This window comes from Delphinus delphis, chromosome 11, assembly GCF_949987515.2.
Source record: "Delphinus delphis chromosome 11, mDelDel1.2, whole genome shotgun sequence".
NCBI lineage: Eukaryota > Metazoa > Chordata > Mammalia > Artiodactyla > Delphinidae > Delphinus > Delphinus delphis.
In genome coordinates this window covers 38,897,120-38,952,944 of record NC_082693.1, presented here as the reverse complement: position 1 = coordinate 38,952,944, position 55,825 = coordinate 38,897,120, and the positions used below count along the sequence as shown (strand labels likewise).

At 47.6% G+C, this 55,825-nt stretch overlaps 3 protein-coding genes and 1 non-coding gene across 4 annotated transcripts; 2 read left to right on the top strand and 2 right to left on the bottom strand.

Moving 5' to 3' along the window:
• The first annotated feature begins 3,880 nt into the window (after positions 1-3,880).
• Positions 3,881-23,311, top strand: ARF3 (ARF GTPase 3). The gene is made up of 5 exons (XM_060024700.1): positions 3,881-4,096; positions 18,275-18,514; positions 19,331-19,441; positions 19,678-19,802; positions 20,374-23,311. Exons 2-5 carry the CDS (start codon positions 18,367-18,369, stop codon positions 20,533-20,535), a joined length of 546 nt encoding a protein of 181 aa, XP_059880683.1. The 5' UTR covers positions 3,881-4,096; positions 18,275-18,366; the 3' UTR covers positions 20,536-23,311.
• A 7,469-nt stretch (positions 23,312-30,780) lies between these two features.
• Positions 30,781-34,528, top strand: FKBP11 (FKBP prolyl isomerase 11). Its single transcript, XM_060024699.1, has 6 exons — positions 30,781-31,019; positions 31,205-31,270; positions 31,650-31,737; positions 32,034-32,067; positions 32,419-32,489; positions 34,294-34,528. Exons 1-6 carry the CDS (start codon positions 30,885-30,887, stop codon positions 34,509-34,511), a joined length of 612 nt encoding a protein of 203 aa, XP_059880682.1. The 5' UTR covers positions 30,781-30,884; the 3' UTR covers positions 34,512-34,528.
• A 90-nt stretch (positions 34,529-34,618) lies between these two features.
• CCDC65 (coiled-coil domain containing 65) lies at positions 34,619-42,634 on the bottom strand. The gene is made up of 8 exons (XM_060024698.1): positions 42,351-42,634; positions 41,625-41,792; positions 38,227-38,396; positions 37,704-37,842; positions 36,328-36,525; positions 35,907-36,125; positions 35,390-35,536; positions 34,619-35,292 (listed from the first exon to the last, which is right to left on the bottom strand). The coding sequence occupies exons 1-8, from the start codon at positions 42,480-42,482 to the stop codon at positions 34,975-34,977; spliced, it is 1,491 nt and encodes a 496-aa protein (XP_059880681.1). The 5' UTR covers positions 42,483-42,634; the 3' UTR covers positions 34,619-34,974.
• A 3,939-nt stretch (positions 42,635-46,573) lies between these two features.
• On the bottom strand, positions 46,574-46,646 carry TRNAK-UUU (transfer RNA lysine (anticodon UUU)). The gene has a single exon. It is a non-coding gene; the product is annotated as a tRNA-Lys (tRNA).
• Between the last annotated feature and the right edge of the window lie 9,179 nt (positions 46,647-55,825).

The window sequence follows — 55,825 nt, the reverse complement described above, 5'->3', positions numbered from 1 at the left end:
ACACCCCCCTCCCCACCCCTGCTCCCGGCACACGCTCTGGGCTCAGGCCCAGGCCTGGGGTCAGTGACGGGAGGGGGAGTGTGCAACCCACAGAGCGGGTGGCTGAAATTTCAGCTTTAGTTAGCGCCAATGGCAGCCAGAGGGAGGGAGAAAGACTGACGAACTGTAAGTCAGGCCTCTTGGCCTCCTTCAGCTCTGGACAGAGCTCTTCTTCCCTTAGCTTTTCAAGTGGCTGGGGAGCTGGGGAGTGGCACTGGCTGGCTTATTGCCAGCTGAGCAGCACCCCTCCTGTCTGTGCTCCTCTTTGCTCCATGGGAAGTGCCCAGTAATGCTGCAACAGACACTTTCCTCTCCAGACTCCAGACGGTGAAGGATAGAAGGGCTGGGAGATTCTCCAGTTCCATTCAACAGTTCTGACTCAAATATCATGGTACTTGCTGCTAACCATACTAGACTGTCACCATTTCCATCCTTCTGTCACACCTGGGCCCAACCTTGAGAGGATCTGAAGACTTCGGCAGGAACACTGACAGGTGTCACCTCCTGTCAGAGTCCCACAAGGCATGTTGGTATGGTTGAGGCACCAGCAAGGGCAGTTGCAAAGCATAATTTTGGTGATCAGTGTGTGGGCATAACCTGGTGGGGTGTGCCTAGAAAATTCTAGGGAAAGAGAAGAGTAATCATGTGGAGGTATCACAGGGCCCACTCTAGGAGTCTGTAATAACACTAGAGGAGTCTTCTGCCATTTAAAACAGAGAGCTTAGGAGGGCAAAGGCCCTTAATGGCAATAGCCCAGGATGGATACAACTCTCTTTGTTATAAACATGATCCTTGTTATCCATCTCACCCTTCACCACCTTTTCTTTTCTTTTATTGGAGTACAGTTGATTTACACTGTTGTGTTAGTTTCAAGTGTACAGCAAAGTGATTCAGTTATATGTATACATATATTCATTCTTTTTCAGATTCTTTTCTCATATAGGTTATCACAGAATATTGAGTAGAGTTCCCTGTGCTGTACATTAAGTCCTTATTGGTTACCTATCTTACATATAGTAGTGTGGGGACTTCCCTGGTGGTGCAGTTGTTAAGAATCCGCCTGCCAAGGCGGGGGACACAGGTTCAATCCCTGGTCCAGAAAGATCCCACGTGCCGCGGAGCAGCTAAGCCCATGCGCCACAACTACTGAGCCTGCGCTCTAGAGCCTGCGAGCCACAACTACCGAGCCCGTGTGCCACAACTACTGAAGCCCGCGCGCCTAGAGCTTGTGCTCTGCAACAAAAGAAGCCACCACAATGAGAAGCACGTGCACCGCAATGAAGAGTAGCCCCCACTCGCCACAACTAGAGACAGCCCGCTTGCAGCAACGAAGACCCAACACAGCCAAAAATAAATAAATTTATTAAAAAAAAATATAGTATTGTCTGTATGTTAATCCCAAGCTCCTCATTTAACCCTCCTTCCCCTCTCCCCTGCCCCAGACATTTCCCCTTTGGTAACCATAAGTTTGTTTGCAATCATCCTTCACCATCCTTTTTCTGTTTTTAAACAATATCTTAATTTTATTGGAGTATAGTTGATTTACAATGTTGTATTAGTTTCAGGTGTACAGCAAGGTGATTCAGTTATACATATACATATATGCATTCTTTTTTGGATTCTTTTCTCATGTAGGTTATCACTCATCCTTCACCATCTTAAATTAAGGGCCTCTTGACTTCACATTCCAGAGTTGTGTTATTCTTCAGGTTAAAATAAGAGAGAAAACAAACTGGGGGTACTTCCCTGGCGGTCCAGTGGTTAAGACTTTGTCTTCCAATGCAGGGGGTGTGGGTTCCATCCCTGGTTGGGGAGCTAGGATCCCACATGCCTCCAGCCAAAAAACCAAAACAAAAAACAATGTTGTAACAAAGCAATATTGTAACAGAGTCAATACAAGACAATATTGTAACAAAGTCAATAAAGCAATATTGTAACAAAGTCAATAAAGACTTTAAAACAAAAAAACCCCAAACTGAAATAAGAGGAAGGGACTGGTGAATTCATACACCAAGGACTGATAGGATACAGGGTAGACAGAATGTAGCTATCTACCAGTCTAGTTCTTCTTGGAAGGAGACAAGAAACAAGGTAAAAACAAAAACAAAAACAAATTTAAAAAGCAACAATTTTGGCTCAAGCTTTAGGGAAGAGCCATGTGTTCCCTTGTACAGATGGTCCCAACTTACAATGGTTTGACTTACGATTTTTTTACTTTATGATGGTGCAAAAGTGATCTGCCTCGAGTAGAAACTATAAATTAATTTTGAACTTTGATCTTTTCCCAGGCTATTTGGTATGATGTCCTGTTGTGATGCTAGGCAGTGGCAGCTAGTTGCAGCTCCCAGTCAGCCACGCCATCACAAGGGTAAACAACTGATACACTTACAACCATTCTGTGCCCATACAAGCATTCTGTTTTCCACTTTAAGTACAGTATAGTATTCAATAGATTACATAAGATATTCAACACTTTATTATAAAATAGGCTTTGTGTTAGATTATTTTGCCCAACTGTAGGCTAATGTAAGTGTTCTGAACATGTTTAAGGCAGGCTAGGCTAAGCTATTATGTTCGGTAGGTTAGGTGCAAACGCATTTTTGACTTAAGATGTTTTAACTTACGATGGGTTTATTGGGATGTAACCCATTGTAAGCTGAGGAGGATCTGTACTGCTGTAAATGAGGAGAAAGGGCACTTCAAGAACCTTTTTCCATTCTTAGCATTACTAGCGCCCTTCTTGTATCACAGCTGTGACTGTTCCAAGGCAGATTTGCATGTCTAGACCAGCTGCAGAAATGAGTGTGAGGAAAGTGGGGGTTGGCAGGAATAGAGAAACACGGGTGCAAAATCCCTCACTTTCCTTGTAATCCTAAAATTCATACTCATCTAGGTATACATCCTCAAACCATACCTCTGAATACTGGCCTTCAACCGTTTGTCTTTCAAGTTCCAACTTCCTAACTGACCCAGTGTCCAGCTGTTTCCTTCAGTCTCTTAAATTCATCACTCTCCCTCTTCCCTATGGAAAGGATCTCTTGATTCTCACCCCCAAGCAACCTAGTCTTAGTAGTGAGTAGAAACGCTGGTGCAGTGAGGGCTCTCAGGGGGGTGCACGTAGCCCTGATTAAGAAATGAAGCTGAGGACTTCCCTGGTGGTGCAATGGTTAAGAATCCGCCTGCCAATGCAGGGGACACGGGTTCAAGCCCTGGCGCGGGAAGATCCCACATGCTGCGGAACAACTAAGCCCGTGCGCCACAACTACTGAGCCTGCGCTCTAGAGCCCGCGAGCCACAGCTACTGAAGCCCGCGCGCCTAGAGCCCGTGCTCCGCAACAAGAGAAGCCACCGCAATGAGAAGACTGTGCACCGCAACGACTAACAGTAGCTCCCGTTTGCCGCAACTAGAGAAAGCCCGCGCACAGCAACGAAGACCCAACGCAGCCAAAAATAAATAAATAAATGTATATATAAAAAAAGTTTAAAAAAAAATGAAGATGAGAGCTAAGGTCCAAAGCAAGGGCTGTTCACTCATTTTCTGCTCCTTCCTGACTTTGCCCAAGGAGTCCCAGTCTCCAGTGTGCCCATTATGCGGCCCAGTCCTTAAATAACAGACATGGCTCTGAGGCTTGCGATTCTCACCTCTGTCCCCACTGTCTCACCCCCATTTCCTAGCTCCCGCCTCCGCCGCCCGCAGTTTCCAGCCCCCACATCGGCCTCCGCCAGCTCTTCCACTCAGACGCCCGCTGCCTCTGCTGCAGCAGCTGCCATGGTGATGGATCTCGCGAGAACTGCCGCTCGCCGCCGCGCAGTTCTCGCGCGATCGGGGAGGTGGGAAGTATCCTGGTCTGGGGGTGAGGGTGCGCTGTACAGCTCCTGTAGCCTTCGCGGTTTCCGGTGCTAGGTGGAGGGAAGGAAGGAGGGAGCTGGGAGCGGGGCCAGGGGAGCAGCCGCGCTGAAATCGGCGGAGGGAGCCGGAGAGAGTGGAGCGAGAGCCGAGCGGAACCTGCGGGGGCGGAGGCGGCGGCCGCAGCGGCGGAGCTGGGAGCAGGAACAGGTGAGGGGCTGGGGAGGAGGGAAGGCGGGTCCCGGTAGAGGAGAGACTCGGGGTGGGAGCTGAGAAGGTAGACCCCCACCCCCACCCCCGCTTGCTCGCTCGCCCGCCCGGCACTGCTTGGCATGGGCCGGTGTGGTCCTTCCCACCAGAGAGCTTGGAGAGGGGGCGCCGGGCCAGCCACACGCCTGCCCCCGCATTTGAAGGACACGGAGCTGGGGTGGGGGTGGAGGGCGCACATGAATTTGTCCTCCGCCTCGCACAAGGGGGCGACCTGGGCTGCAGTTAGGTTCCCCTCGCCTGCAGGAGGTGGGCTTTTGAAGGGTTGGGGTTGAGGGGGAGGAAAGCAGTCTAAGGTGAGGTGACGCGGGGGCGGTGATGGCTGTTTTGTATCTTTTTCCTATTAAAGGGCTAGGGAATGTCGCTTTTTCCTACCCCTTCTCCCTCTCCACCCTAGTAATAGACCAGAGAGAAGCCTTGCTATGGTGACACCCCCTCCCCGCATCGTGGCGCAGGGGTGTTTAGGGGGTTTAGGGATTAACCGGGAACACAGGCTAGTGGGGCACTCCAGGGGCACTATTTGGTGGAGGCTGAGCTTTCGGGTCTTGGGGACCGCAAGTCGGGAAGAGGGCAGCAGGTGGGGAGCAAGAGGAGAGGAGGCAGGAGGAGGGGGAGGGGGATCTGATCTTGCTTGGAGAAGAGAGGTGGTGCCTTCCTCCCCCAGGCGAAGCGGGGGCGGTCTCACAGGAGGAGGGAGCATCTTGTCACTGGCTCAGAGTTTCTGTCTTCCAATCCGCTTTCTTTCTTTAGGAAGTACCAGGATTCCCGGAACAGAAAATGGAGCCATTGCTTATACCAATGTCTGCGGGAAGGGGGCGGGGGTGTGTGGAATTCCCTGTTGAAAACGGGCCACTTGATTAGCAAAGTGGTAGCTCCTCTTTTGGGGGAGTTGCCTTCTTTCTGGGTTGTATTACTGCTGGTCTCTCTCTGGCCAGGCCAGGAGGAGTGTGGTATGTGGTCAGGAGTGAGAAGAAATAGTGAGGTCATCGGGTGAGGGAGAAATGTAACTTAAAACCTGTCTCTGCCGCGGTTGGATTGGGTCACCCCTGGTCTATGGCATGAAAGTTTTATTTGGTAGGAGATCTGCCGCAAGGAGTCTGATTGCTTGGGTCAGTGCAACAGGGCAGAATCTAGTCTCTGCATACTTCCTTCCGTGTCCCTAATCAGGTGTTGACAGTCTTTGCTGCCATTTTGTCTTGAGCTTGTTGTTGGGGGGTCTCCACTTGCTATGACTGGAATGGGTCAGTGAATTGGTCATTGTACCTTAGACCCGAGTTTGAATAACACGTCTAGAAAAGCTTATTCTAAGAAAGAAGCTGACTCACTTTTTCACAGAATGGATCATTGACCGTGGAATTCAGCTGGGAAGGGTCCTCCTGTATCCCATATACACATGCCTCCTGCCTCCCAGCATAGTTATTACCTTGCGTGGTCAAAATTTTTATGTGTATGTCTTGCTTTTCCAAAGAAAAGAAGCTTTTTGAGGTCAGGAATTGGATCCCATCTTGTATCTCCCACACTATTTGGGCACACAGTAGGCACTCATGATGAATACAGGATGTGAATGAACAGAACTCAGGTTTTCTGACCACAGTTTAAGGAAAGAGGAGGAGAGGGCTTGGCTGTCAAGGAGAGTGCCTGAAGATAGCTGAGTGAGAGTGTAAAGGTCCTTAGCCTTTGTAATTAAGAAGTCTTGGTCTCTCCACCTTCCTAAGAGGCAAAAAACAATCATGGATAATGAAAGTAAGACCCCAAAAGAAAAATATTAGAACACAGAGTCATTATTTATCAGAAATCCCAGATCTCCTGCTTCCCCATTGTGGGCAAAGGGGTCTCTCCATTAGACCTAAGTCCTTCAGAGTGTTGTCTGCAGATTGGGATCCTGGTAATTACGGAGAAGGGAGCCAGTGTATGTATGTGGTGCCTGGCATAGAATTGGTGCCCGTGAATGGTAGCTGCTATGATTAAACTGAATGCAAGTGTAAAGGAGAGCAGACAGCAGGCTAAAAGAGTGGAAGTGAAGTCTTAAGTGCACAAAGGGTCATAAAGTGTGTTTACCTCTGCTAGTCTCTTCCACTGGAGTCATAATAGAGAAAATGGACTCAGAGGACAGTGGGTGGGATTTGTTGGTCAGAAGGAGGAAGTTCTTTAAAACCAGGTTTGTTAAAGTTGAATCAATAACTGAGGGAAATTGTGGAATCTGCTTACAGATGGAATCTGCTTTCTGCGGAATACCTTTAGAAGTGGATGTCAAGAGGCTTGAGACTCAAAACATGTCACTGTATTTGGCTCTCCTCACCATTTTTTTTTTTAAGTTGAGGTATGGTTGATTTACAGTATTGTTTTAGTTTCAGGTGTACGCATAGTTCCCTTTACCTTTTTTTTTTTTTTTTTTTTTTTGTGGTACGCGGGCCTCTCACTGTTATGGCCTCTCCCATTGCGGAGGACAGGCTCCAGATGCTCAGGCTCAGTGGCCATGGCTCACGGGCCCAGCCGCTCCGCGGCATGTGGGATCTTCCCGGACCGGGGCACGAACCTGTGTCCCCTGCATCGGCAGCCGGACTCTCAACCACTGCACCACCAGGGAAGCCCCCCTTCACCATTTTTGTTGCAGGTGAATTTGGAGGCAAAATGGTATGGTAATTAAGAGTGTGGACCTTGGAATCAGACAAAATTGAGTTCAAATCCTGCCTCTGCTAATTACTAGTTGTGTGATTTTGGTGAAATTATTTGTCCTCTTTTAGCTTCATTTTCCTCATCTGTAAAGAGTATGATAATGATAATACCTATGCATACTGTTGGCATGAGAATTAAATGAGATAATACATGTAAAGCACTTAGTATTAAACAAAGTACACATAGTAAGCCTCAAGTAAATGTTAGCTGCTATTAATAATCACCATCATCATAGAAATAATAACATGAGCACTCAGGGCTGCCTTAAAGAGGAGGTTTACAAAAGAACAACTTGCCGCCTGAAGCGCCTGTGTAGAGGGATGATTGTTACCATGACTTCTTGTGCTGGTCGTAGGCTTACGAGCAATGAAACCTTTTTTTCAGCATCAGCCTCACAGAGGCAGCTCCTGTTGCCTGAGTGGGAGGTGAAGCTGGAGCAAGGCAGGGGCCCTGAACTATCAACTTGGATGTAGGGTGAGGATATGGGGGCTCAAAAGTAGTGTTCAGTGTGACTCTGAGGTAATGGTTGACTCTTCCATAAAAGAGCACCCTGATTGTCCTAGGTTGGGCATTTAGTTTCCTGGCTCCCATCATTTTAGATTTCAGATAGTATTTTAGCATCCTCCATTTCCTGGGCCACTCTTTTCACTTAGTCATATCTCCTTTAAATGTCTGCCTTTGTTTCAGAATGTACTGTATTAGGATCCAGAGTTGTGATATCTGTAATTCTGTGTACTGTACCTTTTCCAAAATCTATTGCAAATATAGGTAGAATGCGAATAAAGCTTTTTGATAATGAAAGGACATGGGGAGCCTTTGGAGAAAGTTCTGCAAATGTTTGAAGGCTTTGTATTGTAGTCTAGGAAAGAACTGACTGAGGTAGGGAGTCTATGAAGGTGTTAGAGATTTGTCATGGACTTCTGCAAAGGATCTGCTGCACCATATGGACCAGAAGGGAAATGGCTCAAGATTTCAGGGATCCACCATTAGCACCATATTCCTGAAGAAAGGTGAAATGCCTGGGTGTAGCAGATCTTAGTTCCCTGACAACCAGGGATTGAACCCAGGCCCTCGGCAGTGAAAGCGCAGAGTCCAAACCACTGGACCTCCAGGGAATTCCCGTAACCTGTCCTTTATGAGCTTAAACACAAGAGTGTCAAGCATAAATGTTTAAATTTCAACATGATTTAGGATGCAGAATAACATTTGCTCTCTATTGGAGTGGTTTTGTCCCCTATCCTCCACTTTTTTTTAAAAAAGCAATTGAACTTTACCTTATATAAAATCTTATTTGAAGTCTGATACGTAAAATGCATAACAGTGCTGCTGCTGTGGTAGTGGTGGAGAGTGGCGAACATAATTAGAGCCTCTCATATAGTTCTCCCTTTTCCCCAGGCAGGCTCTGAATCCCATCCCGGGAACCCTAGGGCTCTGAGAACGTGGAAGCCACTTCTCCAGTTTGTCAGATACAGGAAAAGGATTGGAGATCACCTAAAGAGTACTGTCTTCCTCAACCTCGCAGACGTTTGCCATCATCAGTAGAACCGTGTTCAGCAACAAGCATATCAGTCACTAGCTACAGATCAGTCATGGAGCTGGGTGCTGGGAACATGAGTAAGGCATGGTCCCTGCTGGCAAGGGACTGAGAGTCTAGTGAAATACTTCCCAAACTTTTTCCCACCATGGCATACAGAGAAAATGGTAATAGTGAAATAGGCATCGCTGCTTGCAACCTGAGATGACTGGCCCATGGGCTCTAGCCACCCTAAGCCCTGCCTAGCTGTCCAGTATTGACAGGACCAGTATCTCCAGCTGACCTGTATTGCATTAAAGGCACATTATTTGGGAAGTTCCAGCTCTGGGAAGCAAAACCCACAAAGGTGAATAAGAGTAGAAGTGTGTTTGAGGTGCTAGGGGATCACAGGTGGCTCTTATCGCTCAAGGCAGGTGATTCCCTGTCTTCTGTATCCTTAGGCTGCTCTATGATGGGTGGCTTTGTCCAAATCATTGCCTCCTGTTTTCATCTGTGCACTGGCAATTCCATCTTTTTTTAAAAAATGTTTTAATTTAATTTAATTTATTTTTTTATACAGCAGGTTCTTATTAGTCATCCATTTTATACCCATCAGTGTATACATGTCAATCCCAATCTCCCAATTCATCACACCACCACCACCCCTGCCCCCGCTGCCGCTTTCCCCCCTTGGTGTCCATACATTTGTTCTCTACATCTGTGTCTCAGTTTCTGCCCTGCACACCGATTCATCTGTACCATTTTTCTAGGTTCCACATATATGCGTTAATATACGATATTTGTTTTTCTCTTTCTGACTTACTTCACTCTGTATGACAGTCTCTAGATCCATCCATGTCTCAACAAATGACCCTATTTCAGTCCTTTTTATGGCTGAGTAATATTCCATTGTATATATGTACCACATCTTCTTTATCCATTCGTCTGTCGATGGGCATCTGGGTTGCTTCCATGACCTGGCTATTGTAAATAGTGCTGCAGTGAACATTGGGGTGCATGTGTCTTTTTGAATTATGGTTTTCTCTGGGTATATGCCCAGTAGTGGGATTGCTGGATTATATGGTAATTCCAGTTTTAGTTTTTTAAGGAACCTCCATACTGTTCTCCATAGTGGCTGTATCAATTTACATTCCCACCAACAGTGCAAGAGGGTTCCTTTTTCTCCACACTCTCTCCAGCATTTGTTGTTTGTAGATTTTCTGATGATGCCCATTCTAACTGGTGTGAGGTGATACCTCATTGTAGTTTTGATTTGCATTTGTCTAATAATTAGTGATGTTGAGCAGCGTTTCACGTGCTTCTTGGCCATCTGTATGTCTTCTTTGGAGAAATGTCTATTTAGGTCTTCTGCCCATTTTTGGATTGGGTTATTTGTTGTTTTAATATTGAGCTGCATGAGCTCTTTATATATTTGGGAGATTAATCCTTTGTCCGTTGATTCATTTGCAAATATTTTCTCCCATTCTGAGGGTTGTCTTTTCATCTTGTTTATGGTTTCCTTTGCTGTGCAGAAGCTTTGAAGTTTCATTAGGTCCCACTTGTTTATTTTTGTTTTTATTTCCATTACTCTAGGAGGTGGATCAAAAAAGATCTTGCTGTGGTTTATGTCAAAGAATGTTCTTCCTATGTTTTTCTCTAAGAGTTTTATAGTGTCTGGTCTTACATTTAGGTCTCTAATCCATTTTGAGTTTATTTTTGTGTATGGTGTTAGGGAGTGTTCTAATTTCATTCTTTTACATGTAGCTGTCCAGTTTTCCCAGCACCACTTATTGAAGAGACTGTGTTTTCTCCATTGTATATCCTTGCCTCCTTTGTCATAGATTAGCTGACCATAGGTGCGTGGGTTTATCTCTGGGCTTTCTATCTTGTTCTATTGATCTATATTTCTGTTTTTGTGCCAGTACCATATTGTCTTGATTACTATAGCTTTGTAGCATAGTCTGAAGTCAGGGAGTCTGATTCCTCCAGCTCCGTTTTTTTCCCTCAAGACTGCTTTGGCTATTCGGGGTCTTTTGTGTCTCCATACACATTTTAAGATTGGCAGTTCCATCTTGACCTGCATAGTGGGACCAGATTGGGGCAAAGATTTACTAGGGCTTTAGGCTGATTACTCATGGAATTTAAGTGATTTTATAATTAGGAAAGTACAGTGTTCTGGATATCCAAGGCTATCAATGTGGGCATTGGAGCAGCCATCAAATATCAGGAGATGGTGCAGTTGTAAACTGGTCAGGTTCTAAGAATAGGGCAAGCTGAAAGCTTTGGTGAGAGGGTAGTGCCACAGAATGTTCCAAGGAAACAAATGAGTCTAGTTTTTATCCGGCCACTGTTTTATCTAGCGAAGTCATGTATTCTGAAACAGACTTAATGCTCTGCTCTGACTCATTTGCTGAGGGTTGTCCGTAGGAAAAGCCATACCCTTTCTCGGTGTTTGGGTCTTTATCAGGGCAATTTAGAATCCTTCTTCACTTGGTGTTGTGGCCTCCTTCAGGTCATCCTGTACTGGAGTCTTCCTCTCAGACTAGAAGGGAAACTGGCGTAGGATTCTGGCTTGAGCCTAAATGCTGCTAGTTGAGTTAAATGGAGGCTAATTTTAGTTAGATATGTTCTAATTTATAACAAGGTCATCACTGATTGCCTAGTAGTTAAGTTCAGTAGGTATTTTTCAGGCCTTATCTTAATTTGACCTTTCTACAGCCTTTGACCCTCCTTTTTTTTTAAATGTTCTTTCCTCATTGGTGTCTCTGATGTCTCACTCTCTCGATTTCCTTTCTACCCTTTTGGTTGCTTCCTACTCTCTTTCCTGGCCTTCTTTTTTGCCCACTGCTTTAAATGTTGATGTGCCCTAGGTTTCTGACTTTGGCCTTTTCTCCTGTCTCACTGTACACACTCTTCCTAGATATATCAATTAAGATGTATCAGTTGCAAAAGATAGAAAACACACCTGTGGCTCAAACAATCAAAGGATTTATTAAACATGTAGCAACAAGTCTAGGTGACATAAGCCAGACACAAAAGGACAAATATTGTTTGATTCCACATTTATGAGATAGCTAGAATAGTCAAATTCAGAAACAGAAAGTAGAGTGGTTGTTTCCAGGGGCTGGAGAGGGGGGTTATTGTCTAATAGGTACAGAGTTTCAGTTTGGGAAGATGAAAAAGTTCTGGAGATGCATGGTGGTGATGGTTGTGCAATAGTGTGAGTGTACTTAATGCCACTGAACTGTACACTTAAAAATGGTTAAAATGGTTAAAATGGTAAATTTTATGTTATGTATATTCTACCACACACAGAAGTAGTCCAGGGGTAGAACACTTATTTTTTTTTTAACCTTTTATTTTATATCGGAGTATAGCCGATTAACAATGTTAATCGTTGCAGGTTAATCGTTAATTTCAGTGTTAATCCTTGCTGTGTTTCAGGTGCACAGCAAAGTGACTCAGCCATGCATATACATGTATCCATTCTCCAAACTCCCCTCCCTTCCAGGCTGCCACATAACTTTTTATTTATTTTTTTAATCCAGCAACTTGACAGTGTTATTAAGGACCCAAGTTTTCTCAGTTTTTCTGCTCTGATATCCTAGTGTTCTTATGTCTGTCCCTTCATGTACCCAAGATACTCCAGCATCTCACCCTTCTACATTAACATCCAAAGGCTGGACGAGAGAGCATTGACATATGTTCTTTTTTAAGATTGAGGAAAACTTTCCCAGATACTCCCAGCAGACTTTCCTTACATCTTTATTGCCCTAGGTAGTGCCTAAACATTCGTGACTCGGTCATTGGCAAGAGAAATGGAATGCCCACATCCCTTCAGCTGATCAGTTTTCATACCCTAGGGCTGGCGAGGGGTAGTTCATACCCACTCCCTGCCAACATCTGAACAAAGTAGGGGTTCTGTTAGAAGAAAGAAGGGGAAGGTGGCTGTTGGTAGGCAGCCCGTAACTGCTGCCATACTGGATCATCTTGGTTCCTCTTGGGGCTTCAGTTACTATCTATGCAGATGATTCCATATACCCAGACCAGACTTTTCTCCTGAGCTTCATACCTTAGCACCTCAAAATTCGCGTTAATCTAAAAACAAACATCTTCGCTCTCAGATCTGTTCCTCTTATGTTTTCTGCCTAAAGAATTGCCACTGAATCACACAGGCCAGAAACCTGGGAATCATCTTTGACTCTTCTCTTCCTTCCTACATTTAATTAGTCATGAAATCCTGTGGATTTTACTATTTTGTTGTTTCAAATCTGATCTGTCCTCTCTATTGCCACCTCTGTTTCAGAACTTTTCTTATCTGTATTACTGTACCTCCCAAGTGGTCTCTATGCTTCCAGTCTTTCCCCCTTTTAACTTATTCCCTAAACTGCTGTCAGAATGGTCTTTTATTTATTTATTTATTTATTTATTTATGGCTGAGTTGGGTCTTAGTAGCTGCGTGCGGGCTTTCTCTAGTTGCGGCGAGCTGGGGCTACTCTTCGTTGCAGTGTGCCGGCTTCTCATTACAGTGGCTTCTCTTGTTGCGGAGCACGGGCTCTAGCCGTGCGGGCTTCAGTAATTTTGGCTCGCGGGCTCAGTAGTTGTGGCTCGCAGGCTCTATAACTCAGGCTCAGTAGTTGTGGCGCACGGGCTTAGTTGCTCCGTGGCATGTGGGATCTTCCCGGACCAGGGCTCGTGTCCCCTGCATTGGCAGGCAGATTCTTAACCACTGCGCCACCAGGGAAGCCCCAGAATGATCTTTATTTATTTTTTATTTTAAAATTTTGGCTGCGTTGGGTCATCGTTGCTGTGCGCAGGCTTTCTCTGGTTGTGGCGAGTGGGGGCTACTCTTCATTGTGGTGCGTGGGCTTCTCGTTGCAGTGGCTTCTCTTGTTGCGGAGCACGGGCTCTAGGTGTGCGGGCTTCAGTAGTTGTGGCTCGCGGGCTCTAGAGCGCAGGCTCAGTAGTCATGGCGCACGGGCTTAGTTGCTCCGCGGCATGTGGGATATTCCCAGGCCAGGGCTTGAACCCGTGCCCGCCGCATTGGCAGGCGGATTCTTAACCACTGCGCCACCAGGGAAGCCCAGGATGGTCTCTAAAGCACGTATCTGATCATGTTACCCAGTATGACCTTTAAGGCCCTTCATGATTTAGCTCCTGCTTCTCTCTCCAGCCTCATCCTTCCTTTTACTCGCCATGCTGCATCCACATAAATGACCTCCCAGTCGCACCTGTATTTGGCTAATAAATGCCCTCTCTAACTCAGGTCTTTGTGCCTGTGCACACTCTGTTCCCTCTCCCACCTTCCCTATTCCTTAGTGTCGGATTATTTCCTATTCTTCCTTTAAGAGTCAGCTCAGGTGTGACCTGAGAATCATGTCTGGGAATCGTCCTTTATCCTCCAGTCTTGAGTAACTGCTCCAGCTTTCTGTCCCCGTAAAACTATGTGCTTATCCCACTCTTATCTTCCCACAGTAATCCTCTGTTTCCTAGTCTTTCTCTCCCATTGACTGAGTTTCATGAAGGCAGAAACTGTCTTCCTCTGTATCCCTGGTTCATTATACTCAATAAATGTTTAATGAATGGATGGAAGCTGGCATCAGAAGCTGTTTCTTGGCTTTGGGAAATCTTTGAGCCTAATAGAATTCATTGAGATACTAATCTGGGAGTTCTTGTGTGCTGATTACAGTGCTCTTGAGGCAAAAATTTGGAAAGTTTACAGAGGTCACAAGCCAGCTGCACTAAGGAAACTAAATACAGGCAGACCCTGCTTTGGTTTTCTTAAATTTTTTGGTCTGCTCCATTGGCTGTGCTAAAAATAGCATCTAATAGAGATTCTATTCGTGATTATCTCAATTTGAAGGTTGTTTGGGAATAAAGCTGCACCTGCAGTTTAGTGCACCCTGCCTGGGCAGCACAGGATTTGGGAAGCTCTGGTCGTCCTTTCCCTGGGCCCATGCAGCCTGAAGAGGAGGTGCTGGATCAGGAGTCCCCTCGGGGTGTCTCAGGACACATTCCTGCATCAGGAGTGGGCAGTGTGTGTGGCAGACTGAGCTGTGACTCTCAGAATCCCCTGGAGGGTGGAGCAGGCATGCCTCAAGTCCAGATAACTGAACAGTGACAGCAATGGCCTGCCCCTCCTGGAGGGTGGGAGAGAGGGATTGGGGGCAGTAAGTGATTGTCGGTGAGGACATCCTCAGGTGAGGCTTAAATCAGCCAGTGTGCTTGGTTGAACTCCTGCAGTGTCGCGCACAGGGAGGAGATAACAAAGTTTGTAACTGTAGAATAGAATGTTGAGACATACTCTTTGTTCATAGAGATATTACTATATTCCATTTTTCATCTCGAGCCGCTCACCTTTAGTTTTAACTGCTTCCTGTTTCTGCCAGCCCATAGAACCCTGGTATTTTGCCCTCTTGACACAGGAGTGCCATCTGTGGCAAAAGAGAATGACTATAGGCAGTACAGTACATAGGGATACAATCCAGGTTTTGTTTGTTTGCCATCTGCTTCCCAGAGCTTTCTCTAGGAATGCATTATGGTGAAAGTGAGAATTGGCTAGATAGCCATAGATTTGTATTCATGGCACAAAGCCGAAAGTGGCCGCCATCCTGATGGTAGGGGCAGTATGCTATCTGGAAACAGGCACAGGGGAAGCCAAGACAAGAAAGCCAGCACCCCCTTTGGAATGTTCATCTGAGTCAAGCTCCTGATTATATTAAAGAAGAGTTGTAATGTCCATTAATTTCAAGGCTTTGGGCTGTCATGGGGGACACATGGTAACTACTTGAATATTTTGTTAGTTATCTATCAGCCCCACTGAGTATTAAATGACAAGAGAAAATTTTACCAATTTTAGTCTTCTGATCCTTTCATGGCTTTCCCAAACCAGTCTTGCGGTCAGTATATGTGGAAAATGGCCAAGAATTGACAGGAAAGCTAAGCAACCATCTGTGCATTACCCGGAGATAACCGCTGGGACAGAAGAAATGATAGAAGGACCTCCTCAGATGAGGCTAAAATTAGCCAGTGTGCTTGACTGAACTCCTACGGGGGGCTTGGCACTGGGAGCAAGGAAAGATCCCAAATAAACAAAAGGCATAGTCCTTGCCCGTGGTGAGTACACAGTTAACTTGGGGAGACGGTAAACATACAGACTTATAAAAGAAGAAAAAACTCCATAACGTAGTGCCACTTGAGTGGTTCAGATAATTCAGGGTGCTTTATGTAGCATGCCAGAAAATAGAAATAAGTGTAACACTGGGATCAGATTTTGAACCAAGACTTTAGCATGAGAGCTTCGCAAAGGAGCAAACCAAAGGACAGTGTATGCATGTTCTGGGGCAAGGGATATCTTTCAGCCACTGCTCGACTCACAGTTGGTAATCATTCAGCCAGCAACAGTTCCAGTCATGAAGGAAAGCAAGGTAAATGTATGGTATAAATTCAGTTCAGAATCTGGGCCAAAGCCTGTTACTTAAGCTTTAAAGCAGAGTATCATCTGGAGCTGAAGGAAATGACACCTGAACTGGAGACAAGATAAAAACTAGGAAGACTTGGGGAAGGTCTAAATTTCTGGAAGTGATGGCAGCAGAACCAGAAGTCTGTCTACCACAGATTACCAAGGTTGGCGGGATCTGATCTTATTAGCTGGGCAGGTGTCCCCTCCTGCCTCAGGAATCCTCGGGAATCTGTCTGCCTGGGTGGTTGAGGCAGGATGAGCAGGGAGGATAGCTAGTGGGCGACTTGACTGAAGTTGAGGCCAAAGTTGAGCCAGGCCCTCCCCCCCGGATGTGAGCGCTCTGGGTCAGGGGCAGGGCTCATCTGCAGAACCTACCCGGAGCACCACGCCTGGCTCATTAGTGGATGTCTGGGGAGGTCTTTGAAGATGAAACACTCCATAAGCACTCATTGTTTCTGTTTTTTGGACAAACTAGTACTTTGGTCTCCAGGAGCTGTTGATCTGGCTCCTTTGTACTGGTCTGGAATTCGCTGCAAACTGAGGAGAGTAGGAAACAAACAAAAAAACCTGAAATCGTTTTTGAAAAAACAACTAAACTCCCACCAAACCCCGCCATGCTTTAGCTTGTAAATAGGGTTCCTCCCCATCCACCTTTCACATTCTTGGGTTTGGGTGCACTCTGTCTTAACCTGTTCTTTCGCCTACTGGGTTTGGGGTGTGCGTGTGTTTATCTCTGGTTCCTAGACTCTGTAGAGAATGCCAGCTGCTGGCATATGGCGATTGCCGAATAAGCTGCCCGCTGATGCATGTCTCCCGCGGGCCCAGAGAACTGGCTGGCACGGGTGACTCTGAACCCCCGTTTCATTGTTGTTTCAAAGATTCATTTCTGTGGCTGTCCTGAGCCATAGAGAAGGGAGGGAAGAAGAGAGGGAATGAATGACTCTGATTCTGTCTGTCGGGGGCGGTGGATGGGGTGGGCAGAGAGGCATTTTGTATTTTTGTAGTGTTCCAACTGCTCCCTTCATCTTTCCCGATTATGTAGCAGGCAGAAATGTCTAACCTGAGTGAACTGCTAGTCAGGTCAGTAGAGACCTGGGAGTTAGTTCAGTTATTCAGCTACTGTGTGCCAGGTACTAGTCAAGGTAGGGAACACAGCAGGGAACAAAATAGATAAGGAGCTGACATTACAGTAGGAGGAGAAAAACAGTACAGCAGGAAACAAATACGTAACGTGTCAGATGGTGATAAATGCTATGAAGAAAAATAAAGTGGGATAAATGGTGTAGAGTGGTGTGTGTGTGTTATAGGTGGTTATGGAAGGCCTCTTTGATAAAGTGACGGTCGAACAGATGCCCGAAGGATGTGAGGGAGTGCTCCCTGAAGGTTGTCTGGGAGAGGAGCGTTCCAGGCAGAGTGAACAGCAAGGACAGAAGCTTTGAGGCAGGAAGGTATTGGGGAACTGAAGTGGAGTATACACAGGGGAGAGTAGGAGATCTGATGAGAGAAACGGGAATGCAGATTGTGCCGGACTTTATAGGCCGTGGTATGGCTTTGGGTTTTACTGAAAAGGAGCTATGAAGCCCAGAGAGGGTTTTGAATAGAGGATCAACATGACCTGGTTTTGGCTTTAAAATCAGTCTGGCTGCTCTGTGGAGAATAGACCGAAGGGGCTTAGAGCAGAGGCAGAGGATGAGCTGACTGCCTCATTGCAGGTGGCCATGTGGAGCAGCTGTCCTGGGACGGGCCACGGCAAGCCTAGGACCTATGTGGCTGAGGAATGAGGGGCAGCCTCTCGCTACCCCATCTCCCAGCTCTCAGTGCACTGTTGTATGAACAGGGCATGATGTTAGCAGCTGGCATTTCACAGAGTGGAAAAGATCAGCCTCTCTTAGGAGTGCTGCTTTCTTATTTCTTCCTCATTAATTTTGGTGTGTAGAAGGAAGGTGTAGAGATATAGGAAGGGAAGAAGCAGAGTGTCTTGATTAGAGCTGAGAGCATAAACCTTGGGAACCTGGCAAGCCTGAACCTCGTTAGGAGTCACAAAGAGCCACTCCTCATTCCACTCCCTCCTCTCCCACCCTTTCCAGAAGTCTCAGGGTAAGGTTGGGGGAGGCAGAGGCATTAATGGTCTCCCAATGCCTTGGGGTATAGAGTAGAATTTCAGGACTGAAGGGACTTTAGAAATCATCTAGTTCAACCCCCTCCATTTACAGGTGCAGATAAGGACAGGTGAAATAACTCATCCAAAGTCACATGGGTAGATTACTGGCAGAAACAGGGGTCCTGGATGTTCACTGCTTTATCTCTGCTCCCAAAGGCTCAGGATGTGTCTGAGTGGGCCTTGATCTTCTTAGTACCCTCAGGCTCTCAGTTTGTCATGAAAGAACTCCAGCCATGACTTTAGCCGGTGCCATTAATGTGAAATCCTGACAAGCAGATGGTGGTAATAAGTTTGCATTTCTTTGCCTAGGATCAAGTCCTCCGTACCAGGGACCAAGCCAAAACAAGGCTGCCACTGCCCTCACTGCGCCCCGCTGTCCTCAGAAAGCGGCTGCTGTGATCATGGGTAATATCTTTGGAAACCTTCTCAAGAGCCTGATTGGGAAGAAGGAGATGCGCATCCTGATGGTGGGCCTGGATGCCGCAGGAAAGACCACCATCCTGTACAAGCTAAAACTGGGCGAGATCGTCACCACCATTCCCACCATTGGTAAGGGCACAGCTTGGATGTAGGCTTTCATGCCAGCCGCTGAGCCAGACAGGGGCCCCATTCCTAGATCCCCCATCTGGCCACCAGGCAAGTCCTTGCAGTTTGTGGGGTTCAGGGAAGAATGGTTATTTAGCTTACTAGCAGGTGCTGGGGCTGCTGTTTGCCTGTCTACCCTCACCCTCTCTAATGCGGGAACTTCAGCCTGGCACCTGACAGTGGCCCTCAGGCACTGAGCTGGTTTGTTCTCTGTTGTTTGAAAAGCAGGTGAAGGGCTTTGATGTTCCTGCCAGAGGCCTGGAATTGCTTCAGTTTAGATCCTTGGTGGCCCTGATCCCGGCTAAGTCCTGTCTGCAGGAGAGAGAACATGTGCCTTGTAAAGGCGGCTCCAGATCAGCAGCAGCAGCTGGTTCTGTATTTGGGGCTCCAGGACTATAGCTCACTTCTTGTTCTTCACTCTGCCTCACAGGCCTTACTTCTTAGCTGAGGCAGACTCTCGTGGCCAAGGTACAGGAGTGGGGCTGAGTCATTTCTTTTGCAGGAGGGAGAGTCAAAAACTGAGAGAATGAACGGGGAAGGTTGTCTCACCGAGGTGACTGTGAACTTCCTGACTGGCCCTCTTCGTCCTCTTCCACTTCTCGTAGGCTTTCTTTTTGGCCTTTCCACGACTAAGTCAAGGAACACCAGGTCTGAGGAAGCCCTAGCTTTCTTTCCCTTGCTAGGACATGGCCACGGCTGGGGGAAACAAACAGCCCACTGGGGCATCGTTTGCAGGCCTGGTGTTCCAGGCCAAGTGACCATTGTCTGTTTTTGCCAAAGGGTTCAACGTGGAGACAGTGGAGTACAAGAACATCAGCTTCACAGTCTGGGATGTGGGTGGCCAGGACAAGATTCGGCCTCTCTGGAGACACTACTTCCAGAACACCCAAGGTAGGGCATGTGAATTGCCCATGGACTGGCATGGGTTGGTTGGGTGTGAGCAGAGAGTATGGCTATTGTTCTTGGTTATCGGTAACCAACTTTTGCCCTGCTGCGGTTCCTAGGGGTGAGAGACAAGGAGAAAAGGGAGCAGATATTTGGAGGGTATAAGGAGGGTGTTATCTTTTGGTGGTGGGGGAGGGGAGTTGATCTGTCGTCTCTGTGCAGCCCATGTTCTGCCTCCCTAGGGTTGATATTTGTGGTCGACAGCAATGATCGGGAGCGAGTAAATGAGGCCCGGGAGGAGCTGATGAGGATGCTGGCAGAGGATGAGCTCCGGGATGCTGTGCTCCTTGTCTTTGCAAACAAGCAGGTGTGACATCTCCCTACCCCTGGGTTTGAGAGAGGGCAGCCTGGCCGTGGAAATCATGGGGTCTTGGGGCCCACTGTGTGGGAAGCCCCATGACTATGCTCTCAATTTTGAAAGTGTGGGAAATATGATTAGTTGGCTTCTTTATGCTCTTCTTCTTGTCCCCACCCCATCCCATCCCAGGTTTAATTAGCAACATTTCTGTCCAGAGGGACTGGTGTGGTAGATCCTTCACCTCCTGTCCCTCTTTTTTCTTACCTATTGTCTACTTTGGTGGAACTGCCCTCACTCTTATGGTCAGACAGACCTGATTGTACGTCCAGTCTGAATCACATCTCCACTTCCCTGCCAACCCATATTTGGTTTCCACCTCCTCAGTGGAATGATCTTTAGTGCCTTGGATCCGGAGTTCTAGGATGATTAAATCCAAAGTAGTTCTTTAGGATCTTGCTCTGGGTTCCTACACTGAAGGAGGAGGAGAGGGTGCTAGTCTACAAGTCTGTGGTAGATGGTCGCTCTAGAAGCCTTCGAAAGATCCTGAAGCTCCTTTTCGTGTGTCTCCCTTGTGCTCCAGGATTTGCCTAATGCTATGAACGCTGCTGAGATCACAGACAAGTTGGGCCTGCATTCCCTGCGTCACCGCAACTGGTACATTCAGGCCACCTGTGCCACCAGCGGGGACGGGCTGTACGAAGGCCTGGACTGGCTGGCCAATCAGCTCAAAAACAAGAAGTGAGAGCCAGACACCAGCCCTGTCCGACCGCCCCACCCGCCCCTGCTGTCTCCCTGCCCCAACCCTGCCCTTCCTTCCTGTTGCCAGTGTGGCCAGGGCCCTGGGTATCATGTCCGTATGCCCAACAGGAGTCCTGCCTCCCCTTCCCTCCCCTCCCCCCTCCATGACCAGTCCCCAGTTGCTGTCGTAATGATGAATCATTCCAATTTACCGGATTTAAAACAAAAACAAGGTTGTTATGGTTTCATGGGGTGCCCCCCTCCCCAAGCTCTGGGGTTGGGAGGTGGGATGGGGTTTTCTCTCCAGCTGGTTTCGTTTGGCTCCGGTTGGTGTGCTCTTGGCATCTGAGTCCCTCCTCTCTCCCCATAGGCCCCTCTCCTGCTCCCCGTCTTCCTTTCCTTTGCCGCTCTCCCCCTGTTCTACATGGAAACTGCACGGGCCTCTCTGTGTGCGTGCATGTGTGCGCGTGTATATACCTGTATAGAGAGATATATAATGGGGGCCAAGGAGCGGGTGGAGGGTGGAGTGCAGCTCAGGGCTTGGAGCCAGGACATTGCCCACTCTCGCCTATCATCTTCCCCTCCCATGTTGTTGAGATAAAGGGAAGGAGGGGGAGGGAAGGCTGCCCCAGTCCTGCACTGGTTCCTCTCCTCTGCAGGTAGGTGTTTTCCTGGATGATAGGACAGATGATGGACTTTCTGCCACCATCTTCCTTTATCCCTCTCCACCCCGCTTAGGGCAGGGGGGTGGCATTTATCTCTAGATGACGGTTCCCAAGGAGATGCCATTCTGCCCTGCCTTTTAGTGGGAAGGAGAGAGGAACCCACTCACTCTTACCAGCTCAGAGTGTTCAGCTGATCCTCCCCCTCATCCTTAAATCTGTTCCTCAGGAGCTTTAGGTGGGAGGTGGGGATAGGTAGCAAGACCATGGGGTGTATTTGGGACCCAGGGCACTGGGGAGAGGGGCTCAGGTTTTCCATCTTCATCCTCTTTTGTTATTAGGAGAAGGTGATACACAGATCAGTCCTATTCCTGCCTTCCTATCCCCCCATCTTCTGATCTTGGGGCTGGGTGGTTCATCTGTCCTTTGTCAGAAGCTTCCTCACCCTGGTAGTTGTGCTGGTCTGACCAGAGCTGGCTGGCTGGTTTAATGAGGAGCGGGGAGTGGAGGTGACATAGCAGACCTCAGTATCAATCCCCCTGTTCTCCAGTTCTCTCTAGTCCAGGATGTGCTGAAGGGTGAAAACTTTGTTTCCAGACCCTCAGACCATCCTGCTGTCCTCCCTCTCCATCCCAACAGCTTTTTCCTGCCCTCTTCACCCACCTCCCATAAATGGGTCTGGGCGTTGGAATGGAGGGAATAGGACTCTGAAGTGGTTGTTGGTGCTGGTGGGATGCGGCGGTCTTCAGAGTCCTCCCTTCATCATTATGTAGTTGTTCAGAAGCTGCTGCTACTATGTCTCTGTCTACAGGAGGCGCTTGTCCCTGAGATCCTGGCCTGGGTCCTGACTTCTGAGGTTTCTGTGAAGCCGTGGCTTTTCTGTGGGCTCCTGTGTGTGCTGGCTGCGCCCTGAGCTCCAAGACAGCCGCCCGTAACCTTTCTGCTAACGTCAGGGCCCAGGGCCTCCACAGCGTGGCTGGGGGACCCCTTCCCAGAAGGGCTGTCCCAAGCCCCACCCCATGGGACTAGGCTTCCTGTCACCTTTGTCTACAGCAGGAGGATCAATACCCCCCACCCCACCCCAGACTGAACTGTGAAAGAGAGGTTCCAGGGGTGTCTCCCTCAGTGCCAGCTCCTTAGTGATGTGTTACTTACCCGAGGTGCAGCGGGTGTATGCAGGTCTCTTGCTCTCTAGGCCTTGTATGTGTGTATGCGTGTGTGTGTGTGTGTGTGTGTGTGTGTGTGTGTGTGTTTGGTGGGGGGAGGGGGGTGCTGGAGCTTCTGTCTCATTTTAACATGCGCTCATTCCCCTGACCCCACAGATGCTTCCCTCCACACTTTTTCTTTGCCTCTGTCTCTATTTTGTCCGATTTTTTTTGCTCCTGCCCCTGTTGCCTCTCCCTCCCTGAACCCTTTCCTTTGCCTTCTCAACTTAGTCACTGCTGTTGCCTATTTGTCTCCCCTTTCCTTGGTTCTTTCCTACTTAGGATTCTTCACTCTGTACCTTTGTGGTTGGTGAGGACTTTGCCTCTTCTCCTTCCTCACGCCCTCTCTGACCCTGCCTAGGTAGATGCCAGTCCTAAATGGGTTCTTCTCATTTTAGACCCGCCTCCACCTTGGTTTGGGGGGCTTCAGGGACTAGTGGGGCTGAGGGTGTTAGGAAGCAGCCTTAGAGGTTATGTAAGTGCTGCTTGGGGATCTGTCCAGCAGGGGGCAGTAAGTGATCTTGGTAGTATCCCAGGCTGCTAGGCTGGCCCTTTCTACATTCCCATTCACCTAAAAGCTCTTTTGGGATTGGGTGTTTCATTCCATTTCTGCCCACTCCCTCCCCCACTCTCCTCTGGTAGGTTTAATTTTTTGCTTTCCTTTGTTCCAGCCTTTCTTCTCCCTGGGGATTTCCCCTAAATTTCCCCCCTAAAAGTTTGTGGTGTTACAGTGGTAACTGCAGTTCTGAACTGGTTTTTCTCTTCTTTTTTCCTCCTCTGGAATGTAGACTGTATATGTTTAATAACTCACCTTCTCTCTCCTTGCTCAAAATGTGGGATACGCGATGACTGTGACCCTGGTTGGAAATTAAACTTGTTTTATGCAGCTCTGGAGCAGACCTTCATCCTTGATGTGCAGCAGCCCTGGGACAGTGTTGAATGGTGAGGGTACTTCTGCTTCTGGTCCCGCTCACCAGACTGCTCTTTCCCTCAGCAGCGGGGTAAAGCGTACCCCTGACTGGGGAGAGTGAGGTTATAGAGGAGCTTAGGTTCACTTACCTAAGTGCTTACTATTTCCCGTCATACCCCAAAAGGGAGCTTAAATGAATTGGGCCCCAGAGTGTGAGGGCTTCGTGACTTTGCCTTTCTAATTGTAAAGGGTTTAACCCTGAACTTAGCCATATTTATCACCTTTTAGTAGACATTAGGGACTTCACTAGCTAGAGGGCCCTGAATTTGGAGTGCCCCACACTGCCTCCACTCTCAGATCTCCCCAGGCCTGCACATCAGGTGCTTCCAGTTGGAACAGGGTCCCCTCATCCATAGATTGGAGTCTGTTCACCCATCTAGTTCTGGATTTTGGTAGTGAGTAAGCGTGAAGGGTAGAGGTCTGGGTAGTATAATGGACTTGATCCTCCTTACAGCCGATGGCCCTGCGTCACCTCTGCTTTAGGTGTGTGGTTCCCCATTGTCAGGAAGCCAAGCCTCATCCAGAGATAATGTTTCGAGGCAAAAGACAAGCCTCTATCCTCCCATCCCACTCCCACCACTCCTGTGTTCCTCCCCTGCTATTACTCAGGCAAAGAAAGGGGTGGTGCTACCCTTTCTTGGGGTGGGGGTGGGGTGAGGTCTGGATGAGCCCGGCAGGTCTTCCCGACTCTTACCACTTTCTTAAGCTTTGAGGACAGAGGTCTTCCCAACCTGTTGATATGGGAAAGGGACAGGATTTAGGCATATAATAGGTCTGAGAGCCCCAAGTACCAGTGTGAAGTATATCATTTGTATTCAGTTACCTCCCTGCTGCCTCCCCTGGTAATTCTCCTTTTCAGCCCCTCTCTTGCTATTAAAATAAGTCATCACCCTCAAGGACCAGTGCTTCTGCCTTTATGAAACCCTTAAACTGCTCCAACCAGACATCACTTTATTAACCTCTTCAGCTTTGAACACTACCCACTTACCGCTCAAAATCAGATGATGCTTTTCTGCTTCTAGGCTCCTCAGAAGTCCTGCTTGGTGACTGAGGTGACCGATAAGTTAGGAGCACTTTCCCAAGCACGTTATTTGTATACTAATAAATAGATAACTTCTAGAGCTACAACCTCGCATAAGATCATGATAATGGAGAGGACTTTAGCTGGATGGCAGGCCAGTGGGGGTCTTTTGACCCCTGACAACTTGGGGAAGAGGATGACCTAGTCCCTCTGTCCCTCAGTAGGCGGTCTAGGATGCCAGGAAGGAGGTGGAGGGAGCTCTCTTGTGGCTTTTGCTTAAACTTTCCATCTTTTGGGGTTGGGGGGGACATGTGGAGATGAAAGGGAGACTTAAACTGGAAGGTAAATGTTTAGCATCCAGCTCTTAGGACAGACAGCGACCTTGTCTTCCCAGAAACACGAATAGCTCTTCATTCATGGCTTGGGAGAGGATCTGGGCCTAGGATCCACTTCAGGATAATCTGGGCAAGGGAGCTTCTAAAATGAGCCTGGAGAAAGCCATTGGAAGTACTTGGATTGGTCCAGGTGGGATGGAAGCAGTGACAGGGAGAATGAGTGTGAGTATGTATGACTTTTTCAGACTAGAGGTATAAGGTCTGAAGGCTTCGGGGAGTCACTGCATCATTTCCAGTTTCAAGTACCTAGACTGGTCAAAGCAGAAAACTGACAGGTATTTATTTTGTACCTCCTGTGTTTCCAGACATGTGCTAAGAATGGAGTCAAACCACGGTACTGAGGGAGAGACCAGGGAATCTATTTCTGAGATACTCTGGAATCCTTGGGATAAGCGTAGAGTACCACGTGGGGTAGTGAGAGTTGGGGAGTAAGTGTGTAGGGGGGATATCCCCTTGCTGCTTGCAGCAGAGAGTGGCATCTTTGCAGGCAGTTATACTACCGAGAATAGTCTCTTTCCCAGTTCAGAAGGGTGTGGGGGTAGAAGGGTCAAAGTCCAGTTTTCTACTTTCTAGCCTGGTAACTGGAGGTTAGAGTATCAGGCTGGTCACTGGGGAGTCACAGGATCCAGGTGCCTTTTTTCCTCTGCAGGTTTTTCATTCAAATTAGGTTTCCTGGCCCTGATTACTGGGATGGGTAAGGATGATCCTGAGTTCCTGAGCAAAGGGAAGAAAGGGTTAGGCCTGAGGAAATCTGAGCCTTGAGTGTGGTAAAGGGCACAATGCTGCTGAAGGCAGTGGTTGGAGTCTGGAAGTGAGGAACCTGGGCCAGGACTGTTCACCATCAAGCCTTGAAGGTAAGCGTCTCCTTGTTTGTGTCACTATGGCCATGAGCTGCAGAAGAGAGTATCTGGGCTCTCTCGAGCTTAGGAGCAAAGCTGGCTTCTGAGCTGAATGTGGTGGAGTAGAGAGGGTGCCTCGCAAGCCAGAACTCTGGCTCTCTGTTCCCAGAGCTGACCACTTCTGCCCAGGCACCCTTCCTGCCCGACCCTTCCTCCAAACCGGGTGCATTGAGAGCTGTCTCTGAGGAGGTCTGGACAGTGAGTCTGGGCCAGGCAGGAGGTTTGAGAATGAACTTGGCCACCTGGCACTTCCTCCCACAAGCGTTGAGAGCTGTCCTAAGACAGAGTGCAAGGCCTTGTAAGGGTTGGAGGGCTTAGCGTGGGGCGATGCATCACAGGGATTTGGATGCTAGCTTTTTTCTGGGTTCTGAATATAGGAATACTGCCTTTAGGTAATAAATAGGAGATGAAGAATCTGTTCTTGCCTATGCCAGATGTTGCATTGATGGGATGAGACATCCCTGGCTAGAACAGCCAAAGGGCAGGGTGTGCGAGGGAGGTCATGCTTCATTCCTGGTTACGAGTGCATAACCATACCTGAAAAGAAAACATCTAGTCAGCCAGGGCATAGGCATGCTCCTGAAAACATGCCATTCGATTTCGAACCCAGATTTGTATATGCTGACTTTATTAACAATCCGTCAAACATATTAAAACCATTTAGAAAGCAGTGCCTTGCTTACTATCTGGCGCATGATAGTCACTCAACCTTGATGAATGAACAGACGTCATTGCCCTTGACCAAACTGGACATGATGGGTGCCCCATGAGTCTTGGAAGCCAGGGGTCTGTGGTAGTTTCTCGTACTTGCTGACAGACACCTTTGAAGGTGGAAACCTCTCCAGAAGTGGCCCTCTGATTAACTTGTGCCTTGAGTCAGGATTGGGCCTGCTCCCCTGCCTTTCCCAGGACCATGCTACTTTTCTCTGTCCTTCAGGTTCCTCCTAACTTGATCCAAGGAGAAAACTCCTTCCTCCATGGTCCCTTCCGGGTCCAAGAGGGCTTTGCTGCCCTCTGTGGGTGACGTTGTCTTAGTTTTGCCCTTTTCTGCTACCATCCTCTCTCACCCCTTCCCATTCAGATTACCTACCAAACAAAGCCTCAGAGCTGGACAAGACAGTAGCCGTCCACCTCAGTGGCACCATTCCAGTCAGCTGATGCCTCAGTGCAGTGTGCATGGTCACCCTTTGCTCAGAAGCTTTCAGTGGGTTACCACTGCCATTCAAGGCTCTTCACAACCAGCTCTCCCTTCTCTCTCCAATTACTTCTGTCTGGTCTTCTGGCTAAATCCCTTACTTTAGCCAAACTGGTCAGTTCATTTTCCCCAAATATCTGGCCCTCTGCCTTTATACCCTTTCTCCCTTGTTTAGAAACACTGCTTTCCTTTAAGGTATGCAAAGCTGCCATGGCCTCTAGTCACAAGGACGTTTTTCTCCTGGCCTGGCTCCTTTAGCTCCGCTAGCACAACTCCCTCAACACCTCCCACACATCGCCTTGGATTGCTGTGTCTCATGTTCATTCATGCAGTATTTTAATTTCAGAATTTATCTTTGTAACCAAAATAATTTTTATTGCAAAAGATCCAGACAATACCGAAGTGTTCAGAGCAGCATGTAGGACTTGTTCCCCTCTGCTCACTCTGTCCGCAAAGGTTACCACCCTCGGCTATTTGGTGTGCATCCTCTAGTTCCTTTTCTAAATATATGTGTCTATACACACATTTGGGGAGGGGTTAAAATATAAAGGGACTCATCACATCTATTATTCTACCTTTTTTGTTTTAAACTTTAAGGTATATATGTTTGTCTTAGAGGTTTTCTATATTAGTATAGTTAGGTTTTCCTTTTTAATGGTTTCTCAGTACTGCATAGTATATAGTATTTACTCAGAATAAAACATATTTGTCTGGAATCTGTTATATGGAGGGTATTGTGCAGCTAGCATCTAAGGGACTCCAGATATCTTGTCCTCACCATCAGTGAGCTCGCTCTTTAGAGGAGAGGGGGACGGAGGAGCGGGAATTCACAAATAACCACAACACAAGGGAAAATACATTAAAGTCCCCAAGTGTGCCTGAAGTTCCGAAATAAGAGAAGTCACTTCTAGCTAAGGGGATCAGGACTTAACAGCGGAGGTGATCTTCAAGCTTGGCCTGGAAGGAGCTTGACAGGTGAAGGAAGAGCATGAACTGCACACAGAGATGAAAACACACAACGCAGGTTCATCTGATGCCATGAGCGTGAAGGGGATTTGATTCAATTTATAAACATTTATCAAGCATCAAATGTGTCAGACATCATACTAGGCAATGAGAATATAGAAATGAGAAATACGAGGTTCCTGTCTTTAAAAGGCTTTCATTTTAATGGAATCAAAGCCAGGTTTGGAAAGGCAGGTTAAGACCAGATGATGAAAGCTTTCAACTGGCATAGCAGGTAGTCCGCATTTAATTCACTGGACAGTGTGGAGCCATGCAGGCTTTTTAGTGGGTGGGTAGGTAACGTGACTGACGCTGAACAGATGGCAACAGTGAACAGAATGGGCTAGAGCAGGGAGAGGCTGAGGCCGAGGGGCTTATTTTGTTGTTTTTTGTTTTAACAAGATAGAAGTTTATTTCTTTTTAATTTTTGGCCACACCGCGTGGCCTGTGGGATCTTAGTTCCCCAGCCAGGGGTCGAACCCATGCCCCCTGCAGTGGAAGCACAGAGTCTTAACCACTAGACTGCCAGGGAAGTCCCTAGAAGTTCATTTCTGCCTCAGTTAAAAGGTGTCTGGTGGTAGGCAATCAGGACTGGTATGGTGGCTCTACGGTTACCAGTCTCCGATGACTTCTTTTTGTTCGCTATCCTACTTACAGCCTCATGGTCGCCTCATGGTCTAATACGGCTGCTAGAGTGTAATTCATCTCATCTGTATTCCAGGCAGCAGAAAGAAGGAAGGGAAGGAGACTGGGGGGGAGGAGGTGGGGCACTGCGACACACTGCTTAGTTAAATTAACTTCCTTTAAGCAGCCTCCCTGGAAGTCCAGGACAATATTTCAAACACTTTGGTTTATGTCTTATAGGCCAGAACTTAGTCACGTGGCCTTATACAACTTTAAGGGAGACGTGGAAATATAGTTCTGTTTGTGTTTGATTTTTTTTTCCTTTTTAAAGAATTTGAGGAATAATTTGCATAAAGTGCAATGCACAGATCTTACACAGTTTGATAAGTTTTGACAGGCATACACCCATGTAACCCACATCCCTATCAAGATACGGAGCATTCCATCACCCCCAGAAATTTCCTCCTGCTGAGGGGGCTTTTTAAAAAAAAGAAAAGAAAAAACCCAAAAGAGAAATAATGAAGGTTTAATTAGGGTGGTAGCTGTGGGAATGGAAAGAAAGAGCTGGAGAGGCTGTGGAGGGAAAATCCAAAGCAGACTGGTTGGATGTGGGGGTGAGAGGAGAATCAAAGAGAGTGCTGGTAGCAGAACCAGGAACAGAAACAGGAGGTTGGGAGTGAAGTCTAGATTGTTGCAGGTGGGATGGAAGGAGAAAGAGGAATGAGTACGGTATTGTGTGTGTGGATTTGCGGTGCTGGTCAAACATCCAGGTGGAGATCCCCAGTACACAGTGGCGCCTAGAGCTTAGGAGGGCAGTCAGAGCTCAATGGCATCATGGACCAGAGAGATGCTTAAGAGGACAAGACCTAAGAAGTGATCCAAAATATGGTGACTGTGAGCTCACTGGACCTTTGAGGGAGCAGAATCCAGATACCCAAGGCCTGAGTGGGCAGTGAGGGCTTAAACCATGCACAAGGGGATTGGTAGGGTCACCCGAAATAACTTAAAAAGTCTTTTAAAAACTGAAGTCCTGGGACTTCCCCGGTGGCGCAGTGGTTAAGAATCCACCTGTCAGGGCGCTTCCCTGTTGGCGCAGTGGTTGAGAGTCCGCCGATGCAGGGGACGCGGGTTCGTGCCCCGGTCCGGGAGGATCCCACATGCCGCGGAGCGGCTGGGCCCGTGGGCCGTAGCCGCTGGGCCTGCGCGTCCGGAGCCTGTGTTCCGCAACGGGAAAGGCCACAGCCGTGAGAGGCCCGCGTACCGCAAAAAAAAAAAAAAAAAAAAAAAAAAAAACACCTGTCAATGCAGGGGACACGGGTTTGAGCCCTGGTCCGAGAAGATCCCGCATGCTGCGGAGCAACTAAGCCCATGCGCTACAACTACTGAGCCTGTGCTCTACAGCCTGCAAGCCACAACTACTGAGCCCGTGTGCCACAACTACTGAAGCCTACAAGAGAAGCCACCTCAACGAAGAGCAGCCCCTGCTGGCTGCAACTAGAGAAAGTCCGCGCGCAGCAACGAAGACCCAATGCAGCCAAAATAAATAAAAAGAATTTCTAAAAACAAACAAAAAACCCGAAGTCCTTGCACAAACATAAAATGGGTGTATGTAGCTGGTCTTTTGACAATTTTGTTGATGAAAGGAGAAAGGAAATGGTAATGTCAGAGGAAAAGATCAGGGATTCATCCCACCCTTACAGTGAAATAACCTGTGCTCTTTTCAGTTAACTTAAGGACAGGGTGATGGGACAACACCCTCCCTCCTTTTGGGTATATGACCTCCAGAAAATCAAGCTGAAGGGCTGGATATGGGAGAGGGATACGACCTTCGGCAGCTGCTGGGTTGCGGTGGGCCAGCCAGACACTGCCAGGATAGGTGTGAGGACACACATATCTTTAAGAGGAAAGACCAGAGCGCAAACTGGCTGGACTCAGGTAGTCCTGGGTTTGAATCCTGTCTCTGTCACCACCTAGCTAGATGACCTTGAGCAACTTACTTAACCTGAACACCCAGTTCGTCATCTGTAAAATGGAAACAACCATGCCTACCTTTCAAGGTGGTTTTGAGGATTACAGACAAGTGTCTGGAACACAATACGTAGTCGTAAATGGGTGCCATTATGTGGCCCAGCCCCTCGCGATGGGACCGAACGGCTAACGGACAGGTCAGAATCTCAGGGCAGGGAGAGCTCCCGCGGCCTCCTCCCTCCAGGAGGTGGGGACAAGGTGGAGGAAGGGCTGCGGGAGGAGGAGCTGGCGCGCGTCGCGACCCGCCCCGTCCCGTCCAGTCTGGCCTGGGCGCTGAAGGAACTGCGGTCCTAGCCGCTGCCACCCAACAGCCGGTCCTGGGTGTCCCGTGACCTGCGCCCATCCAGTCATGACCCTGCGGCCCTCACTTCTCCCGCTCCGTGTGCTGCTGCTGCTGCCGCTGCTGCTCAGTGGGGCGGTGTGCCGGGCTGACGCTGGGTTCGAAACCGAAAGTCCCGTCCGGACCCTCCAAGTAGAGACCCTGGTGAGGAGGAGATAGTCCCGGGCGGGCTCTTTGGAGGTCGGGCCTCGTGAGGAGAATGCCGGGGTCTCAAGGAACCTGGGAGCGGGGAGGAGAGGCAGTGCGGGCACTGAATTGGGGGTGCTGAGTCTAAGGGCAAGAACGGGATCTTTGGAGGAGCCTCCGTGACTCCTGTAGTGCGATCATAGGTGGAGCCCCCGGAACCGTGTGCTGAGCCTGCTGCCTTTGGAGACACGCTTCACATACACTACTCGGTGAGGGGCCTGGGGGGCCGGGGCGGGGCCTGGGGGGGCGGCGCCCTGCAGCAACACGTCAGCTTTAGCTTGGACACGTGGCAAGCGGTTCGCGAGTCACTCCGGCTCTGGGGGTCCTCCAGCACGTGGCCGGGGGAGGGGCGCTCCTCTTCCCTACCCTTTTTACCTCCCTGCTTTTCCGCCAGTTCCTCCCGGGCCCTGAGAAGTGAAGGGTGGAGGGATCTCCGAGAAGCGCCAGCCCTTTCTGCCCCGAGGGGAATGCTAGGCAGCAGTCACTAGCGGGTTGCCGACCGAGGCCCAGGTGTGTGCGCGCCCTGCTGGGAGGGAGAGGTACTAGGTGTGTGCTCTAGAAGCTCTTCCCCCCCTACCCCCCACCCAGGGCAGCTTGGTAGATGGACGCATCTTTGACACTTCTCTGACCAGAGATCCTCTGGTTATAGAACTTGGCCAAAAGCAGGTGATACCAGGTATGTGAGCCGTACCTCCCATTCCACTTCTTCCCAACCTAAGCCCTTGCTTAGCTTCTTCAACTCCTAAGCTACAGTGGAAATGTCCCCTGGAATAAGACCCCCGGGCTCTACCAGCCACCTCCTGAGGTTCAAACCCCGCTTCTAGTACTCCTCTTGCCCCACACCACATTGGAAGCCAGAGATTCCAGCAGTGGGGAGCTCAACTGAGGGTCCATGGGGAGCCTTTGAGCCTCCTCTCCTGGGATTTGGGGAATGTAGGTAGTTTCCTATTCAGTTGTGTCTTCTTCCTCAAGGTCTGGAGCAGAGCCTTCTAGACATGTGTGTGGGGTGAGTATCTGGGCAGGTGGGCTTGGGTACCCCCTCTGCATGGCTCTGCTATCCCTGCTCCTAGAGGAGGCAGGAGAATGGGCTTTGGCGTCACACTGGGCAGGTCAAGGTCACTGGGCACTGAGGCTTTGGATGAAGCCTCAGGCTTCCTGGCTGTGGATTTTGTTGGTGGAGTTGAGACATGTGGGGGGATGGACGCCTTGGCTGGTCAACCTGTTTGGTGCTCAGGTGGGAAAGTTCACGTTTTGAGTGTGAATATCCAGAGGGTTTTGTTGGTGGGGCTTCAGATGGACTGAGGTGGCTGGCCCACCTGTTCCCACCTCTGGCTATGACTCACATTCCTTCCCTCAGAGAGAAGCGAAGGGTAATCGTTCCTTCTCACTTGGCCTATGGAAAACGGGGATTTCCGCCATCTATCCCAGGTAATCTGACTAGGCCTCTCTCTGTGGCTATCAAAATACCCAGTCCCAGGGACTTCCCTGGCAGTCCAGTGGTTAAGACCCTATGCTTCCAATGCACGGGGCGCAGGTTGGATCCATGATTTGGGAACTAAGATCCCACATGCTGCACTGTGCAGCAAAAACAAACAAAAACACCCAGTCTTTAAGAGCCACGTACAAGGAGCCACGTACACTTTGTCTGGAGCTTGAGAAGGTCTAAACCCAGCTTCCTGAAAGGTACAGGAGTGGCTGAGGCTTCCTTCTGCAGGGCGACCTTCTTCCTCCTCAGATCACCAGCAGGGACTAGGAATATATAACCTGTTAAAGCCACTGGCTTGTCCTCTGGCAGACAGCAACTTTTTAGGGAGGAGACACCTGCTTGAGCCACACGAGTCTGCTGCCTGTGCCACCTCTCCAAGAACTCTGGACTTCTTTCCTGCCCTTTTCCTACAACTCCAAACTGTTGGTTGTGCAGTTGGCATGGCTTCTCACCACATCTCCACCGTTCCTTTCAGCCTCCACCAGGATGATCACAGTCAAGTAATTCAAAACAAAATAAAACAAAAAACAACTTTTAAAATCCAAGCCTGGGACTTCCCTGGTGGTGCAGTGGTTAAGAATCTTCCCTCCAATGCAGGGGACTCGGGTTTGATCCCTGGTCAGGGAACTAGATCCCACATACATGCTGCAACTAAGACCTGGTGCAACCAAGATAAATTAAATAAATAAAAATTAAAAATAAGTTTAAAAAAAAAAAAAGCCAAGCCTACCCCCTAACTTTAAAAGCCCTCACAGGTCACTGCTGATACCGATTTTTGAAGGCCTGAGACTGGACAGATTTCCCAAGATGCATATCTCTTGCTTTTGGTTATAAGAAATGTTCTACTAGCGAAAATGACTTGTACTTCAGAGTATTGGGATAAAAGTTCTCATCCGAGTTCCAGCTTAGACAGAGACCCATAGAGAGGGTCAGGGGACTAAAGAGAAATTCTTTTACCCAAAGTTCTGTTACCTCCTCATTTCCAGTGCTGCCTGTTTGCATTTCTCCCCCAACTCATTCCTGTCCATTCCTCCACTCCTTTTTTTTTTTTTTGCGGTACGCGGGCCTCTCACTGTTGTGGCCTCTCCCGTTGTGGAGCACAGGCTCCGGACGCGCAGGCTCAGCGGCCATGGCTCACGGGCCTAGCCGCTCCGCTAGGCATGTGGGATCTTCCCGGACCGGGGCACGAACCCGTGTCCCCTGCATCGGCAGGTGGACTCTCAACCACTGCGCCACCAGGAAAGCCCCAGTCCTTACATCTTAAACCACATCCTTCTTCCTCTCTAGCCTTTATGGTGAAACACCTATTTTTTTTTTAACAATCACATTGAGGTGTGCTCATTGGTTGGCGAAATTTTAAAAAGTCTAGTTTAAATCCAATTAATTTCAGCCCCGCAAAGATTCTCTCCATGTGGCTGTTTAGAAATGGAATACAGTTAGTACAGCGGTCTCTAACTTACAAATGGACTTTACAAGTACTTTTCACAGAAAGTTTTTCTGTCCTGGCAAAGACCTGTCAGTGAATACAAGCCACATTTGTATATTTGAGGTAAACGTGACTATAACTAGATAGCTCATAACCCTCCTCTGCTTCTGCCTTTGTAAGAGAACTCAGCCCCACATTTAAATCTCACCAGCTTTACAGTTGGTGCTGTGGTTGTGGTCTGCCCTCCCCGCTTTCATTCAGATTTGAGTCCTGGGTAACATGCACAGGGATTCTAACCTTCACCTCCTCTCTGCCTCCAGCGGATGCAGAGCTGCATTTTGACGTGGAGCTCATTGCACTGATCCGAGCCAACTACTGGCAAAAGCTGGTGAAGGGCATTTTGCCTCTGGTAGGCATGGCCATGGTGCCAACCCTCCTGGGCCTCATTGGGTATCACCTATACAAAAAGGCCAGCAGACCTAAAGTCTCCAAAAAGAAGCTCAAGGAAGAGAAAAGAAACAAGAGCAAAAAGAAATAAAAAATAATTTTTTAAAATCTTTGCACTTTTCACCGGATACTTTCTGCTGCTACCTTTGTAAGTGGGAATAAGGTAAAGGGCTGGGGAGAAAGGGCATTCTTCGTTGGGTCTTGCCTGGCATGGGGGTGGTTGGAGGCTTTGGATCTCTTCTCCTGGCCCTCTTCCTGTCCTGACTTACCCCAAGGACCATGGGATCTCTGGGTCCCGAAGGTATGTGTTTTGGCTCCCATGGCGTCCTGACTGAGGAGCAATCCATCACTGAGAAGTAAGCCTCTGGGTAGTTGCCTAGCTACTCTCTTTACCCCCTAGGGCCGCTGTATTCCTAGTGTCCTCCAAGTAGACTGTTCTATCCAACATGGCAAAGATACAAGGAGCTCATAAACTCCATGGAGATTTTTAATAGCAAAGTCCTCAGGTCTCTCAAAACATTCTCTGGGGGTTGAAAAGAGATTTTCTCCTTGTATCACAGGATGTGGGCGATCACATGGGCTGCTTCAATGATGTTGTAAGTGGCTGGAGGTTTTTGGCCACCTGGCTGGGCTGTAGGCATGGACGGGGGCTGGGGTAAGTTCCTGCTTTGATTGACAATGAAGTGTGGGCTGAGCTGGCTCAGCACTTCATCACTCACTGAGATGCCATCCAAGTACTGCTTGAGCATCTCCCGCAGCTTCTCATTGATTTCCAACAACTGGGCACGTCTGTGTTGAAGGCTCAGTTGCTCCAGTTTCACTTTGTTGTACCTTTTCCAGAAATTCTCCATCCCTATGTAGTCCATTATCACCTGGGAATTGAATTAAAGGGAGAAGGGGTGTGGTAGCACCCATTAGCAAGTGTAGCCCCAGCCTTGGGCGGTGGCCTCCGGGCCGTAGGAAGCTTACCTTTCCAAGCTCCTCAGTAAACTCCTCTGGGTCTATCTTTATGTCCTGCTCCTCGGGAGTCAATACCGACGAATAAAAAGGCAGCACTTTTTCTTCCTCTGTTTCAAATTTCCTACATATTTCAGCAAGTTTAAGGACCTTTTCACCCTATTGGAAGCAAGAAGAGACCTTTCATTAGGAAAGGGGGTGGGGAGGGGAAATAGTGGATTTGGTTCCCCTGCTTCAAACCAGGGGAGCTACTTATCCAAATGGGAAACAAAAATAATAAATACATCCAACAGAGAGAGCTATGTGCCAAGCACTATTCCAAGTATTTTATACTCTTCTAAAATTCATTCATCATGAAGTAAGTTCACTTAAAATGTGAGAGGAGAGGGAACATGGAATAGAATAGGCATTCCAAGTGTGCACTCAGGCAGGAAGCAGGGGGAAGCCCTCTATGTCTCCCCAGCCCCTTCCGCTTCGCAGGGAGCCGTCTTCCTTGGTTCTGTTCTGGCTGCCTTCTCCCCTTTGTTACCTTGTCGACAATCTTCCTCAGGGCCTTGAGGGTGGCATTACTTTCCAGGGTGAGTTTGACTAAGTTCTCCTGTGATATTCCCCGGGCCTGAGTCCTTTGGGCCTTAAGTTTTCGCAGTTGTACAAGGACCAACTCCTTGTCCTCACGAATGTCCTGGTTCTGTTCTTCACTCTCGCGGCCGTGCACCATGATCTTGCCTTTTAAAATAATTATGGAATCCTAGAGGAACAGGGTAGGTTAGAGGAAACAGTTGACTAGGTGAGGGTCTTCAGGGAGCAGGTAAAAGGACTGTCTGGGGACTGATACCAGAGCATACCATCTTTCCCCAACCAGTGATGAGGCCCAGTAGAAACTGGGGAAAGGAGAACAGGGGATAATGGAACAGTTAAAGCAGTGAGTCTTTCGGGTGGGCTGCACTAACCTGTAGTCTCTGTATTTTTTTCATCTGTGCTTCAATCTCTTTGCAGCTCTTCTCGTCCTTTGCCTTTAGAGTCTCGAAGGCGATCTTTCGATCCTCTGTGGCATCAGTGTAATTCTTGAGTGCATCCTGGAACCTTCTCCACAGATCTTCTACTGTATGCTCCAGTTGCAGTCTTAGAAAGTGCTTCTCTTCTAAATTCTGGGAAGTGGCCCCAAAATAGCCAGTGCTTGGAATTACCCTATTAGCACCCTTTCACTTCCACCAGCAACCTCCCCCTCTTGAACTGTTTGTAGCACAGCGTGGTGCAGAGGTTGCCAGTGAAAATGCCTACAAACCAGGCAGATGATATAAATAAGCGCTGTGGGCTAGCTGGGGCCTGTGGCGAACCAGAGAGGAAATGCTCCATTGGTCTGTGTTTGGGGGGGTGGGAGCACAGCTGCTCAGCTTCACATGAATGTCTCCATTTGGAATGTGGCCCAGTGTTACCAGATCTTTACATTTTTCAAGGGAAGCTGCAAATTTGGATTTTTATGTGAAATCTTCCAATTTTTAAATGTAGAGAGCTTATAAAAATTTTTAATGAAACGTTATGAGGCAAAATAAAAACAAAGCGGGGGCTTCCCTGGTGGCACAGTGGTTAAGACTCCACCTGCCAATGCAGGGGACACGGGTTCGAGCCCTGGTCCGGGAGGATCCCGCATGCCGCGGAGCAACTACGCCCGTGCGCCACAACTACTGAGCCTGTGCTCTAGAGCCCGCGAGCCACAACTACTGAGCCTGCGTGCCACAACTACTGAAGCCCCCATGCCTAGAGCCCATGCTCTGCAACAAGAGAAGGCAACGTGATGAGAAGCCCAGCACCACAACGAAGAGTAGTCCCCACTCACCGCAACTAGAGAAAGCCTGCGCACAGCAACGAAGACCCAACGCAGCCAAAAAGAAGCAAAGGGCCCCACCCCCCAAATCCAGGTCTGCAGGCTGGCTAAGTCTGCAGCCTCCAGGGTGGTGGAAGCTCTTGGGGCCAAGGGACGGGAGAACTGGACTCTCCCCCTGGCTCTACCACAGACCAGCAGCATGACTTTGGCAGGTCATTTCACTTCTTTGGGACTTAATTTCTTCATCTACAAATCACAGAGGAGAAGCCAGACGATCTCCTTGGTGTGCGTTAGCTCTAAAATGCACTTCCTTGACATTTCAGAATGGTTCCCCCGCCCCACCAATTTTCACAAAATTACAAAAAGCAGTAGGGGTACCTACAGCGGCAACAGGCATTTTATTGGCCATGTTGGTTAAAGGGATCTCTTCTAGCTCTACTAGCCTTGAGCGATTTTCTCGCACTTTCTCCCAGTTCCTGCCCTTCTGCTCTCCCTCTGTACCTTGTTTTTGAGATCTTCCCACATGCTCTGGAACTCCAGCTTGCTTTCGTACTCAGAATCTAGGCAGTTCTGCTCCATGGCCACGAAGACATCTTGTAGGTAGTGAATCTCTTTTTCATGTTGGTCAATAATTGTCTTCCTGTAGGAGATAAGATACCGTCTCTGCTCTGAGGCATAAAGCATAGGGATCAATAATGACAATGCAAGCAGTATATGAACGGTACAAACTCTTAGGTACTGAAGAAGGACAGAGGGAAGGCGGGTTCTATTCTTTTCAGGGCCAGAAAGAATGAATAAGATTATTTTGATTTTTGAATAGGTAATACATTCATATGATACAAAAATCAAAAAGTACAAAAGGTTGCAGTGAAAAGTCTCCTTCCCATCCCTGTCCCCCAGAGAGGTAGATGCGTAGGATTTTGATAGTTGAAAGTGGGTGGCTGCTTACAGCCAGCATCTTGACATAGGCTCTAGCTAGTCCCCTGGGCTCAACCCCCCCATATCTCCTCTTAGGTCCCCATACCTTTCTGTCTCAAACTCCTTGGTTAGGGCCTCCAGCTCCACGTTGTAACTTTCCTCTAGGAGGCTGAGCCGGCGTCTCTGCAGGGCCAAGAGCTGGTCAATGTTGTGCAAGTGGCTGCGCAGCGCGTGGGCGTACTGCTCCTCAGCTTCTGACAGGTCCTTCACTAACGACTGGGTAGGAAACACAGAGTTACCATTTTGGCTGAATGGCATCTCTGTGAGAAAATAAAAATGTATTCGGCTAGCTAGTTCCTATTTTCCCTAGTCTCTAAAGCCAATTCTTTGGCTCTGGGAGCTCTGGCTCTGCCACTTGTGAATGTGAGAAGCCAGTGCTGGTGAAGGGGCCATGTGGAAGCATTCATTCCAGTCAACGGCCCAGCTGAGCTCCCAGCGGATAGTCAGAATCAACTGTCAGTCATCTTACACATCCAGCTCAGTCAAGCCTTCAGATGACTGCAGCCCCACATGACATCTGACTGAAAACCGTACGAGAGATGTCAGGCAGGAACCTCCCTGGTAAGCTAAGTCAACCTGCAGAACCACGAGACAGAGTGAAGTAAATTGTTGTCGTAAGTTGCTAATTTAGGGTGGTTTGTGATGTAGCAATAAAAAATGAGAACATGTCCACTAGAAAAAAAAGGGACCGTGTGAGCATCAATATGGATAAGAACTGCAATGGATCAAAACATATCAAATATGTTTGATTATGAGTTTATCAGGATACTTTTAAAAAAAATCAGTTACCATTAGAGGATGCCAGACAACCGATTCTTTTTTTTTTTTAAACTGGTTTGTAAAGGGAAGAGAAAGAGCATTTCTTATATAACCTATAGTGTATATAAGCATTTCTTATATAAAGTATACCTCTGGGTAACTTAATGGTAAATGATAGTATCTCTTTATAGAAGTATTCAAACTAATAAATGAAAAAAGAATACTATTAGAAAATCAGCACTTTGCAACCCCCAATGAATTAATGGATAATCAACAGCTGCTAACATCACAAATGTGCCTCCTAATAGAAAAACACAACACCTGCAAGCTTCTAGATCGAATTACTAAGACACAGGAAATACCGAGGACAAAGTAACATGTTAAACTACAATACAGTATACTATGCAGTTGTTAAAAAAAAAAATGAGAAGCTCTTTATGGGCTAATGTTGAATAATCCCCAGGATATATTATTAAGTGAAAAAGGCAAGGGGCAGAACACTATGTAATACTACCATTTGTGTAAAAAAAAAAGGTTTACTCATGAAACTAAAATTATTGGGAGGGGCACTGGGTGGCTGAAATGCACCAGTGGGAGGGAACTTTTCTCTATATAACTTTTTTATCTTTTGAATTTTGTGAGTGAACTACCTATTCAAAAAAGTAAAACAAATTAAAGTGAATAAAGCAAAAAAGCATTTACCAAATGCCCACATGATCCACTCACTGTAAACTACCACATTGCTAGCTTTTACCTTACATGTTTAGTATGAAAGAGATCTGAAATAGGTGCTGATAATGGAAGACTATTCACTCACTCAAGAAACGTTTACTAAACCTGCTATGTACCAGCACCCTGCTGGATGCTGAGGATTCAGAGATCAAAAGACATTCTCAGTGCCCCCAAAGGAGCTTGAAGTCTTGCAGTAGGAAAAGTTATATAAGTAGAAAATTACAATAAATTCTGAAAAAAAACCCCAAAAAAACCCCAGGTATAAAGTTCAGATTAAATTCTGATTTTGTAAATTCTGAAAAGAAATTACAGCATGAAAAATGCTATGAGGTTGATGATTTCCCAGTGACAATGGGATATAAAGGACTTAGTGCCTACATCTGACTAAGAGCACTGAGGAGGGCTTCATAGAAGAGATGTCAGTTGTATCACTCTTGAAGCAGGAGTGAGAGCTTGCCAGGAAAACTGGGGAGATAGGGAATGGCATGTGCAAAGGCACAGGAAAGAAGGCTGGCTATGTGAAAGGTACAGGTAGAGGCCAGATCATGAAGGGCTTTGATGTTTGATGTTCCTTCCAAGGAGTTTCGATTTTTTCTGTAGAAGAGGGGAGCCACTAAGGAGATTTACGCAGTGGAGTAACAGGATCAGATATTTGCTTTAGAAAGATAATCCTGGTGAGGATTTCCCTGGTGGCGCAGCGGTTAGGAATACACCTGCCAGTGCATGGGACACGGGTTTGAGCCCTGGTCTGGGAAGATCCCACATGCCGCGGAGCAACTAAGCCTGTGCGCCACACCTACTGAGCCTGCGCTCTAGAGCCTGTGAGCCACAACTACTGAGCCCGTGTGCTACAACTACCAAAGCCCTCGCGCTACAACTACTGAAGCCCTCGCGCCCAGAGTCCGTGCTCCGCAACAAGAGAAGCCACCGCGGTGAGAAGCCCGCGCACCGCAACAAAGAGTAGCCCCCGCTCGCCACAACTAGAGAAAGCCTGCACACAGCAATGAAGACCCAATACAGCCCAAAATAAATAAATTAAATTAAATTAAAAAATAAAAAAAGAGACTATTGCAATAGATAATGCCCGTCTCAACTACAGCAGGACAGTGAGGAAGAAGAGCAGGGTGTGACTTTGAAAAATATTTAAGCAGAAGATTTATACAAGACTTAGTAACAGAAGTTAGGAATGGAAGCAAAAGCTGGGATGATTCCCAGATTCCTGGGTTGGGTGATCTGGTGAATGGTCCTACCCAAATAGAGAGTATGAGGAAGATCAGATGGTGGAGGATGGGAAATGGGGCTGGCTAGAGAAGGAGGAGCTCATGAGCTCAGTTTTGAGGACAGTGACACAGCCAGGAACAGATATCGAGGGATCCTGAATAAGGGGTTTGGAACTCAAGAGAAGAAATCCCTTAGAAGAAAAGATGGTATATACTCAACTCAAGAACCTCCCCAAAACATAAGGTTGGCTGATTGAATTGCTTAGAGATACAGAACTGCTCTTACCGATGGAGATCTTCTCAACCTCATCCAGGGCCACTGAAGTTGAATCAAAGAGGCCAAACAGAATTTGGTTGAATAAAGCACTGGAGTGGGGGTCAAGAAATCCGTGTGTAGTCACAGCTCTCTCATTGACTAGCTGTGTGACCTTGAGCAAACTGGTTCCTGCCTCTGGAACTGAGTCTTCTCACATTGAAACGAAGGTATAGAACTAAGTTCAAGTCATCAGGTGATGTCTACTGTGCCTTATAACTCTAATATGGTACTGGTTTGAGGCAGTAGATGACCAAGGAGAATGGCTCCTCTAACAGAGGGAGAAGGATGACGGCTCAATATTCTAGTTTTCATTTCATGTGTCTTGGGAGGGCTTTAAGATCAATTACTTCACTAGGCCCATTCTATTAAGAGATCAAGACAGTCATAGTCAAATGTTTCTTTGGGAAGAGAGCTTGCCTTGATGACACCGTCCTTGCAGTCCACCACTCGTTCAAACGTTCGGCTGAGGATCTCAATGTCCTTATGAAGCTCTCTGGTCTTGACTTCCCGAAGGACCGTCCTCCACTGTGTGTTAATCTTACTAAGGTTCAGGGCACAGTTGTGCTCCTCCTTGGCCAGCTTGTCCTGTGTGAAGGAATAAATAACCACCCCCTCCCAGAGGTCAGGGTTAAAAGCCCTGATACAGTACAACAAACAAGATCACCCTTCTTCTTTTCTGAGGGACCAAAGCTCCTCATGGCTAACACTCAGGAGTTCCTGTTCTTGTTTTGGGAGGGTCTGAAGTAAGAAAGGAGCAGCCCAATGGCATTTTAGGGAGAGCTAGCATGAATTTCCTTCTGGGTGGAAGCATCAGAGCAGGATATTGTTTGTAATGACCCATCTCGAGGGAGAATATCACGATTTCAGACAGCTCAGACAGCTGATAGCACCTACTGTCCCAGTTCTGGGGCTCAGGAGTGATTGTCAAGCTTTACACCACCTTCCTCCCTCCATGCTTCACAGAGAACTGCCCCTTCCCCCAGACAATATTGCCTGAAATCTAAGTATATCTGGGTCTTAAGATTTCCAGAGGAGCGGAGGCTAGCATGAAAATGAGGCTCCCACAATGACAGGGGCAAGGCAACAGGACCAGTGCAGGGGGCGTGTGGGATTGGGCAGAGAGTTAATGCAAAAATCCATCACCTTTAAGAACTGGTTCAGGAGCCTCTCTTTCTTCTTGGCCATCTCCTCCTCTGCCAGCAACTTCTGCTGAAACAGAAGCAGCTGCTCTTCGTCGGACAGGGGCATCTTGGCCTTTTTCCCTTTCTTGGACATAGCTGGATCTGGGCGAGGATCCTCCGCCTGCCAGGGCCAGCGCTAGAGGGGGTAGGAGGAAAATGCCCCCAGAAAGCTGACTTCTGGAACTGCCCCTGGAGGGTAGTTGGACCTTAGATCTCAGACCTCAGGCAGGAGATAGCCTGGGATAGCGGTGAGGCAAGGCTCCCAAACCAAAAGACGCATCTCCGTCTCCTAGCAACGGGGATCTCGCTAAGATGGCGCTGTAACGGCTAGGAGAAGAGGTCTTGGCTCGGTGCGCCCTCTGCCGGCTGGAGGACCGCAGTCAGTTTTTGAGAGAGGGTCTTTTACTTCTCAAAATCCCTAGCTTCCCCAATGACCGTTTAAAAATCTTTTTTTGGATTATTTTTCACATAATGGCCATATTTTAAAATACAAGTAATAACAAGTTTTGGAGATATATGGAGAAACAGGAACCCTCATACACTGGTGGTGGGAATGCAAAATGGTACAGCCACCTTGGAAGACACTTTGGCAGTGTCTTAAAATGTTAAACATAAATTCACAGTGTGAACCAGCAATTTCACTTTCAGACATCAATCTGAAAGAAATGAGAGTGTATCCACATAAAAACTTGCACAGGAATGTTCTTAGCAGCATTACTCATAATAGCCCAATTGGAAACAGCCGAAATGTCCCAAAACAAGTGAATGGGAGACAAAATATGCTCTTTCCACACAGTGGAATACTATTCAACAATAAAAAAGGAACAGACTATGCATGCATGCTGCAGTGTGGATAAACCGCAGAAGCCAAGAGGCCACATATTGTAAGTTTCCATTTATATGAACTACCCAGAAAAGGCAAAGCTATAAAGATGCAAAGTAAACTACAAATTGCTTGGAGGCAGGGGGGAGATTAACATTAAATGCACATGAGAGATCATATTGGGTTGATGAAAATGTTCTGAAACTGATTTATTTTGGACAACTTGATGAATTTGGGTTAAAAAAATCATTGCATTATATACTTGAAAAGGGCAAATCATGATATGCAAAATATGCCTCAATAAAGTTGTTTTAAATGTGAGATATAATGCCTGTATCAGAGTCCTCCAGAGAAACAGAACCAATATTTTAAATATATAATATTTAAAATATAAATATTTACAACATAAAATATATATTTCCATCCATCTGATGTTTCAGTCTGAGTCCAAAGGCCAGAAAAGACCAAAGTCCCAACTCAAGCAGTCAGGCAGGAGGAGTTCCATCTTACTCAGCCCTTTTATTCTGTTCAGGCCTTCAGCTGATTGGATAAGACCCACCCACATAAGGGAGAGCAATCTGCTTTACTCAGTCTACTGATTAAAATGCTAATCGCATCAAGAAATACCCTCACAGGGGCTTCCCTGGTGGCGCAGTGGTTGAGAGTCCGCCTGCCGATGCAGGGGACACGGGTTCGTGCCCCGGTCCGGGAAGATCCCACATGCCATGGAGTGGCTGGACCTGTGAGCCATGGCCGCTGAGCCTGTGCATCCGGAGCCTGTGCTCTGCAATGGGAGAGGCCACAAGAGTGAGAGGCCCGCGTACTGCAAAAAAAAAAAAAAAAAAAGAAATACCCTCACAGACATACCCAGAATAATGTTTGACCAAATATCTGGACACGCTGTGGCTCAGTCAAGCTGGCACATAAAATTTACCATCACAAGTCCACTGCTCGTCAATACACACATTCTTAAACCATACCTAATCTCCAAATAAAGACTATAACCAGGTCATAGTACTGAAATATTATAAAATAAAGTCGATATATTTTATGTTACATGATAAGGAATAAGAGAGGGGAAAAACAAAGATATTTTATTTTTATACACACACAAACATATTCATAACAAGACAAGAAGGAAATATAACTCTTACAGTCCTGTAATTACAGAAATTACGTTTCTGTAATTGGTCATCTTGCTGTACTGGAAATTTATAACTATCTTCTTCTACTATTCATTCTGCATTCTTTTTGCCTTCAGCAAGCACCTCAGCTGGTCATGGTTCTTTACCTGGTGGGGTGACCCAAACTCTCATTCCTGAAAGGTCTGGGCCATTAGTAGTCCTGCCTGGATTGCCACTATTGCTGGTACTGTAACCAAGTCTTCAAAAGGCCATTCCACCATTCTCTCAAACCAGCTGCTTTAAGATGGCAGAAAACATGGTAAGACCAGTGAATTCCATGAGCATGGGCCCGTTGCCACACTTCATTTGCTGAGAACTAATTTCCATGATCAGAAGCCATGCTCTGTGGAATACCACAATGGTGGATAAGGCATTCGTAAATCCACAGATGGTAATTTGGGCAGAAGACTTGCATGCAGAGAAGGCAGGTGTGTATGCAGAGTAAATATCTATTCCATTAAGAAAAAAACACTGCCCTTTCCAGGATGGAAGTGGTCCAGTATAATCAACTTGTTCACCCAGGGGGATGATACAATGCAGGGGGCCCAGTGTCGGTCTCTGCTGCTGCCAGATTGGGCCCTCAGTGATTGCCTTAGCCAGGTTGGCCTTGGTGAGTGAACGCTCGTGTTGCTGAGTCCACGCATAACCTCTGTCCTGGCCAAAATGGCTGCTTTGTTCATGGGCCCATTGTGCAATGATAGGGGTGGCTGGGAAAAAAGATGGACGGTATTCCCATAACAGGTCATCCTATCCATTGATTATTAAGATCCTCCTCTGCTGAGGTCACTCTTTGTGAGCTTTTTCTTGGAACACAAATATCTTCATGTTTTTTGCCCATTCAGAGAGTTTTATCACATAGCTCTTCCCCAAATTTCCGTGTCACAAATTTTCCAATCATGTTCCTTCCAAGTCCCTGACAATTCAGCCAAGCCATTGGCCACAGCCCAGGAGCTAATATAACAATATAATCACATGTCTGGTCATTTCTTCTTTCAAACGAAGTGAACAACCAGGTGTACGGCTCTATGTTCTGCCTCCTGGGACCATTCCCCTTCACAATGTCCTTCAGGATGTCCCCAGAAGGGTCAGTAGTATTACAGCTGTTCTCTTGTGGGTGGTGCCTGTGTATTGTGCAGAACCAACTGCAAACCGGGCCTGAGTCTTCTCTTCTTCCATTAGCTGATCATAGGGAACTTCCCCTGAGGCCATGGGTGCAGGCTGGAAGGGATGTGTGTGGGAGGCCATGAGAATTTGAACCATTTCTTCATGTAACTTACTTGTGCCTGCAGGGCCTAGTCAGGCCTGATCTCTTACATACCACTTTAATTTGATGACGGAGTGCAGCTTTGCACACCCAACTTTATGGCTTGATGGACAGCTCAGGTCACACAGTCATTTGGTGGTCCATTCGGAGCATTCAGTCTCTTCTAAGACCCAGTAGCAGGCCAAGAGCTCTTTCTCAAAAGAGGAGTAGTTATCTGTGGAGGACTGCAGGACTTTGCTCCAAAGTCCTTAGGGCCTGTGCAGCGATTGACCTATAGGCGCTCCCAAAGGCTCCAAACAGCATGGCTGTATGCCACTGCCACTTCAGGCGCCATTGGACCTACTGGATTGTGTGGCCCCCGCGGCAGAGCAGCTTGCACAGCAGCTTGGCCTGTTGCAGAGCCTTCTTTTGCTCTGGCCCGGCTCAAAGCTGGCAGCTTTTCAGGTCACTTGGTGAATCGCCCAGAATAGCACACCCAAATGAGGAATATGCTGCCTCCAAAATCCAGAGGCCCGATAAGGTGTCGTGCCTCTCTTTGGTTGTAGAAGGGGCCAGATGCCACAACTGATCCTTCGCTTTATTTTATTTTTATTTTTTTTTTACATCTTTATTGGAGTATAATTGCTTTACGATGGTGTGTTAGTTTCTGCTGTATAACAAAGTGAATCAGCTATACATATACATAGGTTCCCATATCTCTTCCCTCTTGTGTCTCTCTCCCTCCCTGATCCTTCACTTTAGAAGGGATATCTTGATGTGCCCCACACCCCTGGACCCTTGAAATTTCCCTGAGCTGGAAAGGCCTTGAACTTTAGCCAGATTTATTTCCCATCCTCTGACACACATATGTTTCACCAATAGAAACTAATGTCTGCCGTAGTTGCTAATTCTTCTGTTTATTTATTTATTCTTGGTGCCTGGATAGGGACATGAACCCTGGGCCCTCAGATTAAAAGTCTGATGCTCTCCCAGCTGAGCTACTCAGGCAGTAGTTGCTACTTCTTGTTCACTAGATCTAATCTACATAATGTCATCAATGTAATGGGCAAGTTTGATATCTTGTGGATCAGAAAGGTGTCAAGCAGAACATCATATATTGATGACCAGTGTCAGGGGAGGACTCCCACTACATGGAGGAAGAGCTGAGGTCATCACAGTGCTGTTTGGCCACCGGGAATAGAAGTCTAAACATTTCTGCCCACTGCATCTGGGTAACAGAGTTGCCAAGGAAAACAATGTAGTCAGGCACTGGATGGAACAGTGCTTTACTCACATAGAGAAGAGACAGAGCAGGATCAACTTCAATAGTGGGTGCTGGTCCCTGAAGGCCAGTGGGTCCCTCCTGGAAGCAGATGCTGGGCAATTGGCCTACATGCACCCCCTCTGGTGCCAAGTAAAAGGATCCCTCCCCCTCCCCCATAGAATATGAAATAGCTGGGGGCATGCCTGAGGACCACTGATGCATTTGCTTAAGTAGAACAAACGAGTACACATTGAGCATGAAAGAGAGAGAGAGATTCCCACACAATGTGCACAGGCTGTGCGGGCACTTTACCTCTTGGTAAGAAAGTGTTCCAACCCCAAGGTCCATTCTTACGTTGCTGAGTGGGGGATGAAATATTGTGAGCACGAGACTGGCTTTTTCAACAAAAGGTGATCGAGATCCCTGTGAACTAAATGATGACATAGGGCTGCAGAGGTGATATACCCCTGAGGTAGAACCGTGAAGGTGTATTGCTGGCCTTGCCAGCTAAAAGCAAACTGCTTCCGGTGGTCCTTATTGGCAAGGATGGAGAAAAAGGCACTTGCCACATCAATCGCTGCATATCAGGTACCAAGGGGTGTGTTAATTTGGTCAAGCAATGAAACCACATCTGGCAATTGGAGTCACCACCTGGTTTAAGCTTACAATAATCCACTCTTATCCTCCAAGATCCATCTGTCTTCTGCACAGGCCAAATAGGCGAGTTGAATGGTGATGTGGTGGAAATCACCACTGCTGCATCTTACAAGAATTTAAGGATGGTAGTAATCTGTGTAATCCCTTCAGGAATGTGGCATTGCTTTTGCTTTACTATCTTCCTAGGTAGAGGCAGTTCTAGTGGCTTCCACTTGGCCTTTCCCACCATAATAGACCTCAGTCCACAAGTCAGGGAACTAATGTCAGTATTCTGGCAGCTGCTTAGTATATTTCAATAATGCATTGCAGAACTGGGAAAATACCCCTAGGATGGGTTCAGGGACTCACTAGCCCACTGTGAGATAGACCTGATTGATCATCTTATGATCTCCGGAAGCCCCTACTCTGATTGGTGGACCACAGTGACATTTTGGGTCTCCTGGAATTAGTGTCAGTTCAGAGACAGTGTTTCTGAAAAGTCTGATTATTTCCTTTTCCCCAATGCACAGTAACCCTGGTAAAAGGCCTTTTGGGGAAGGCTACGATAAAGATTAACAGTGTCCTGGCAGTGTACTGGGGTTCTTCCTCAAGAAGACCCAATCTCTTCTTCATTTAAAGGGCTCTGGGTATGTAAAGTGACTCAAGTCTGGGAAGTGACTGAGGGGTTAAGACTCTGTTTTTATGATTCTGGTTAGAATTTCGTTCCCTTGACCTTTTCTGCTTATACGGATCAAGTAAGAATTTAGTAGGCTTCCTGTTTAGGTCACTTCTAGGAACACCATGACCAACGTCAATCACTGTCTTTGTGAGTCAGATGTTCTGATTTCTTATTTTATTTTGTTTTATTTTATTTATTCATTTATTTATTTATGGCTGCATTGGGTCTTCGTTGCTATGCACGGGCTTTCTCTACTTGAGGCAAGCGGGGGCAACTCTTCATTGTGGTGTGCAGGCTTCTCATTGTGGTGGCTTCTCTTGTTGTGGAGCGTGGGCTCTAGGTGCACGGGCTTCAGTAGTTGTGGCATGTGGGCTCAGTAGTTGTGGCGCACAGGCTTAGTTGCTCCGTGGCATATGGGATCTTCCCAGACCAGGGCTCGAACCTATGTCCCCTGCATTGGCAGGCGGATTCCTAACCACTGTGCCACCAGAGAAGTCCTGATATTCTGATTTCTGCTTTGAATCTGCTCTCCATTGAGGTAGCCACTCTCACCTGACCTTTGATGGTTGAGTGCTGCTACTTGGCCCTTGCAACCCTGGGATCTTATTACTCCCTTGCATTTATACTTTCCAGTTCAGTGGTTTACCTTTCCACTTTCTTTACTTTTTAAAAAAATTTAATTTATATACCGTAATATTCTTCCTTTTCCTTTTCATCTCTTTAATGTTTTGCTTGTTTTTAACCAACACAATATTTAAAAAATTTAACATAGTCAGGGGCTTCCCTGGTGGTGCAGTGGTTAAGAATCCGCCTGCCAATGCAGGGGACACTGGTTCGAGCCCTGGTCGGGGAGGATCCTACATGCCGTGGAGCAACTAAGCCCGCACGCCACAACTACTGAGCCTGTGCTCTAGAGCCCACGAGCCACAACTACTGAGCCCACGAGCCACAACTACTGAAGCCCTCACGCCTAGAGCCCGTGCTCTGCAACAAGAGAAGCCACCGCAGTAAGAAGCCCGTGCATCGCGACGAAGAGTAGCCCCTGCTCGCTGCAACTAGAGAAAGCCCGCGTGCAGCAGCAAAGACCCAACACAGCCAAAAATAAAGAAATTAAAATAAATAAATTAAGAAAAAAATTTTAGAACACTTTCAACACTCCAAAAAGAAACCCCAAACCATTAGCTGTCCCTCCCTTTTTGTGGCAATGTTTTTAATTATAGATTCAATTAAGAGTTTTATGCTTCCTTCATGGTCAAACCCAAGGCCCACACTTCAGGACTAGCTTTTCCCAGAGACTCCTGCTCCAGGATCAGTGTCAGCAAACAGTGAGGCACTGACCATCTGTGTCACTGTGCTGGGATGCAGAAAGGATATGAGTGAACAGGGCAACGAACCCAGGCTCTATAGAACCCTGAGTTTTAGCACCAGGTTAGAGCTGAGCTTTTGAACAAGCTCAAATTCTGAATCTGCAACTTTGCCTACCAAGTGGGGAGAGTAATCTCCTATTTTTCAGGATTGGGGTGGGACAAATGAGAGAAATGTGTGCAAAAGCACTTTAAAAATTGTGAAGTATTCAAGTATTATTGAAGGGCTGGCAATTTAGCTAAGGAGACACAAATAATAACTATAGGGGGACTTCCCTGATGGCGCAGTGGATAAGACTCCACGCTCCCAATGAAAGGGGCCCGGGTTCGATCCCTGGTCAGGGAACTAGATCCCACATGCATGCCGCAACTAAGAGTTCACGTGCCACAACCAAGGAGCCCACCTGCCATAACTAAGGAGCCCACGGACCGCAACTAAGACCCGGTGCAACCAAATAATAAATAAATAAGTAAATATTTTTAAAAATATAGAATAGGGAGGGTGGAAGGGACATGCAAGAGGGAGGCGATATGGGGATATATGTATATGTATAGCTGATTCACTTTGTTATAAAGCAGAAACTAACACACCATTGTCGAGCAGTTATACTCCAATAAAGATGTTAAAAAATATATAAATATATAGAAACATAAGCATGTGCAACAATACATTTTTGAGCACTCACTGTGTGCTAAGCACTATATTAAGTGCTGGGTATGCATTACCTCATTGGATTCTTACAATAACCCTGTGAAGTAAGCGCTGCTATTATTTTTATTTTACAGATGAGAAAAGTGATGCTTAGAGGGATTAAGGAACTCACTCAAGATTATACAGCTACGAAGGACAGCCCGTGGAGGGATTGGTTAGTTTGAGCTGACCAGTAGCCCATGAGAGGACTGCCTTTGTGGTCTGTCAAGGAAGCTGCTTCTCTTCACAGGGTACAAGTTATTCCAGTAACCCTTATAAAGCAATCCCTCCACCACCCTGATGTCTCTCTCCCTCTCCCCACAATTTCTGTGAACGTTTTCTCTTTGCCCTTCCTATGCACCCCACCCTGAAATTCAGATTCTTCTCTTAGCTTCACAAATCAGTTCTGGGATGGATGCAGAGGCTCCTGTTTCCATGGTGATGTGGGGAGGCTGGTACACCACACGCCAAGTGTAGGCGATGCAGAGAATTGGCTCCGGATCCCAAGGTGTCGGCAGTAGCCAGGCTCCAGGAAAAGAGATCGATGAGAAAGCCAAGTCTCAGTGACTGGACCTCCCTTTGAGCTCCAGAAGGACTTCCACCCCCATGGCAGCCCCTGCCCTCCCCAAGCTCCTAATTTGGGAGTAGACTGTAGGAGCCCTGAGAGGGGAAGCGGTGGGCGTTTCAAAGCAGAAGCTACCGCCCCTGACTTGTTTGAAGACAGAGCCTAATCTTGATGGGAGAGACTGCCCGGTTGGGGGGCCGCCCCCTCCCCTGGCCCCTCTGCCTCACCTCGCTCCCCTCTTCCCTGCTCTGACCTCATTCTTTGGAGGCGCGGCCGGGCGGCTGAAGGGGAGCAGGGCAGCCAGCAGGGGGCAGAGTCTCCCTCCGTCAAACCTTCTGTAGGACTCTGCTCCTGCCACCCCTGTTCTCACCAGGATTATTTTCAGCTGACAGGCTGCAAAGGCGCAGTAGGTGGATTTCAGGACAGGAGATGAGTTCTGGCAGGGGCTGTGAGCCTCTGAAGGTTTAGTCTTAGGCTGTGCGCCCGGGGAAGGGAGAGGGGGTATTTAGGGCCACCGAGTCAGGGGCTGAGGCAAGGGCACTTTAACCTTTACTGGCAAAGGTTTCTCTTGATCCGTTGAAAACATTAAAAGCACCCTAACCCTGAAGAGGAGGCTAAACATCCATTCAATAACTGTTTATTGAGTATCAACGATTATAGTCACAGATGAATGCATCCAATCAAAAACAAGCCTTTACGGAATGCCTACACAGTGGTTCTTAACCTTTTGCGGGGTGAGGGGATGGCGTTATCTATCCTTTGAGGTTATGATAAAAAATACAGACTCTCTCCCAGAAAGAATCCACTACAAATCTGCAAAAACTGTTATATGATTTTGGGAGCCTCATGAACTCCTGGGAGCTCATCCATGGGCCCCAGGACTTAAACTCCTGGCTTATTATGAGCCCTGCTTTGGGCACTAAGGGTACGATACAAATTAGGTAAACAAGATCCCCACCCTGCCTGAACTTGACAGGCTAGTGGGAGACACAGATGACAAAAGAAATTTTCACATGTTGAGGTACGGGGAAGTCATTCTGGCTTATACATGAGTTAACTTGAACCTGATGCTAACAAGAACAGTGTGTTTATGGCCTATCAAACATACATTGTACATCTGCTTTAATTATTAAGGAAAAGGGCACATTGACCAGAAGTAAAGAACGTCCATATTAAAAATAAAGATGAGGGAGGGTGGGAGGGAGGGAGACGCAAGGGGGAAGAGATATGGGAACATATGTATATGTATAACTGATTCACTTTGTTATAAAGCAGAAACTAACACACCATTGTAAAGCAATTATACCCCAATAAAGATGTTAAAAAAAAACTAAATGGGAAATCAAAAAAATAAAATAAAATAAAAAATAAAGATGAAATACCTCCCTTCCCAGAAAGCCAGTGCTGGTACTCTATCGATGATAAAGACTCCCTTCCCACGTGCCAAGGCCATACTGACTCACTGTGGATGTGCTGGTCTGGGTTTTTGTTTTGAAACCTTCAAGGAATGTATCCCTGACTTGTTTGAAGTTCTTTGTTCTGTGCTGAAAACTATGCTTTTCTAGAACAGTTCCTCAGAGTTACCTGAGAGGCTGTCTTCCTGGCTCTAGTCCTCACTTTGGCTCAAGTGAAACTTTATTCCTATTATAGATTGTTTATTGATTATTTTCGTCGACACAGATAAGTAAGGAAATGCTTAAAATACAATGGGGAAATGCAGGGCCTGGGAGACCCACCAGGACCTAGACCAGGGCCCTGATGGAAAGCTTCCTGGAGAAAGTGACAGGTAAGCTGAGACCTGAAGAAGCAACAGGGGCTGGTCAAGCAAAGGCCTGAGGAAGAACACGTTAGGCAGGGAGAAAAGCACACGGAAAGGCCCTGAGGAGAGAGAACAGCAAACCTGAGAAGCCGACAGCAGGCCTGTGTGGCTGGCTCAGAGATGCCAGGCGGAGAACTCATGAGAAATGGGGCTAGAGGATAAGTGCTATATGTAGCCCCTGGGATGCAACAAAAACAGAAAACAGGGAGACAGCTGCCGCCCTCAAGGACACCGGCAGGAAAGCCGGTGGTTATGCTGTAGAAGTGTAAGTTCAACCCTGAGAGTGAGCCTAGGGCAGTGTGGGAGCACTTGGGAGTAGTTTTATGCTCAGTCTTGGGGATCAGGCCTAGGGCCCAGGACATGAGGCGCAGGGATACATTCGGTGTATCCAGAAAGCCCTCAGCCTCTGAAAACAGCTGGAGGATGAATGCTGAGGGAGCGATCACGAGTGCACCTGGGTTTGACTGCAGCTTACGGTTAGGAACATCTTTTATTCTGGGGGTTAGGACGGCTGGGCTGGAGTGAGCTGAGCTCTGCCTAGTTTTTTAAGTACCGGAGTTGTGGCCAGAAGCAGCCCTGGCTAGAAAAGCAGGTGAGGAGAGCAGTAGACTTGGCCCCCGGATCCCTGCTGTAGACTTAGGGGTGCAAGTGGAAGAGCACAGGATGAGACAGGGAAGCAGATGTTGCAATGATTTATTGCCAGTGATTTATTTTATTTAACAAACAGTCATCTGGTACTTACTACAGGCCAGGCACTGTTCTAAACGCTTAGCAAATTTTAATTCCTAACACTCCTAGGAAATAGGCATGATCATCAGTGTCATTTTACACGTGGGGAAAATGAGGGACAGAGCAGTTAAGTGCCTTGGCAAGATCAAGCAAGTGACAGAGCCACCATCAGAACCCAGGCTGCCTGCAGTCTGTGCTCTTCACCACTGAGCTATGCTACCTTCTTGAAAGGAAGGCAGTGGCAAGAGCTAAGAATTGAACCTGGGCCTCCCACATAAGGCAGGTGAGAATTCTACCATTCCACCTCCTAGGACACTGATAAAGTGCTAGGAGGCCTGCTCTGTGGGGGTCCCAGGGCAGTGGGAGGAGCCACGGGAAATGGTGGGCACTTGCAGCTTTGGGGAGCTGCTAGACTAAGGCCAAGGCTCCAGGACCGGGGAAGGGCAACTAGGTAAGCGAGAAGGTCAGGGGACCAGGTAAGGTGTGCCAGCCCCTTCCTCCCTTACCAATGTCATCTCTTGCCCTTGTCTCCTCACTCACAATGTTTTTAGTCACACTGTTCTTTCCTGCCCCAGGCCACTTGCTGTGGCCTCTGCCGGGAACGACCCCACCCCCTGCACTCAGATACACATCCCCTCCCCTTTTCCCAGGCTGACCCCCACTCATCCTTCAGATCTCAGCCTCACTGTGGGTTCTTCAGAGAGGCCCTCTTGGATCCCACCTCTGAATTAGATCCCTTCTGTTATTCTCTCATAGTAGTAACCGATTATTTCCCCTTATAACCTATATTATAGGTTATAGATCCAGTTGTGCTTAATGCTTGACTCTCCGATTAGACCGCCAGCTCCCTGAGGGCAAGGGTCCCACTGTATTCTCACTCTAAATCTTGCTCCCAGCATAGTGCTAGGCACATATAGACACTTCATAACATTTTGCTAAACGAGTATACGAATTTAGAGGCCTTTCAGAGATCTGCTGGTCCAACGCTTCCTTCCCTCTACCGTGTGCCGAGCAGGCAGTCATCTGCTTTCTCCTTGAATATTCCTAGTGTCAGAGAACACACCACTTCACCAAGACGCCCATTCCATTTCTGAAGAGATTTAATCGTTAGAAAGTTCTTCCTTTTAAAAACAAAATCTGACTCCCTGTTACAACTTGGTCCTAGTTTGGCCCTCTAGAGCTAGATGCAATCAGGACAGTCCTTTAAGCAGTTGTAGAAGCCATCCTGCTCGCCCCTCCACCCTCAAGCCTTCTCTGTGCCACTCAACCAGTTCTTTCAGCTTTGCAAGCCTTGGTTTCTTAACCCTCTCCACCCTGGGCCGTTTTCTCAAGAAACACCCACTTCGGTCAGCACTCAGAATGTAGCCTGATTTATAAATTGTCACCCGCCAGCCTCAGCCACGCCATCAGCTGGGATACAGGTACAGCAGGATGATGGAGAGGGTGGACAAAGTGAGAACAGAAAGCTGTTTCTTTCTCTCCAGTGAACTGGGGATGTGTTTCTCCAGGAAACAATAATATTTAACTATGGTTGGGGCCCCGGGCTAGTCCTGAACCAGATGTACTTGTCAGCTGCATTCTAGGTCAAGTGGCCTTTCTGGACCCATTTAATACCTTTTCTCTGGGAAAAAATATGTTTGGGTACCAAACAACCAAGTTATATATAGACCCTTTAGATAACCAGCTTACAAATTGGGAATTGCTTCTGGAGAAGTATTTAGGTAACACCGAGTGGGAGAGCGAAGGGACGAGAACAGAGTGGGCTTGTTCAGAAAAGTTTCCAAGAGGTTTTTGAAGCAAAGGGGGGGGCAAGTGGGAAGGCACATGGGCTTTAGAACCAGACAAACCTGGGTTCAAGTCCCAGCTTTGCCGCTTCCTGACTGCTGTGAGGCCTGCTTTATTTAACTTCCCCTCAGGTTCCTTTCTCTAGGAAAGGAAAACTGTCATTGCAGAGTTGCCTGACACGTAAGTGCCGATTAATGGTAGGTGTTGTACTGTTTTCAAACTGGGGATCTTTTCCCTCCACGTGTGGTAACAAGATCCAAGACCCACTGAAGACCCTGACCCCAATATGCTGCTGCCCCACGTGCGGGAGGCTGGGCTGATTACAGAGGGCTGTCCACTGCCTTCCCTATGGAGACGCTCCAAAGGCCGGGGGTGAAGAAAGGGCTCCAGAGGGGAGCTGGGGGGACAAAGGCATTGGGGGTCTGAGTGTCCCCAAAGGCAGGTGCTTCAGTGCACACTGTTCCTGTAGAGGTGTGTGTCTGCGCGGGTCCCGTGTGGCTCTAGTGACTGTGTATGTCCAGGTGACAATATACGCCAACGTTCTGCCTGTCAGTGGGACTCGGGAACTTCCCCTCTGTCTCTCAGGCTCCCTTACTCAGCTGTTCGCAGTCCCCAGCCTTATCGCTTAGCTGTCTGCCCTCTGGCCTCTTCCCTT

What these genes read in the sequence shown, in the direction of transcription:
- FKBP11 (XM_060024699.1), top strand. Translation starts at nt 30,885, where the DNA reads ATGACCCTGCGGCCCTCACTTCTCCCGCTCCGTGTGCTGCTGCTGCTG. An exon ending in CGCTTCACATACACTACTCG is followed by an intron (nt 31,271 to 31,649) that starts GTGAGGGGCCTG and finishes CCCCCCACCCAG; the next exon opens with GGCAGCTTGGTAGATGGACG. An exon ending in CTTCTAGACATGTGTGTGGG is followed by an intron (nt 32,068 to 32,418) that starts GTGAGTATCTGG and finishes TCCTTCCCTCAG; the next exon opens with AGAGAAGCGAAGGGTAATCG.
- ARF3 (XM_060024700.1), top strand. Translation starts at nt 18,367, where the DNA reads ATGGGTAATATCTTTGGAAACCTTCTCAAGAGCCTGATTGGGAAGAAG. An exon ending in CACCACCATTCCCACCATTG is followed by an intron (nt 18,515 to 19,330) that starts GTAAGGGCACAG and finishes TTTTTGCCAAAG; the next exon opens with GGTTCAACGTGGAGACAGTG. An exon ending in CTACTTCCAGAACACCCAAG is followed by an intron (nt 19,442 to 19,677) that starts GTAGGGCATGTG and finishes CTGCCTCCCTAG; the next exon opens with GGTTGATATTTGTGGTCGAC.
- CCDC65 (XM_060024698.1), bottom strand. Translation starts at nt 42,482, where the DNA reads ATGTCCAAGAAAGGGAAAAAGGCCAAGATGCCCCTGTCCGACGAAGAG. An exon ending in TCCTGAACCAGTTCTTAAAG is followed by an intron (nt 41,793 to 42,350) that starts GTGATGGATTTT and finishes TCCTTCACACAG; the next exon opens with GACAAGCTGGCCAAGGAGGA. An exon ending in TGAGGAAGATTGTCGACAAG is followed by an intron (nt 35,537 to 35,906) that starts GTAACAAAGGGG and finishes TGCTTCCAATAG; the next exon opens with GGTGAAAAGGTCCTTAAACT.